The following is a 69,474-nucleotide window of genomic DNA, read 5'->3' as shown; positions in this document are numbered from 1 at the left end:
TTAACTATTTTTAAAGAAAAAACAAGGCTATCCACTCAAGTATATGAATGTTACAGTATATGTAAGATATTTAAAGAAAAATAATTGTAAGAAACAAAACTGTTTGTTACAAACCTTTCTGTTACTGCACTTTTACTAAGCGTATACCCTGTTTCATTGAAACACTGCATCAATAGTTCTGTTATTGGTGTATTTAAACCAAGAGCTACTTTGCCTGTATCATAGATTCATGTAATTTCTACTTATACTGAGGAAATCATGTTTACATTTATCTTTGACTTCTCACCAATGCTCTGTGGAACGTACTTAAACATTGGACACTCCAAAATGATGTATGACAATGAAAAAAAATAATATATTGAAGTGAGGGGCAAATAAATGTTGCTCTGAGTTTTAATGGGTTTGTAGTTCGATGACAGCAGTTCAAAATGAAGTAGAATAACAGTTGCTAGTTTTATTATATGTTTGATGAAATCAGAGACAAATAGTTGTAATCAGGTAATCAAGCTTTGAGGATGTGTCGTCACTTTGTAGTCCACTATGGACTTCTGTGGGTGATTCTCAGTTCCCTTATTCGTCAGTCCTCCCTGCCTTCCTTCCTTACTCCCTAGCCTCTCCCTCTAATACATTTGTGAAGGAAATGAGGAAGGAAGGAAGGAAGGACAGACATACATGAGAAATGAAATGTGCTCGCTCACTCATGCAATTACTGATGACACAGCAACACCTGTTGCTATATAAAGGTACAGTGTGGAGGATTTAGTGGCATCTAGTGGTGAGGTTGCTGAATTGCAAACCACTGATTACCCATCTCCTTGCAAGCGTGTACGAGAACCTATGGTGGCTCGAGAGGCTCAAGTACCACAAATATGTCTTTGAGTCTTTGTTTTGGTTTTTCTGGTCTGGCCTACTGCAAAAACATTGCAGACTCTGTGGAAGAGTACCAGCTTCTTCTGTAAATATGAAGGGCTCATTTTAAGATAATAAAAAAAACAACAATTTGTAGTTACAGGTGATTATACACTAATGAAAACATAATTACGCATTACTTATTCCATTTCTGCTAATATATCCCCCTAAATACTCCACACTGCACCTTTAACAGACCTGTTATATATAGCATATAAGAAATTAAGGACTTTATGATCCATCAAAACATTAATTCTACTGTATGTAATTGTCATTAGAGAGGCAACAAATTACCATGGGGATTGTTGCCATGAGTTGTACCTACATTGACACAGGTCTACATTTGATTTCATTATCAATCATTATTTTCTTTTGTCTATTATGCCAAATCCTTACATCACAAGGTATAAGGTCAAATTTGTTATGAACATGAATTAGCAACCAGCACAGTAGAAAATAAGTTATTATAGTGCAACAGAAAGACACGATTGCACACCAGCAAGTATTATTTAAATAACCCAAACTTTTAAAAACAGTGTGTTACGTGTGTGAAAATCAATTATTTTAACAGCTGTTCAAAGAGAAAAGAGGATTCTTCATGAACAAATCCTGCTCACAAGTTGTGGTATATTGCTGTTCTCATGAATGTATTTTTTTAAACACGATCCTGTTGACAACAGAATCATCGATGTTTCATTAAAGTTGATATATTTTATGACAATTCAAGCTCATGAAGATGTTTTATTGGTTTGACTGATCATTTATTTACGTTCATAAACTACTACTACACATTTTATATTATAGGCTGACATACTGTATGTTAAGAAAGGCAAGAGGAATTTCCACATTAGGCGATAAATCACTCTTTCCAATTGTTTCCTCAACGTCAACTTCATTGCTCTGTTTCCTCACTTATAATGATAATAAATATTAATAATTCATTTTATTTGTAACGCACTCTTCATTCAGAAGAATCTCAGAGTGCCAACATTTTAGAAACAAATTATAATAATAAAATAAAATAAGACTAGTTAACATAAGCATAATAGAAAACTTAGTGACAGTGATTTATCACAAGGCCAGGAATGCCTTCCTGAATACAAAAAGCGTACAGATCCTCTCACCTCGCTCCTAGGTTCCACTGAGAGCATTTAACAAAATGAGACGTCCTTTTTGACATCCATCATGGATTGATTTCTGGGGTCCGAGCTCAGCACGTCCACACTCTCTATTGGTGCCTCCACCTGGTATTGTTGTAATGGAGCGTGTCAGGGCCTGGTCGGATTCCACTTTGCTGTGCAGGCGTCGCACTGATGGATGTGCAGTTCCATGTCCTGCCGACAGCCTGGCAAGTAAAACCTGGGACCTGAGCTGATGGAGCGTCTTGGTAATGCCACAGTGGCCCGCTCCTACCGAGCCATGGACCAACTGGAGGACCCAGGCACGCAGGCAGGGAGGCAATAGCAGCTGCAGAATGTCGTGTTTACCCCCTAGGAGCTTGCCAGCATCAACACAACAGCTCGTTCTGCATGGTGAAGCTGGGCCACTGAAAATGGAGGGCTTTGGTCTAGGGGTCCAAGGCTGAGATGGTTGCCCAGGGTTACTGGGCCTGACCCACTCAGGCCTGGACCTGGGCGAAGACTGCTGGGACAGGGCGTCTGTGTTGCCATGCAAATGGCCAGCTCGGTGCTGGAGTCATAATCCTGTAGTGTCTCGAGCCACTGAGCCATCTGGCCCTCTGAACTTCAGCAGCCAAGTAAGCGAAGCGAGGCTTTGAAGTGAAAAATCCCCAGGATCAAGCATGCAGCTTTTGTCGGGAGATGCAGTAGTTTTGTTCAGGGCGGCTGAGCAAGTGGCTCTCCCTGCCCGTGCTCTCCCTCCTGAGGGAACATCACTCTAAGGCCCACATCACTAGCATCTGTGTCAAGGACAAATGGCAGCTGAGTCTTACACAAAGTGCTGGCTGCTTTGGCTTCCCAAAGTGCCTTGACCAACAGAGCTTTTGTTGGGAAATGCAGTAGTTTCGTTCAGGGCAGCTGAGCAATTGGCTTTCCCTGTCCGTGTATTCCCTCCTAAGGGAGCAGAACATCACTAGCGTCTGTGTCAAGGACAAATGGCAGCTGAGTCTTACACAAAGTGCTGGCTGCTCTGGCTTCCCCAACATGTCTGACGTTGATGTGGTGGCTCTCTGTGTCTCTGCTGGAGTGCTGGCAGGGACTGTTCTCTGGTGACGCCGACCTGATTGGGAACCACAGAGGGGCAGGTAAGAGTGTGTGTGTCGCACTCCTTTTGGCATTTTGACTTTCGCCTGAACAAAACGCATCTAGTTTGGATAACCAGCTAACACCAGCATGAAGGGAGGGCGGAACACCAAGGACCGAGCAGACAGGAGACCCAGCTACCCAAGTGACCAGTGGGTCAAAAAGGTCCATGCCACCACCAAGGTTTGGGTGAAGGTGGCGATGGCCATCGCTTATTTAACAAGAATGGGAGCATTCAGAGAATGCAAACCTCCGCCTTGTGACCTTGACCTTTGACCTTGACATCTAAAAATCTAATAAATTATTGCCATTATATTACCCAATCTCCCCACAAAGTTTGATGGAAATCGGTCCATGCGTTTCTGCGTTATCCTGCTGACAAACAAACATACAGGGGCGAAAACATAACCTCCTTGGCGGAGGTAATAAGCGTCTCCATGGTTGCTCTGGGTCTCGCGGTGTACTAGCCTACATCTTCTTCTAGGGGCAGACTAAGCTCACAAACTCCACTTTGCCCGGGGAATAATGGCATCAAAGTCTGACAGGAAACTGTTAAGTAACTTGTGTTTCTGTTTCTGCAAAACATATCGCTGTTGTTGAAACGAGCTGAACAATATATTGCGAGTGGAACACACGGAACATATTGGAAAAGTGCGTCACCTGTGGTCTGCTGCTTGTCTTGTCTGTAGGCCTATACGTGGTGTTTTGCGCAGGGTTCCACCAGGTCATTGGAAGTAGATTAAAACTGTTAAGATGACAGGCTACTTGCCTGAAGACATTCAACCATAGCCAGGCAAGTTTAATGAATATCACCTTGACATGAAAGTTGTTGAGGGTCTTGATCACCGCAAACAATACATCTACACATAATGTATTAATAAATAATATCAGGTCACTTGGTCCACCCTTGTTCCTCTTTAAATTGGTGTAGGTGTCATAAGCACTTCAGACTGTCACAGTGTAGTATGAAATAGCCCGACACCAAATAGCTCTCCCTTGGAGATGTCCTGTATATCGGTGACAAATAAATTGCTGACTTCAAGAAAAGTAAACTGGTTTTATTGCTTAAAATGATGAATCCTGGTTAGCAAAGCATTTATTTGCAAGGCAATTTAACAAATTGCACGAACATGAACAATACAAAAACATGTCGTAACATGACTGATCAAACATCATGAAAACATCTTAGGCCTGCGCCCAAACCAATTACCTCACTTGAACTTCTTTATTATTTACATTAACAGGTTGGAGCAGCCACGCAGGCTCTGTGCGGCATTTAATAAAAAGTTGGTTGGGGCCAGACGCTAGGGCCAGATTTTGCCCATGTCCCATGTCTGGGTTACATGCTGTAGGTCTCTCTTCACAGAGATAAGCTGACTTCCCAAGACTGATAGTCTGTCAGTACCTTCTTCCTGATGTTCTCGGATATCTCGTTTCCTCTCGTCATTGTTGATCTGTGTGGGTACACCTTGGCACTACAGTAGTTTGGTTGGTTTCCTCTCTCTTTTAATCTGTGTTGCCCAAACCTTTCCCTAAGGATGTCTCAGTTGATCAGTTTGCTTAATTGACTAATTAAGCACCCAAATTAGTTTCACCGAATCTGTTACCTGCTTGACTTTACCAATTCAGCTGGGGGTTCACTTACTTTTGAAATGGACTAATTCCATGTTTCATGTAGTTTTTTTGGCTACTCAAACAATTCCCTCCAAACAAGTAAATGCAAATGATAAACATAAACCTGACATTTCATCTATGGAAAATTGGTGATGAAAAAAATGAAAAATCATGGTAAAACAACAGAAAACTCTTAGTGCTCAAGGGGTTCACATACTTTCAAGTGGCACTGTATATTGTATCTATTATGTCATCATGGCCTGTGGTAGACTTATATCCCTTCAGCACACTCATTAATCAAATGTTTCCTCCAAGACAAGGCCCTCCTTTGTTCCAAACGATAGCTGTTTTGTGTACTTGGACCCTTAAACCCAGTTTCAGGATTGAGATCAGAATGCTCCTCTGGCTTTCAGTTTCATTTCTCAGATTCAGATTCTGAACAAAAGATCATACTAACTTGTCTGGGAATTCCCCGCCCCTTCACTGCATTTCATTTGTTCAGTTAGTCTGGCCAACTCCTCAATGGAGGTCCACTTCACTCACGTAATTGGACACGCCTTTAACCAATCAGACCAACGATACTATACAACTATACAACGATCGGTAATAAAGCAAACACATATTTTTTTTCTGTATGAATTGTTCCAGAGCAGGTTTCTGTTCTATTTTCAAAGAAAACTTGCCTTTGAAATCATCCAAGACAGCCGCGAAAGCAGTATATAGTTTACTGTGCTTTTCTCTTAAGTTTCGCTTTTGTTACGGTAGACGTGGTTATTTTAAATCCACCAATGGCGCGCCAGGTAGCCAAAAGCCAGTTTGTGATTGGCTCCAAGGATTCTGGAAATCTTGAAATGAACGGCTATCCAAAGTTTGCCAGACCCAGTTCTGAGGCAAAATCAATTTGGCCGGAAGAAGTGGGGCGGGACTTCCCAGACTACATACTAACACTAATAATAGGAAAGGCAGAAAGCAGAAATTTGAATTTCCTCGGTTCAGTTGACAGATGGTCTGTTGACACACACATTTTTACAGCCACTCCCAACTCCCCCACGCATAAAGTACAGTATACAGTGTACAGTATGCGGGGTGTGGGAGTGCCTTAAGGACGCCAGCTGCATGACGCCATACAGGCGTATCATTATCATTAAAGCAGCAGTAAGGAGTTTTCTTCTAAAAACAGGCAACATAGCTTGAAAAAAAGACAACAACATCGCAGATACCACTCTTGTGTTTTATTATAAGAAGCAGGTGAAGGTAAAGGGCTCAAACAGTCATGCCTTTGCACCTACAGTATGCAAACTTGATCTTGGTTCAATTAGCGGGTCGAATGAGACATGTGGCGCCAGCCTTTACTTATAGTACAGAAAAGCCATAATCTTTATTTGCCAAGGCCACTTTGTCTGTTTGTCATGAATGTGGGAGAAAACATCACTATGGGTTACTAAAGGCTGGCAGTTAAGGCTAGCAGTGAAGGCTGGTAGTGAAGGCTGGTACTATAGGCTGGTAGTGAAGGCTGGCAGTGAAGGCTGAAGGCTGGCAGTGAAGGCTGGCAGTGAAGGCTGAAGGCTGGCAGTGAAGGCTGGCAGTGAAGGCTGAAGGCTGGCAGTTAAGGCTGGCAGTGAAGGCTGAAGGCTGGTAGTGAAGGCTGAAGGCTGGTAGTGAAGGCTGAAGGCTGGTAGTGAAGGCTGGCAGTGAAGGCTGGTAGTGAAGGCTGGTAGTGAAGGCTGGCAGTGAAGGCTGGTAGTGAAGGCTGGTAGTGAAGGCTGAAGGCTGGTAGTGAAGGCTGGCAGTGAAGGCTGGTAGTGAAGGCTGGTAGTGAAGGCTGGCAGTGAAGGCTGTTAGTGAAGGCTGGTAGTGAAGGCTGGTAGTGAAGGCTGGTAGTGAAGGCTGAAGGCTGGTAGTGAAGGCTGGTAGTGAAGGCTGAAGGCTGGTAGTGAAGGCTGGCAGTGAAGGCTGGTAGTGAAGGCTGGTAGTGAAGGCTGGCAGTGAAGGCTGGTAGTGAAGGCTGGTAGTGAAGGCTGGTAGTGAAGGCTGGTAGTGAAGGCTGGTAGTGAAGGCTGGTAGTGAAGGCTGAAGGCTGGTAGTGAAGGCTGAAGGCTGGCAGTGAAGGCTGGTAGTGAAGGCTGGTAGTGAAGGCTGAAGGCTGGCAGTGAAGGCTGAAGGCTGGTAGTGAAGGCTGAAGGCTGGTAGTGAAGGCTGAAGGCTGGTAGTGAAGGCTGAAGGCTGGTAGTGAAGGCTGGTAGTGAAGGCTGGTAGTGAAGGCTGGTAGTGAAGGCTCAAGGCTGGTAGTGAAGGCTAGCAGTGAAGGCTGGTAGTGAAGGCTGAAGGCTGGCAGTTAAGGCTGGCAGTGAAGGCTGAAGGCTGGCAGTTAAGGCTGGCAGTGAAGGCTGAAGGCTGGCAGTTAAGGCTGGCAGTGAAGGCTGGCACTCTGAGAGTGAAGGCTGGTAGTGAAGGCTGGTAGTGAAGGCTGGTAGTGAAGGCTGGTAGTGAAGGCTGAAGGCTGGCAGTGAAGGCTGAAGGCTGGCAGTTAAGGCTGGCAGTGAAGGCTGGCACTCTGAGAGTGAAGGCTGGTAGTGAAGGCTGGCACTCTGAGGGTGAAGGCTGGTAGTGAAGGCTGGCACTCTGAGGGTGAAGGCTGGTAGTGAAGGCTGGCACTCTGAGGGTGAAGGCTGGTAGTGAAGGCTGAAGGCTGGTAGTAAAGGATGAAGGCTGGCAGTGAAGGCAGAAGGCTGGTAGTGAAGGATGGCAGTAAAGGCTGTCCCTCTGATCCTGAAGGCTGGTAGGATCCCAACTCTCGGGGACATTCACAGGAACAAGCACTCATCTCTCAGTCATAAATCCACTAGACAACATGGTGAGAATGTATCAAAACATATGTTATTGTGTACACATAAATTGTATAAAAGTATTAATGTATTGAAAGACATCACATTTGAACATCTTTTGCAAATACTTTACACTTTTAAAGAAAAAAACACTTTAAGGAACAAATCATGCCCTTTAAAAAAATAAGAAAACAGTTCAAAAGAAAAGAGTTCAAAGCTACAGAAAAATTTAAGTGGAGGCCTACACAGGGCCTAAACGTATAAACGTATGCAAAGATAAAGTACTGGTTCATTGCTCAACAAATGCCAATATGCATTTATCTGCATTTATTTTCACAGGACCACAAAATGCACTGTGCGAAGGTACCTCTAATGCTTCTCACCTGGTGGGCATGGACTCATTATTAATGTGGTCAAACTAATTATATGTGAAATGCTTAGCTATCTGATGTTTGACTTAAAGCCTGAAGTATTTAAGTGTACACATAAATTGTATAAAAGTATTCATGTAGTGAATGACATCACATTGGAACATCATTTGAAAATACTTTACACTTTTAACGAAAAAAACACCTTAAGGAACAAATCATGGCATGGACTCATTATTAATGTGGTCAAACTATATATGTATTATATTATTTCTACATTTAAAAGGTCATTATGCCATTATGTGGCCTGAGCATTTACTAGCCTTTTTTTGACAAATAAACTTGCTTGGTCTGAATTGTATAAAATGCGGATTGCCACTTAAAAACTATGGGGAATTGTGGGTCCAAAGGCCACACCAGTTGAGAACCTCTGGTTTAGAGGTACCTGTAAATACTGTTAAACAGTATAAGCTTATATATATTGCAAATGTGAAAAATAAATAAAACAGAACGGTTTCTTCATCTCGAAGCAGCATGTCATCCATGTTTTGCGACTGGTTGAACCAACTTGTCTTCACTCTCCACAGTGACATCCTCGATGTGCAGCTGGCTGTCTTCAGTCTCCATGGTGACAACCTTAATGTGCATCTGGATAAACAACAAACACAAACATATGATCACCATTTGCAGAAGCAACTTTAGAAAACTTAAAAAAAAAAGGTCTGTTGGGAATATACTGTAGGTCCATTCACCTTATAGACCTGGCTGCCAACTCACTCAGTCACTCTCACTGATGGCCTCCCTACACACCTGTCCAACCTGTTCACCTGTGTCACTTACCTGAAGTCTCTTATTCATCATGACCACCACACCAATGATGAGGACTTGGATAAGGACGATTAAGACAGCGTAGTGACGTCTTGACTCCTTCCTCTCTGTAATGATAATGCACATAACACATTTGTGTTTTCAAAAGTCTGTGATGTTAGTAAAAAGTTAAACATAACATTTGTTTTTCATATTTTACTCTCACCTGCAAAGTCAAAGCTGGTTGATTGTGAAGCTCCTCTGTCGTCAGTGAAGGTACAGGTGTAGTTTCTGTCGCTGCTTGAGATGATGACGTTCAGCTGGCTAACGATGTGCCAAAGCTGCTCTGAGGTACGAGAGGCTGTTGAACTGGCCCACTCAGTGAGGTTGTGGCCTTGTTCCTCTGTCCAGGTAACAGCAGCTAATGGGTAGCCTTCAGCCTCACAGAACAGGGCACGTTCTTCTCCACTCACAGAGAGGTTCTTCTGTTTTATATCTCTCCATGGGGCTGTGGAATATTAGATAAAACACATTGAATAGTGATTTCACTATGGTTAAAGTTATATTGTGAAGGTTATATTAGTTTTAAAGTCTGTTTCATGTGTGGCTAATAGTTTTGATGCTTTGTTTTGGGACATAAAAAGCATTTATACGAGTTGCCAAGATTATTCACTTTAGTTTTGTGCTCTGGTAATGTTTAGAGCACAATCAGTGTGGCCTTATATAGAAAATACATCAGTGTGGCCTAATATATAGAGAAAATACATTAGTGTGTGTCAACTGTGCTGCTGTTTGTGTTAGCAAGGCAAGACAACGCTGTTAGCTTTTTTTTTGGCAAAAACTCTGCAATGCCACTTTGCTCATAATGACGTACTTTGACTTCATCAGTCCTTTTTAGGGAGACACAGCTACACACACACAGGCATTGATTAATTTAAGTACCTCTACAATATCTCATTAATAAAAAAAAGTATGAATGGTTGGAAAATGATTGTGTACAAAGGACATAACTAACCTCTGACGTTTATATTTAAAAGGCGGTGATCCGTAGAGGTAGGCGTCTGTATGAGACACTGGTATTTGCCTGCATCTGGGAGGCAAATGGAGTCCATCTTAAGGGCGATGATCCCATCTGGGAACCCCTCTGTCAGTAGCTGAACTCTTCCTTCATAGGGGTGGAATACTTCTGGTACTGCTTCATGTAGAACAATAAGGTTCCTTGAAGACCCAGGACGACTTTGGGTGACCAGGACTCCAGTTGTGTTTGGATCCAACTTACATGGAAACTTCCAGATCATAATGAGATCAGCATGGAGTTCTGCATCAATGTTGTTGACCTCAGAAAAATCTGAAAGCACATTTATAATGGAACATGATTGGGGATGGCATATGACCAACAAAATATAAAATGAATTTGTTTCAACCAACTAGAAAGGCAAGAAAGCCCTCACAAACGCAGACTAAAACCTACCTTGCCCAGACGCTGGCAACAAGAAGCAGAGAATAATCAGTTGTAGCATCTTGTTTCTCTTGAGTGAAGTTCATGGCCAAGGGCCTTGCATCTGGGAAAACACATTACAGGTGCAGTAGTAGCATCAAAAATGTATACTTTTTCTTTGTATGCTCACATTTCATTAGAGACTACCAAGCGGCTCAGGGACAATTTCCCCTCATAAATAAATCAGTAAACAATCACTCTACCATTGTTTGATCTATACGAGGGGTTCCCAACCTTTTTGACTCCGAGGCCCAACTTTTTGTATATGTAACAGGTCAGGCCCAACAGAAACCCCGCTTATTTTAGCGAATCTATATTCCATTAGGCTAATTGAATCTATAATCCATTAATTCTAATTAATAAGCGATTGTTATGTGTGAGAAAAAGCAACATCAGCACCTGCCACAGGTGGAAGCCTAGTAAGAAAAAGAAAATCTAACTCTAGATATTGCATCAAAATTGTATTGTGCACCCGAAAACAACATAAATCCACACAGAGAACTGAATTGCAGTAGGCCTAGGCCTATTTGTGCACAACAAGCAAGTCAGGACCCAAAAGATAGCATGTACTCAAAACAAGTGATGGAACATGCAAACAAGACCACTCAGCTAGGCCTAATTAAAATAAGTGATGCTTCAGACATGCAAACAAATAGGTTCAAATAGGTCAATATAATGATTAGAATAATTTAAATAATGAATTAAATATGTGGCTGCAATCTATTATCAACATAAATAGCACCAATCATTCCTGGGCAGTCGTTTGAGTTGGTAGCTGTCCACAGAAAAGTCCGTCGAATCCTGAACATTTACGAGTAATCACTTCACACAGCGTGTATTTTAAACACAGTTGTTTAATGGTATATGTTTCGTGCTCTCTCGCCGTCAAACAAGGAATATGCGAAACACAATGTTGCCTCTCGACGGTAAATCGTTAGAATAGTGACCATCTAACCTTGGGTTGCTTTCTGTCGGTGGCTTTGCATTAAGGTGATAACTCAAAGACGAGTTGCTTCAGTGACAGCTAAATTCAGCTTGACAAGGGCTGGGCGGTATATCGATATTTGAGATATATCGATATTTTTAAAAACGAGATATGGAATGAGACGCTATCGTCAACATCGATATAGTTTCATTTCCGTTTAAAGTACAGCACATTTGTTCCGAATAACAGCCATTTCGAGCCGCGGCTGCCGCCTCCTACTCTGCTTCTGTCTCCCGCTCTGCCTCCGGCTCACACACACACAGCCCCAGGAGCAGAGCTGCAAACATACAACTGTTGCTATGGAAACAATATGTAACAGCGAGCTACACAGTCCGAAGTTTTAGACGGGCCCCTTGAATCCCGCCTAGCAATCATTCAGATCATACTCAAACAGATCGCTAGTTTTCTACTGGTGTTGAACCAGCCTCCGTGTTGCAAGTTGCAGCCTAAATACGTTTTCGTTAATTTAGCAACATGATTTGTTACTGTTTCAGTTGTGCCTTTCGTTTGCCACAAGCTTAATAAAGCAGCATGCAAGTTATTGGAACTATATGTCTATCTAATCTTTTTTTATTATTAAATTGCGATCTATTTAATTTACTTTGTTGCTGTCGCGCTGAGAACTGAAGCAAGTTTTTTTTAAATAGGATTTCTGCTCCTTGCCAGCATGCCACCCATAGTCTATGCCTACCTGGGCATAGGCACATCATTATAATAATTATCTGAACGTATTGCGTTAGCTAACAGGCAAGGTTACATGGCATTATGATACATGCGCTATGGTTGACAATACAAATAAAATGGCATACCTTTCTCCTTGGTTTCGGTAGGTCGGGACGATTTATGAATTTGCCTATTTTAACGCAGCTGCCGTCACGTAAGTTAATGGTTATGCTGCGACTCATTGAAAATCTTGGTTACACTCTGCACCGCCCGTTGTCTCACCAGGATTGCGAACTTTGCAACTTGCTGCAGCTGCTTGGTCGGTCTCTTCCTCTCTAACTTGATCAGGCATAGTACGGTTTAAGTAGCATCACTGCTAATGTTAGTTAGTTAGCAAGTAGGCTATCTGTGGCTGACACCTGACTGACAGATAGCCTACATTGTTGACGTGACAAAGTATCAACCCCTGTTTTACTTTATTTTCTACAGCATCGAGTTGGTTGCCCTAGTAGTCCAGGCAAAATAGTATTTTACGACAGACTAATTGTAAAATATTTTTTTATTAAAAGTCCTAAGAAATCCTAGTTGAGGACATATGTTTAATGCTCATCAATCTGAGATGTGTGCTAATAATGCATGGTAAAAATACACCTCAAAAATGTATTTTTTTCTTTTACCCCTATCAAAATGAAACTTCACACAATGAAAGTACCCATGAAAAGTAAACTTTTTTGTATTACAAGTTTCTTTTAGAATTAATTTGAATATGCACATGAGCTCACCACTTATTGAATATGTCCAGGCAAGGCAAGGCAAGGCAAGGCATAGCGCATTTCATGCACATGTGCAACTCAATGTGCTTTACATCAACAATAGCATAAACAATAAAGAATAAAATTAAAATAAAATGATACAAATTAATTAAGAGTAACTGAAACATGCCAAAAGAAGATGACAAACATAAAAACACAAGACAAGAAAGCGATGGAACACCATCACATGGAATACAGGCACCACAACTCACAGTTTAGACAGGTGCTCCTGTAGCAAGCAAATCAGTGAATCAAATCAGTGGTCATAGGCTTGATAAAAAAAGAAAGTTTTGAGCCTTGATTTAAAAATAGCAACATTTGGGGCACATCTAAGTGTTTCTGGGAGTTTGTTCCAGGAATAAGAAGCAAAATATTTGAATGATGCATTACCATGTTTTGTCTTAGGTCTATAAACAGTAAGCAGTCCCTTTCCAGACGACCTAAGGGTTCTTGATGGTTGATAGGGAGTAAGAAGATCTAGGTATAGTGGTATTTTGGGCCCAAACCATTTATGGTTTTGTAGACCAATAAATACATTTTCAATTCAACTCTCTTACACAGTGGAAGCCAGTGCAAAGACACCATTCATATGTATGACAAATAAATTAGCCTAATCTTCATCCAATCATCCTTCTGTCAATGGGAGATGGCAATGTTGCTTTTAGACTGGCCTCTTACCTGAAAACTGCCTGGCTTGGTACCTGCCAGGGGTATGGTGTTTCTGCCTATGCAATCAGGGCATATTCAATAAGTGTGACGCTCATGTGCATATTCAAAGTAATTTCAAAAGAAACTTGTAAAACAAAAAAAGTTACTTTTTATGTTGCACTGTTTTACTGTGGTAGGAGTAAAGGAAAACAATTAAGCCTATTTGGGTGTATTTTGGGCATTTAGTGTATAGCTCTTTTAACTGGGGGTGAATATTAAGATGTTATTCTTGGAATTTCTAAATCATATCCGAGGCAGGCTTTTTAAAATATCAGCCGCCCACAGTAGGCCGACAGTGGTCCACTGGCCTTTTGCTATCCGGAATAAATATGTCGTATAGGTGACGTCAGCGGCCAGTGAGTCTCATCGAACTGATCAGAAGACTGATTGAATTGCTTGGCTGGCTGAATAGTTTTAGCAAAAACAAATAATGCTTACCGCGTGGTTATAACCATTAATTAGGTCAGGGTTTGTGCAGCAGGCCGTTGCGCATAGGGAAAGCTGACAGGTGGCTTAAGAACAAACATGAGGACAAGCGAGGACAAGGGTTACCTGATTTGACTTGTAGTTCGATCACGTGATTTTGAGTTGTAGATCGTTTATGAAACTAATTTCAATTTATAAATTTCAACCACTAGGGGCGTAGGCATTCACTTTTCCTCCGACATGTGGTGATGTAGCTGACGTCTTTAGTGTGCCATGATTGGTCCGTAGTTTTCGCGGACTTGATATTACAGATACCGACCGTACAAGTTATTGTAACATTAGTCCAGCGCCGCGGGAACAGTAGAAAAGGTAAGGGATGTTGCAGAGTCCTGATACGAATTGTATCTGACGGTCTATTGTCCTCGTTAACGTGTTAAATTTGATCTTGTGCGATGCCAATGGGTCAGTATTATTTTGAGCGATGTGTTGCAAAATCTTAAATTGCATACCAGCTAATGTTAGCTAACGTTAACAATTGTATGTAGTCAGGTAAGCGCATATACTGTAACGTTAACCTCATGCTAAAAAGCGAGCGAGAACTCCAGTGCAATGATATCGAATGTAAAATTGCATCATACCATGTTGTCCGACCATGCTTAAAATTCATAGTAAGGTTTAAGCTAACGTAAACACACTCAAGCAACCCAGGAAGAACCATTTCGCGGGGAAATGACATGAGACGGAGTTCTCTAGTTGTATGCTGTCTCGGCAGAGAGTTTATTGTATATTTCTGTCATTTAATGGAAGTCACGAGCGGTCAGCCGAGCTGGCCAGCTGCAGTTGCATCATGGGTGAAAGTTAATGGGTTAACTCAGTCAGACCTTTGTGTTGTCTTCTGACCAAGTCCTGGCATGTCTGTTTCCAAGTTAAATCATCATACTGCAAACGCAGTCGTTAATAAGTGACATGTGAAAGGATTTTGCACCAAACCTTTATTTCTCTTTTTTGATGAAATAACGACAAGGAGGTATTTTGGACCTGGTCATGCAGCTCAAATCGAGTTACCAGGGAACTCGCACATGTGCAGTCTTACATAGAATGGAATGGCATTGCAGGAATGAACGTTACTTTCTGAGTTAACTTAACCATAAAAAGGTAGCCGTATAGCCCAAATGTTTAGCGGCCTATTAAAGGCACCCAGTGCAACTTTATGTAAACATTCAATGAAAAATAAACATTCAATTTCTAGTCTTTTTTACACGTAGTAAGTTTCAATAACTCCATACCATTACATATCGTCATTCAAGGAGCAAAGATGAGACGTCATTGTGTGGTGAGAACTGATAGAAAATCGTAAACAACAACAATCGCCGGGGGGGAGAGGCCATTTTTCCATTGACTGGAAGCCTGCTGTATTTATTGTAGGTTACAAAAAATAAAGAAAATGGCGGCGATTGTTGTTGTTATCGATTTTCTATCAGTTCTCACCACACAACAACGTCTCATCTAGCTCCTTGAATGTCGATATGGAATGGTATGGAGTTATTGAAACTTACTACGTTTAAAAAAGACTAGAAATTGAATGTTTATTTTTAAGCTTCGAAAGTTGCACTGGGTGCCTTTAATGAACGAAACATCTTAAACCTCATTGCTTAGATGAAGATGTTTGTACTGTTTTTGTGTGTGTTGTTTCCTGACAATTTTTCTCATGTGTTCATGGAAATTCAGAACATCAGCAATCATGGATTGTGTCAACGGTCACCACATTGACAGTGAAAGCTGGGAGTCTCACAACAAAATGATGCTGGAGCCCCTGTGTACCAATGATCCCGAGGTTAGTTTTTATCCATTTGTCCCGTCCTGTCTTGTAATTTCTAGGTTAAGAAACGAGTATGCATTGAACACTTTGCACCTTGACATTACATTCTTATCTTATCTAATCTGATCTGATGTCTCCTGTGTCTGTGTCTAATGATGTGGATATCATGACCTTAGGTGTTTGACATCATCAAGAAGGAGAAGAGAAGGCAGACCTACGGGCTAGAGCTCATCGCCTCAGAGAATTTCACCAGTCGGGCGGTGTTGGAAGCGCTGGGGTCTTGCATGAACAACAAGTACTCTGAGGGCTACCCTGGCCAGAGGTGACGCACTATGTCATAAATAGATAGATAGATAGATGGATACTTTATTAATCCCAAGGGAAATCATGTGCATTTGCACTCTGTGTTCTCATAAAATGTCATTTTTCAGGGACTGATACTTACACGACACATTTTACTTTGTCTTGGCCAAGAACCTCAATCATTTCAACACACTGTTCTCATAAAATGTCAATTTTCAGTGACTGATAATTACATGACACATTTTACGACACATTTTACCTTGTCTTGGCAAACAAGCTCAAAATCATTTCAACAAGCAACGCAACCCAGTGCAGTGCAGGCCAAGGTCATTCTGATGATATCCTTTTGCAACAATTCTGATGGCCTTGTGCGTGTCATGATGCAATACTGATCCACCCATGTAATTTTTTTTCAGGTATTATGGAGGCACAGAGCATGTTGATGAGCTGGAATTGTTGTGTCAGAAGAGGTTTTTGGAGGTCTATGGCCTAGATGCTGATAAATGGGGGGTCAACGTTCAGCCTTACTCAGGTATGACCCCCCCCCCCCCCCCCCAACTCTATTATGTATGGTTGCTAAGACAACACTGGCCCAGATAAGCACTGTGAGAATAACATGTTTGTGCTGCTTCCTTAAATGTTTTAGGGTCGCCGGCAAACTTCGCTGTATACACAGCCTTGGTTGAGCCTCACGGGAGAATCATGGGCCTTGACCTCCCAGACGGAGGTCACCTCACGCATGGTTTCATGACCGACAAGAAGAAGATTTCGGCAACCTCCATATTCTTTGAGTCTATGCCGTACAAGGTAAGAGTGGTGTATATCTGTATTGATTCACAGACGATTATCCTCTGTCATCACTCCCATTGAGTTGGATCATGACCTCGTTCATTTCCTAATGCTTTTTTTAACGCTGTTTACCTCAGGTCAATCCGGATACTGGTTACATCGACTATGATCGCTTGCAGGAAAATGCCCGCCTTTTTCATCCAAAAATGATCATCGCAGGTAAGTGTTGTGTTGACTTTTTTTTTGCTGCCTTTGCTACAATTTACACATCTTCCTTGTTTTGACCATTCACTCTTCATTGATTCATAGAAATACTGATAATTCACAACTTTTAAAAATGGTTCAGAGAATTACACAAATCTAAGTAAGAAATTCACACACCTTTGTTAGATAGCTCTTTTGGCTAATTATGTATCTCACCAGGCTCAGATGGTAAAGCATACCAACTTTAAGCGATAGGAATTATGTGTGGGTTGTTCCTTTTTGTTGTTATGATGGCATATCTGAATATGGTCATGTGTTCCACACCCTACAGGTACAAGCTGTTACTCGCGGAACCTGGATTATGCGCGCATGAGAAAGATCGCAGATGAGAACGGAGCGTATCTGATGGGGGACATGGCCCACATTAGTGGGCTGGTGGCAGCCGGAGTGGTTCCCTCTCCCTTTGAATACTGCGACATTGTGTCCACAACCACTCACAAGACCCTGAGAGGCTGCAGATCAGGAGTCATCTTCTTCAGGAAGGGTCAGTAATGCTGAAGTACATTCCTAATTGTTCTCAGTGCGTGTTCCTTGGAGATAGTTCCATGGATTAGTACATCCATTTTTTTTGCAATGTAATGGTAATCTGGAATTTCTTTCAGTCTGGAACAGTCTTTCAATGGAAAATGTAATGTAACCAGGATGATTTATTTCCAGAATTGAGACAATTGACACCATACGTTCAAGGAAAGGTCATTAAATGGCTAGGCCTCCCTGTATCTCATAACCTTATTGAAATACCAACTTTATTATTTTTTATTTTTTTATATCAAAGCCTCCTCTCCTATGAAGAGTAAAGATGGTCAGGTAACTCTTTATTCCTGGTGATATCAGATAGATTCAGGCATATTTGTAAACTCAACAATAATTTGTAAAATATCCCAGTTTACAGGGTCAACAATGCAAAAAACTGGTAGAAAACGCATTATTAATTGCAGTTTGATACATCATCATCAGCAGTAATCTAACCTTGGATCATAGACTGTTTGAGGTCTTTCACCATCACACCTCACCCCATCGTCCTGACCTGGCAGAGCTAGCCAGGCCCTGGTACATGTCCAGGTAGCATGAGTCATCAGAAAACAGCGGTCTCTTATCAATATTGTGGAGGCTATCCTATAAGCCTCGGTGTGGCAGCAAAGTGTTCCCAACGCGTAGCAAATAATCCTTGGTTCAGGCATGAGCGCTCTTTAGTTGGTGTTCCTGTTTATTTGTGGGTTTCACGGCTACGGTAAGAACCGTGTGTTCCCCGCCATCCACACCTTTCCCTAATTGATTAATCTCGCCTGTAGATATACCTAATTCCCAGTGACGTGCCACACCCAGTGAAATACTCCCCCAAGTGGTTAAGATATTGTAATACTAAAATAAACCTAACTAAAAGGTGGATAGAAAGGGCTCCAACAAATGTAGTTGAACTATCAGTATAGTTACAAGCAGGGAGGGGTCAGACTGTAGACCTTATATCATATAATTCTGCTATACTAAGGAGGCTCTGTCAAATGATTTAATTTCAGGGGTACGCAGTGTGGACCCAAAGACTGGTAAGGAGACCATGTTCAACCTGGAGAACCCCATCAACCAGGCAGTGTTCCCAGGCCTGCAGGGAGGTCCCCACAACCACGCCATCGCAGGTTTGAAATCTCACAATCACTGATTAATGATCTATCAATCAATCAACTTAAATTTTATATAGCGCTTCTCTATATACCCGAAGACGCTTTACAGATCAGTCCGGTCCAGTCCATTCATTCAGACAGTCATACCAATGGCGGTAAGCTACGAGAGTAGCCACAGCTGCCCTGGAGCAGACTGAGATAATGATGTTTGTTATGAGTTCTTATACTGCCCGGGATCTTATCAGACCTTGTCTTATCAGGCATTTTTAATGTGGACCTTGTGTGTGTCTGTTTTATGTGTTTTGGATGGATTTATTAGGAGTTGCTGTGGCACTGAAACAAGCCCTAACTCAAGAGTTCAAGGACTACCAGAAACAGGTGCTGGAGAACTGCAGGGCTTTGGGCTCGACGCTGATGAATAAGGGCTATAAGATTGTGACCGGTGAGTTCCATGTTTGTCTCTCAGGTGCCATTTTGGTCTCTAAAGTAGACTTCGGGTATGACAGTCTTCTGTATAAGATTCATTTGTATTATTTCGTGCTCCTGTCGAGCCACTTTTTTTTTGCAGTGTTTTAATTTAATTTGAAAATAATTTATGTTAATATATTTGACTGGAAATCTTTTATCTTTTAACGAGTAAATTGTGTAATTAAGTAGTTAGTTATTTTTTTTTATTGACTGACCGCATTAAGTTATATTCTCCTCAAGATTCAATGTGTGTAAACTATTGTAGGAAAAAGGAAGTTTATTTGTGTTTATTTGTGTTTGATGCAACAAATCTTTATTGCAGTAAAGTGCAGTAAGGAGGCACATGGCACATACTCCGGATTCAGCGGTGTAGATCTTAACAACAACCATCTCCAATTCTAGTCATATTTACTGTTTTAAGACACCTTCTAGGTTTCTAATGTAAATCAGCTAGCTTCAAATGCAAACAGTTCTGGCAACCTTTTGGTGTTCTCTATGATAATAGGGTTTCTCTAAAAGAGATGGTTCTCAATGGCTTCCCCCATTCCCATACTATTATTAATTGCAGTCACTCACACCTCAGTTTGCTTCCTGACCCAAGTGTCTGTGCAAATCCAGTGCGGGGACCTTTCCTTTGTGACCATGATAAGATTCCCATTTTGGATTTTCTGCTGGCCAACTTTTGGTGGTCACAGCAGCTGCTTGATCATGAATCTTACACTATTGTGTAATTGTCTCACACACCCAATGACCACACGAGGGCAGTAATCGTTCATAAAGACATGCCGTACAAAGTGCTCACAGATCTTTGGTTTCCCCGTCGTTCATTGCTTGGCTGAGCTGCACAATGTTCAATCACGTGTTTGTCGATTGAAAGCACTGGTGTGTTGCATATTAACTAGGTGGAAGAGTTTGAAACTTGGTATCAAACATTGATTTGAAAAACTTGGACACAGCGCAGCACTTTGTGTGCCTCTGTACACACTTCACTAAATAAAGCAATCTGTTCCCTCTCCCAGGCCAGCTGGATTGTTTACTAATGTTGTTTACTAATGTTGTTTACTAATGTTAATCTTTTGAAATAATGAAGCAGACCTTCATCTCATCCTCTGCTCTCAGGTGGCTCCGACAATCACCTGATCTTGCTTGACCTTCGACCCCACGGCAGTGACGGCGGGAGGGCAGAGAAGGTGCTGGAGGCGTGTGCTATTGCCTGCAACAAAAACACATGCCCAGGTGATGATGACATTTCAAATAAAAGACTAAAGGGATTGAAGACAAAACGCTGTAGATTGGTAACAAGCATGTGATTGCACATATGGCTCCCATCACCTCCCTCTCTGCAGATTATTAAGTCTGAGAGCTGCCACCTCAATTCGGTTGCACTTGTGCAATGACAAATACATAGATTCTATTCTATTCTATGGCTCCCATCACCCGTGGTGTTTCTGACTTCCTCTTTGTGATTTATTAATGATGAAGGAGACAAGAGTGCCCTGCGCCCCAGCGGCCTGCGACTAGGCTCCCCAGCCCTCACATCCCGGGGTATGGTGAAGGAGGATTTCTGCAAGGTTGGCGAGTTTATCCACAGAGGTAGGCTCATTACCGGGAGAGCATTAAAAACTCAAGACGGAGGGCAGGAAGACCCCCCTCCGGCCTCCAAATGCTAATGTAACATTTACAAATGGATTATTTATTTATTTATTTATTTTATTTCTTCCTTCCTTCCCCTCTCAGGCATTGAGCTCACCATTGAGATCCAGGCGAGCATGAACCCCAAGGCTACTCTGAAGGAGTTCAAGGAAACGCTGGCCAAAAGTGAGAAGTACCAAATGAAAGTGAAAGAGATAAGGGAAGAAGTTGAGGCTTTTGCTGGCAAGTTCCCCATGCCTGGACTTCCAGAGTTGTGAAAACTCTGCTGCCAATTTGTTTTCCCTCGGTTATTAGACTGCATAGCATTTGCCTTTTTTATGTTTTAAATTGTTACAAGATAATGACTCGAATGCGCTATGCATGTTGCACAGATCTTAAACGCCCAGTCTTTTCTATCCATTTGGATGACATGCATCTTGTATTTTCATTTTTAAGAAGTCTCTATCCATTTTCCAGTGTTTGCATACATTGTAAAATGAGCAAGATGCATGGAAACAAACCTGCTGAATATGATAATAAAGCACTGCAAATATTTTGAACCTGACTATGTATGGTTTAAGCTAAAATCCTTTATTTAACAAAATGAAAAATACAGACATTGACTTTAATTGTGTTATAACTTTCATTATCTTTATATTGCAAGTTTTCATTTTGAATTGTTTCTGAGAAGAATAAACAGCATTAACAGACAATACCTAACAAATCACTGCCTGAGCACAGGAAATGTAAATCTGGCTGTTTTTAATGAAAAGTTGGTCAATAGTATTGATTCTTTCACAGTGGAATAGACATCCGTGGACTGGGACATGAGTTACTACTTAACCAGCACTGGACAAATACAAGGCTCACATTTCACAAGTATCTCCAAATCAAAGTCACAATATTTTCCAACATTAACTTGGATACAAGGCAACAGCATGAAGAATGGAAGGATTTTAGGGAAAAGGTCTAGATAAAATGCCAGCAAAACAATAAGAAACATGCTTGCTTTTGAACACTTAGTGACATTTGTGGAGTTGATTTGGGATTATACAAGCACAGTAATATTTATGTCAGAACAAACCGAAAAAAACCTAAATCAGCCATGGCATGGTTGAAACATTACCAATGCAAACATTTACATACAATTCCTTGAATTCTGGCCACGACAAAATTGAATACCTCACGAAATATCTTAACCTCAAAACATCCAGCATAATGATGTACCAGTTAGTCCGTATGGGTACTCATGCCGACATCACTTGCACACAACTCTTGGACAACAGTGTATATCAAATTCATTAGCAGGCGCTTGATTGGATGAATATTCACAACAGTAAGGTACAATGGAGACGGGAATGGACTCCTTCCATTAAAAAGTTACCTCCCAAAACATGCAACATTTTGTGTAACAGATATCCACTATTCATGTGTTTTTTGTCTTCATGCATAACATTCCTGTTCCTTGTATCCTGATTACGTTACAGAGGGCAAATTGGTTACTCAACCTATTTTGTTTGCTTAAAGCCCCAGCAGGCTTTAGGAGAGGCTGATAGGTTCACTGAGATAGGAGGGTCTATCTGCCCCCTTTGCTTTTTGTCACTAATCCAATCCTATCAAAAAGCTGAAAGTGATGTCACAGTGCCTGGGAATGGTTGTTCAGAACTACAGAGATTGTAATGATCAGTGTCTCAGTAAATGTGTCTTTTATGATTCAACATCATATCTGGTTGTACTACCATTTTGTACTGATTAAAAATGAGATGTGATGGATAAAATAATGAAGGGAAGAAAACGCAAAGGCTTGCAAATTCTACAGCTATAGTGACTAAAGGGTTATTTTTTTGGGTAGAAAAAAACGATTTGTTTATTTAAAATAAAATATTAATGGATCTGCATATTAATTTATGATGACATATACCATCTATCTGTATGAAGAATTAAGGCCAGCTGTAATGATATCTTAGGCTGATGAATGGAGTTTCACTCCCTTAAGTATAGTGATTTGTAAAACATTGCTCTGCATAAATTCACTTAATGGTCATTCAAAAGAAAAAGCTGTAAAAAATATAACCTTTAAATTTAGCAAGATAAAAGATTCATTACAGCAGTCAGGAGTAGTTGAAAAAGGCAAAAGCTTATGCTGATTCAGACAGTTGTCAACATGGTTAACTCCAAAAAAACATACCTAATTCCCTCTCTAAAAGGCTTGCCAAGATCCTCATACACCATTAGATTACCTGTGTTCCTCTCACTGGCACAGGAAGTCAATGTCAGTCATGAAGTAAATTCCACTGATCACACATTTAATCCAGAGTGAAAAATCTACTTTATCCACTTGTGCTTTCAATACAAGTGATGGCAATGTGCTTGGTCAGTCACTTTGCCCGCTGAGTGCAGTGAAACATCAACCGTCACATCTGAAGCACAGAATTGTATCGCCTTCACGGCATGACCCTCAGGCAGCCAAACACATTAAAAGCATTAGTGTGAACCAACCTGTCTGCAAATATAACACACTTAGGACAACATTAAAGAGATCCTCAAAATCACAACAGTGAGTGACTGGTTTAAGCAGCCTTATTTTTGCTGGAATGCCTGTAAAGATAACCATCTTAAAATGGGACGCAGATTAAATAAATCACGTTGACAATTGCTTGGTCTCCTGATTTAAACAGATGGGGGGGGGGGGGGGTTTAAAACACAATCATCTCAATCCAGCATGAGGACACATTCAGAATTAGATTTTGTACAAATAGCTGGTGGTGTAATTAAAACGTAAGACTGATTGGCTGGTTCCCTTGGAAGGCCCCTGAACGTAATGCTGTTTGATGAGCTCACTGAGGAAGTGCACAATTTTGCTCTCCTCTTCGGTGTAGCCCAAATGATGGAAAAAGCTAGTCCTGTGCGCCGCCACGGACTCTTTGTCCTCAGAGCTGAGGGGAAGGTGAAAATGATGGCAGAAGGTGAAAAGAAACGCCTTGGCGGTGAGCTGGGTCAGCATGCTCTGGACGTGGAGGAAGTAAGTGCTTCCCCTCTTGATCTGAGTCCTGTGGTCTGCTAGATGGCCAAGTAGAGCGCCTTTGTACGGAGGGCACCTCATCGTTTTGTTGTCCGCGTCCAGAATACCTATGTAGCGGCTGTAGCGGATGAGAGAGTGGAGAATGCTGGACTCTGTGGGTGAAGCCATCCTGGAACAAAGACAAAGCCTTTAATTACAGACGTAAAGATGGCAGAACAGAGACAAAGCCTGTAATTACAGACGTAAAGATGGCAATAACATCACGTCACGAACAGCAGTGATCCATGTTCTCAAACATTTGTTTATTTCTTACCTAGAGACCTATATGCCCCAGTGCAACCATAACATAAGGAATTAAAGAAATATAAGGATTATTTTAAACATTGTGATAATTTAAGGGAACATCCTATTTAGCCATATAGCCTACCTCTGAAGGCCGATGAGCTTCCATCTTTGTAGGTCAGTCAGTTGAAATGGTGTCGAGAGCCATGGCTGTACAGTTTCTCCGTATTTCCCAAGGTTGGGCACAAAGATAGACAAAGCGTTCACCAGCTTTCTCACCGTGCCTTCCTCAGCTCCCAGCACCACGAGAGTGCGTCCGGTCAGGAGGCAGAATATGGCTTGCTGTGCAAAGGGGTATTGCCGGATGAATCGCAGAGCACTTTGTCCTGCCCTCTTCTTCTGTTTCAGGGTGACCGGGTTCCCGTGGCAGAATGGCGACGGCGCCCTGTCAGAACTGGTGGAGGTGCTCATGTAGCTGGTAGTGTCAGAGGCGTCCTCCACATTAATCCTTGCCATCTCCTCAGAGAGCGTGTTCGAGTTAAGCTCAGGGAGAGACAGGGCTGTGGAAGGGCTTTCCAAGGCAGGCTCACCTAAAACATAGTCCCCCTGGAGTGAAGGGTCCCTCTGAAGCAACGACAGAGGTTCCTGCTTCACAACCATATCCCCCCCACAGCCATCCCGGAGCGGCTTGGGCAAAGGCTCCTCGTGGATGAATCCCTCCTGCCCCATACAGCAAGCTGTGTCCACTTGAACACTCCCAGTTTGGTACACATCAGTAGCATTCATGGCCAAGTCGTTTTCCAATAAAGGAAATGTATGTACAGCTCTGTCTGTCTCGGTCTGAACAGAGGGGGTTTCATATAATGCACTGGAAGGGTCGGCTTCGCACTGGTCCAAAAATGCATTGTCGGCTAGGGTAGTACATTCTTCACTGCTAGAGCTCATCCCCACTACTTCAGTATCTCGATATTGCATCTGTAGGTTGCCTGGGCTCACAGCCTCCATGCTTCGCTCACTACTGAAGCTCCCTTTTGTTTCCGTGTCGGCAGCTTCCTCAGAGGTTTCCTGAGTGAGTTCAGAAGGGCTAGACTCCGGGGGGCCCTCTGCAAATTCAGGCTCTGGTTTGATTTGAATGGTGTCCAAGCAGGACGAGTACGAGTCCAGACTCATCGGTTCTGCCAACATGTCAGAGGCTGAGGGTGGTTGGTTCACTGCAGGGGGACCAGCTGCTTCGAACTGCTTCGTGAGTCCGTGTTCTCGCCAGTCCTCCTCCTCCTCCTCCTCCTCAAAGAGAAAATTTGTTATTTTCTGGCGCCTAACGAGAGCTCTGTCTATCTGGCTGGTGTACATGTAGCACAGATCCCCTCTGAAAGACCTTTCGATGAATTTCAGCTGCTCCATGGTATGTTCGAAAAAAGTCGTTTCGCAAAGCTCCTCCAGCGTTTTCAGCCGCTTGTCAAAACATTTAGCAGATTTAGCCTTGATGAGCTGAGGAGTGTAGGAGGGTCTATCGTTGGCCTCGTCCCCTGATACTGTCTTGTCCTCAAGTTCAGACGGATTGGAGGAGAGTGCAAGGTTTACATCGGTCATGTCGGTGGGTTTCTCTGGCTCATACGCAACACATTCAGGGTCTTTCCTCTTTCTGCTGGGGTAGGAAGTGATCTGCCTCAACAGGTCTTTGTGTTCATATATGGACTTCTCCATATTTGCCAATTCATTTGCCTTCTCGATCGCCTGTGTGGAATAACAGCCGTTGTTCATCTTCTGTAGCTCACTCTCTTTGTGTAGCACTGACCGGGTGTACTCCAGATCTTTCAGTTTCTTCAGCAGCTCGTTCGCAAAAGCTTTTCGGTTCCCACTTTTCAAACACTCTGAGGCTTTGGAAAACTCAGAGGAGAGCTTCTGAAACTGCTGCATAATCTTTCTCTCGTCTGCTGAGATATAGGCTATGCAGAATGGCCTGACAAAGCCCCGTGCCTCCAGATCATACAGGGTCAGATGATGGACATAAGCAAAGGCACCCTCTTTTGAATCGCCCAGAACCACTTTAGAGTCCTCCACGAAATTGAGCCTTGGGTAGCTGGACCCCGGAGGGTGGCCCACAAATGAGGCTTGGTAGTCCACGGACATGATGCGCAGGGAGAAATAATTGAGGTCGAATGTTCCACATACTTTTGAGTCATCGGGAATGGTGAGGAGAGGTTGTGGACCAACTTGTTCGGAGAACTCGGATATGAGGATGAAGTCCTTGGAAAATTTAGCATAGGCGGTCTTCGTCCACGGATTCGCGGCATGGGTGAACAAAGGCACAGCAAACTCCTCCGGGAGCACACACGGATCCGGAAAGATCTCTCCAAAGTCATCTTCTTTGGTAAAAGCCACCACGTCTGGTGAGCCGATCATGTTTTCTCAGTGTGCGGAACGACATTAGGAGAATTGCACGTCTACAGCTCCTTCGGTGTATATACTATAGTGTACATCAACACAGCAGTCGGGCGACGGTCACGTTGCATTATTAATTAAAATAAGGATCTAGATGACTAAGGGCTAAAATGGGATTCGTAAATGTTGGCATGTCCGTCGCGTTTGAATGCCAATACATGTCTTTAGTTTAAGTATTCACTCGGTAACTAGCCAGCTAGCTACATACTGTCATACGTGCAATTAACGTCAAGTAAGGTTGTCCACACGTAACATTCAGCTAGTGTCAAGAATTGGCTTCAATGTCTCTGACCTTTTCAAAAATCCACGGAATGGAAGACATTAGGAATCCATCAATAATGCTTGCCGTCCAGTTGTGAGAAATAAAACTACCTTATGCGAAAACGTAGTCCGTGGTGATAATGCAAACTCAACATCAATCCAACATCAAGCGACATCAGCCATATTTAAAGCGAGTGGGCAGTGGTTCACTCTCACGTGACTAGACCAGCGTCTAAACAAGGAAGTAAATGGAAATGTGTTACATTTTACTGAAATGTCGACAGACGCGTCTGTGTTCACAATAGCATAAAAAACAATTACAAATTTCCCAAATTAATTGAAATGTTTTGCGTCTGAAAAAGAATCAACAATAAAACAAGAATATACAAGTTATTTTTGCGGCCGCGTTAACAGCTTTACGGTAAAGAAATTACGACATCTGTTGACAGGCGCCGAATTTGTAAAGTTTGTGTCTGCACATCGCGTAGCTAGCGCGCGACCCCATGATATTCCACTAAAACAAACGTTATATGACGATCTTGCATTCACAGTCGCAGTCTGTAATCCCTAGTGCAACAAGTAAAGTCAAGTATTTGTCATGATTTTGTTTCCTTTTGTGGTAGCCAGACAGTTGGCTCACCACAGTTAGCTAAAGTTAGCTAACTTGTGATAACTGCCGGAGCTTTTGCGACACAAAGGTGACTTAGCTAGCTAGCCACATTGCTTTCTATGATACACATAAGGCATGTTTTGATGGGATTTTAAGATACTTGTAATTGCGTTTAAGAATGTGTATACTTGCACTGTCAGCAAGTAAAGTATGATCATCAATGTTATCACTAAATCACTCCTTCAAGTGACACGACTGTCAGTACAGAGACGATTTTGTCAGCAAGGGTCAGAAAACATGATAAGACGAACTCAGATTAAGAAAGTTTTGTGCGTTGCTGAGAAGAACGATGCAGCCAAAGGGATAGCTGAGATAATGTCAAATGGAAGGGCAAGAAGGGTAAGTAATACTCCCTCTGTCAGCCACTATGATAAGGGCAAATGTGTCTGCATGTTGACTTCATATAACGTTCTCTGTTAATGGATCATGTTCTACCTTGTTCATAACATGCATCAACTCTCTCTTTTTGTGCTTGATCAATTTTTAGAGAGAAGGATTATCCGTGTACAACAAGTTATATGAGTATGAGTATAACTTGTTCGGACAGGTAAGGTTGTTCTCTAAAAACCAAACATCCTCTGAGTTACTTTATATGTTTCAACTGAGACTGATATGTTGTTAATGGTTAATTTCAGGATGTCTCTGTGACGATGACATCAGTATCTGGACATCTCCTTGGTTTGGAATTCAAAACGCCTTTTCAAAAATGGTGAGGTTCTTTTAGTGTATTTCAGCTAGTGACTTGGTACAGTGTTGAAATGATAACAACAGCCACAGTAAACTGTTCCTACATTAACTTACAGGCACAGTTGTAATCCAGTCCTGTTGTTTGAAGCAGAGGTTGAAAAATATTGCCCAGAAAACTTCGTACAAATAAAGGTATAACTCAACTCAGATAAAAAAAACAAAAAACAACACTTATGTCAAAAGGCAATGTGCCAAATGTATTTTCTTATGGATCTCTATTGTGTTCACATGCAGAGGACACTAGAGAAAGAGATTCGACAATGCCAGGCTCTTGTCATCTGGACAGATTGTGACAGAGAGGGAGAAAACATTGGCTTTGAGGTCATTGATGTTTGCAAAGCAGGTGAGTGTTTTTTCATGTACCATGTAAGCCTGTTCTACAAGCCTGACCTCAATTCTAAGCTAGTGTAGTCTGACTGACTGTCTGTTGTGTGTGTGAACAATGGTTCCAATACAAAGTTTAATGTTTTATCTCAAATCTCTCACAGTCAAGCCAAACATCCAAGTGTTTCGAGCCCGTTTTTCTGAAATCACACCCAACTCTATCAGGAGAGCATGTGAGACACTGACAGAGCCAAATAACAACATCAGTGATGCGGTGGATGTCAGACAAGAGCTGGATTTGCGCATTGGTAATTGTTAAGTTGTTAAGCTTAATAGTAGTGAAGTGCACACCTTTGTGCTAATAATTGTTCTCATTGAAACACATATGTCATTTTAGATAATTTTTATCTCTAATATTAACAATGTAAATATTTTAGGAATGTGTATATTTTATCAAATGTATTTGATTGCAAAGGATCTAAGTATCTGAAACATCCTGTGGAATTAATGAATAATCTTTTTTCCAGGAGCGGCATTTACAAGGTTTCAGACCCTACGTTTACAGAAGATCTTCCCAGCATCTCTCGCCAATCAGCTCATCAGCTATGGAAGCTGCCAGTTTCCTACCCTGGGATTTGTGGTGGAGCGGTTTAAAGCCATCCAAGCATTCATCCCTGAGACCTTCTTTAAGATCAAAGGTATAGTTTCATTGGCCACATGCATGGTGTAAATCGCATATGTCTTGCATGGTCTTGCATATGCCCTTCATCCGCACTTTTAACAAAGAGAGAATACAATGTGCTCATTTATTTTAGCAGTATGTGTGTTGACATGACTGAAAGAAGACCGATTTAATAAGTCAAGTGTACTTTATTGTCAAAAATCTATGTAACAGGGTTAGCACAGAAGTTTGAAATTGCGTTTGACCAGTCTCCAATGTGCAGTTTAAAACATTTAAATAAGACATTGACAAAATCTCTCTCACACACACACACACACACACACACAAACATTTAAATAAGACATTGACAATAATCTCTCTCTCACACAGACTCTCACTCACACACATACACACACACACACATAGCAGCAGAAGTACAATCAGTGGTCATAAGGTGCAACAGTAAAGTAAAGTGCCAGTGGCATGGTGAAGTGACTATGGAATGTTCATGTGGTTTTCTTCAGTGTGTTGATGAGTCTGATGGCTTGTGGAAAGAAGCTGTTACTCAGTCTGCTTGTGCGGGCCCGCAGGTTGCGGTACCGCTTCCCTGATGGTAGAAGGGAGAACAGACTGTGTGCTGGATGAGTTGTGTCTTTGATGATGTTCATTGCCCGCTTGGAACAGTGTGGAGTGTACAGTTCCTGAATGGGTGGTAGGGATGACCTGATGATCTTTTCTGCTGTCCTCACCACCCTCTGCAGTGCCTTCTTGTCTGCAGCTAGACAGCTGCCGTGCCAGACAGAGACGTTGCTGGTCAGGATGCTCTCAATAGCACCTCTGAAGAAGATGGTGAGGGCAGAAGTGGGAAGATCAGCTCTTCTCATCCTTCTCAGGAAGTGGAGTCGTGTCTGCGCCTTCTTGACCAGTGCGGTGGTGTTGGTAGTCCATGAGAGGTCATTCGTGATGTGCACTCCCAGGAACTTTGTGCTTTTCACAGACTCTACTGCACTGCCGTTGATGATGAGTGGGATGTGTGTTGGTTGTTTCTTTCTGAAGTCCACAGTAATTTCTTTAGTTTTGTTGACGTTGAGAAGCAGATTGTTCTTCTCACACCAGTTGATGAGTAGCTGTACCTCCTCTCTGTATGCTGAGTCATTGTTGTCTTTGATGAGGCCCACCACTGTTGTGTCATCTGCAAATTTGATGAAGTGATTCGTTTCAAATTTGGCACAGCAGTCGTGGGTCATCAGCGTGAACAGCAGGGGAGATAGCACACATCCTTGCGGCACCCCCGTGTTTATGATGGTGGTCGCTGAGGAGTTGTTTCCGACTCTGACTGTCTGCGGTCTGTTAGTAAGAAAGTCCAGCAGCCAGTTGCACAGTGAAGTGCTGATGCCTATTTTACTCAGCTTGTCCACCAGATGTTGGGGGATGACGGTGTTGAACGCAGAGCTGAAGTCAATGAACAGCATCCGCGCGTGACTGTTTTTGTTCTCCAGATGAGCCAGGCAGAGGCAGAGGTGGAGTGCTGTTGCTATGGCGTCATCAGTGGAGCGCTTGGGGCGGTAGGCAAATTGGTATGGATCCAGAGTAGTGGGGAGGGTGGATGTTATAAGTAAGTAGTTTATGTTCAGGCAGTGACCAGACACTGTGCCACTGAAGGAAAATGGTCCTTTTCTGTATTAGTGTTTAAAAGAATGAGTAACTACATAAAAAGATTCATGCGACTCCACTTTCAAACTTGCTTTGGAATATAAATTGTTCTCTGGGAATGACTGGTAGTTCCATCTTTTCTTACAGCCAAATATGGGGTTATTTGCTTTGTTTGGTCCTCGCTCACTCTGAAGGTTCTATATTTTTCAGTTGTGCATGAACCAAATGAGGAGGAAATGGTGGAATTCGGTTGGAAAAGGCATCGTCTCTTCAACCATACAGCCTGCCTTGTGCTCTACCAGATTTGCATGGAGGTAAGTCTGTCCTCATAGTGATGGAATAACTTTAGTTTTCTAAAAAGCAAAAGGAAAATATACCGTGACTTGAATGTACTTCAATGATTTAAAAAAAAAAATGGTGAGTGTATTTTTCTCTTTTTTGTTCCAGGAACCCACAGCCACAGTGGTTGCTGTTACATGTAAACCCAAAAGTAAATGGAGACCACAGCCTCTTGACACTGTTGTAAGTGTTCAGAGATGAACTATGACTTTAGAACAGCTTCTTGACACTGTTGTAAGTGCTAAGAAATGAACTATGACTTTAGAACAGCCTCTTGACACTGTTGTTAGTGCTCAGAAATGAACTTTGACTTTAGAACAGCCTCTTGGAGATACATGCTTGATTTTGATGTGTATTTGTTCAGGAACTTGAGAAATTGGCTTCACGCAAATTAAAGATCAGTGCGAAAGAAACCATGAAAATAGCAGAAAAACTTTACACTCAAGGGTAAGTCTGTTGTTTGTTTTACAGAGCCAAGGGCAAGATTAAAATGAACCATTTTGTCCTGGATAGTAATAAATAATAAGCTTCTCCCCACCCATCAGGTTTATCAGCTATCCCCGTACTGAGACCAACATGTTCCCAAAAGACCTCAACTTGACCTCCCTGGTGGAACACCAGACGCAGGATAATGAGTGGGGGGCGTTCGCACAGGGCATTCTGGACCGGGGTGGACCCAATCCACGAAATGGAAACAAATCCGATCAAGCCCATCCCCCCATTCACCCCACCAAGTACACATGCAACCTGCAGGTGACGATGCAGCTTCAAACGTCATCGCTGCTGTAGACGATGAATAGCAGTGTAGTGACCTGTAGTGTTGTGTTGTGTGATCAATGTGCTTTATGTTTGCTGTGTGAGATGTAGCCACAGTTTTTCTTTTCCTCACAAATTTGATAGCTTTGTCTTACTGTACTTTCTGTTTTATGAAACACCTTTATTTTGTTTCCACAGGGCAACGAAAAACGTCTGTACGAGTTTATTGTCCGTCACTTCCTGGCCTGTTGCTCCCAGGATGCCCAGGGACAGGAAACCATTGTTGATATTGACATAGCTGAAGAGAAATTCTCTGCAAGTGGCCTTATGATCACAGCCAGGAACTATCTGGATGTTTACCCCTATGATAAATGGTATACAAAGGTACATAAACACAAAGAGTCAACAGAGAGGCTGTCTGCATTTTTTAATTCTGTTATAAATTAAAATAAGTTATTGTTAGTTGAAATAAATGACTGCCATCTGAGCTCATGGAAATCATGTACCACAATGTGTGTGTGTGTGTGTGTGTGTGTGTGTATGTGTGTGTATGTGTGTTTGTGTGTGTGTATGTATGTATGTATGTGTGTTTGTGCCTTAGTTAATTCCAGTCTATGAGCGAGGGTCTCAGTTTCAGCCATCGGCCATAGAGATGGTAGACGGACAGACGAGCCCACCACAACTGCTCACGGAGGCTGACCTCATTTCCCTCATGGAGAAACATGGCATTGGTATGACCAGCCTCTTCTGAAATCACAAGAAAATGGAATGCAGACAGTTTCTGGATGTAGCGAAGTAGAGGGTCAATTCAAGAATCCAAGAGTCTTCCCATTTTTTTGATTAGGATTTTGTGTCCTCAGTAGCTTCTAGACAAAGGGTGGATAGTGCACAGCTAGAACACAGCTTTCTAGTTCATTTACGGTATGGAACATGTGAACACAAATGCTAGGTGCATGAATGTGCACCTAAAGTACCCGGGACTTTAAATTCAGACCAAGTGTGGATAACGTGACAGACCCTTGGTGTTAATGACTTCATCTTCTAGGCACCGATGCCACACATGCAGACCACATAGAGACCATCAAGAGCCGAATGTACGTTGGGCTGACTGCAGACCAGAGGTTTCTTCCAGGAGAACTTGGCATGGGCCTTGTGGAGGGTCAGTAGTTTCTTTTAAATTTTTAAACACATAAGGAATACTAGTACATGCTCTTATAGTAGTTAGTTCTGCAGTTTTGTTCTGCAGCTTTGTATACTATGGAAAATAGTCACACTGAATTGGGGTCACACGCACACTGTAACGCACACTATTGGATTGTTTTAAAGCTTTGATAAACACTGTTTTACAAAATACCTCCTATTAGAACATGCAACATCTTTTTGTAAGTCAGTGTGTTTAACCCCTCCCTTGTAGACGGATTTATGGCATTTCACTCATAACGTACAGGTTACAACTCCATGGGCTATGAGATGTCCAAGCCGGACCTGAGAGCAGAGCTGGAAGCGGACCTCAAACTGGTCTCTGAGGGGAGGAAGGATAAGGCCTCTGTCCTGCCGCACCATGTGGCCAAATACAAGGCTGTTTTTATTGAGTCTGTGAGGAAGGCAAAGAAGTGAGTTCAGCCCTCAGCACCTTGGGCTATGTCCTCTTAGAAAGAGCATGGTAGTCTATATGACACCATAATTATGTTTTCGTTTAAGATTTTTAATCTAAAATAATTAATGTGTGTGAATTCAAGATGTGCATTTTTCTGTCAGTGATTTTCTTTTTTCTTCACGGCTGTTGCTATGACCAACGGCATTATAGGATGCACAGTGTGCCTATAAGGACTTATACATATATACTACCTTGTCCTGACAGGTTGGATGAGGCTCTGTCCAGCTATCTAGGCGAGGCTCAGGAGTACACAGAGCAGGAGCAGGCCATGGAGTTTCCCATGCCAGTGCGGAAGTGCCCCAGCTGTAACCGAGACATGGTTTTGAGACAGAAAAAGGACAGCACCATGTAAGACCAGAGTTCAGTGGGAGAAAACATGACCTTTGTGTAGTGCTTGTGCAAATTGATTATTGCTATTTATTAGCAACTGTTATTGAAGTTAGTTATTGAATGCTTTTTTAGGTTACCTGGCTAACTGGGTAATCTTACTTGGTGTTTTTCAAAGTAATTTTTTTGTGCTGTTTTTAGTCAACCAAACAAGATTTCTCCCCAGGCTACTTGGCTGTAATTCAACTTCTTCCAGTGCGAAGTAATTGGTCGCATGCAAAGCTCTGCCTTCAAAAGCATCTTCCCAACACTGGATTCTGCGAGGGGTGTTTTGTTTGACTAAAGGAATATTCTGATATGCACAGGCTGTATTAGCCTGGCAATGTCACAATTACTGCCCTCTATTCTCTATTGGGATCCTTTGTGTTTCCCCTTTAAATTCTGCATGTATTTATCTCCCTTCCACAATCACTTCCTTCTGCAGGAAATTTCTGTCGTGTACGGGATACCCGGCCTGTAAGGCAGCAGTGTGGTTCCCCGAGTCTGTGCTGGATGTCAGCCGAGACGACAGCATCTGTCCAACATGCCAACCTCATCCTGTGCACATGTAAGAGCTAACATTTCTGTGTAATCCTTTATATTCACATTCAGTTATGTATATCTGTTTACTTGTATGCATTCAGCTGACTTATTCAGAGAAGTGTACAGAACGAAATTAAGTAGGGAACAGTTCAAAATGATTAATTGAATTATGAATTACTATGAATTGTGATGTTATGTATCAGTTGTACAACATCACAATTCATTTTCATTCATAATTCAATACAAATCTGGATTTTTCTGTAAAGTCTATGGATTTGATCAGACTGTACAGAACAATATGTTATGTGTGTTTGCAGGCTGAAGTTGAAATTCAAGAGGGGAAGCCTACCTCCCACGATGCCTTTAGAGTTTGTGGGTTGCATCGGTGGCTGTGATGAGACTTTGAGAGAGGTGCTGAATCTGAAGTACCTGAGGCCAGGGGCGGGTGGAGGTGAAGGAGGAGGAGGAGGAGGAGGAAGACCAAACAGTCAATCCAGTTACAACGCCGTTCCACGCCAGCAGAGTCAGACCAGAGCAAACCCAGCTCCCAGGCCCAGGGCTGACAGCAGTAGACCACCCGCCCCAAGGCCTCAATCTGCTCCACCTCCTGCACCCAGTTGGTCGAGTCAGCCACCCGCTGCGGCTGCCAACAACAACACGGTGTGCAACTGCAACCAGGATGCACTCCTCCTTACTGTGCGCAAGGAAGGTCCCAATCAGGGTCGGCAGTTCTACAAGTGCAACGGTGGGAACTGTAATTTCTTCCTTTGGGCCGACCAGCAGAACGACCAGGGGGCAGGGCAGACCGCAGAGAGAAACCAGCCTCCTCGACAGACCCCTCAACCTCCCAGGCCATCCCTTGGGTTTGGTAACACAAACCAGGGGTTCGGTAACGGCGGGCCTGCTGGTGGAAGTGAAGGGGAGACCATGTGTAACTGCAATGAGCCGGCTGTCACCAGAAGCGTCATGAAGGATGGTCCCAATAAAGGGCGCACGTTTCACACCTGCGGGAAACCCCGAGAGCAGCAGTGTGGGTTCTTCCAGTGGGCGGACGAGAACGTCCCACCAGGTATGATTTAGCTTATGTTTTCAGCCCTTGATATAAAACACTTAAACATCTGTCTGACTGGGAACTGTTTATACATATAAATAGTATTAGTTGTAAATATAAATATATTTCAAAGAATTCTCTGTTACTTTATGAGAATTCTGACATTTCTTGTGGGAAAATGTTTACTTCTACACTTTGATGGAAACATCATTATGAAATCATACTGAAGGTTTTTGCATTTCTAAATGGTTTGACTGCAGCACGTATTGTATTGTTTTTTTCTCAATCTCTCAAATAGTCTCAAGAGGTTTCAACAATGAAGAAACAGAAAGAAGGGGGAGAAAGACGGGACCTTCAACTTCAACAAAAGCTCCCGCGGCCAAGAGGCAAAGGAATTGTGGGATATGCCATCAGCCTGGACACACACGGACAACATGCCCACAGGGCAATTAAACAGGACTGCGAGAAAACTCAGAAATTATAAGAAAAGTATGGCAGATTATGATGAATGATGACAGAATATTGAATTCAAATCAAGGTTATAGTCTGTGCCTATGAATCCTTGTGCTATTAAAATCTGACTTTTTATAAATTATCAAGCAGTACTTTTAGTAAAAAAAAAAATCAGTTGAGTTGTTAAATAAATGTAAATAAATTTGTCAGTGTGTTTGATGTTTTTTTTTGTCACATTTTATGTTAGCGGTATGATATCTCTGCTTTTTTTATGAAGTGTGTGGACACCAAGAAACACAAAATCCATAATGAAGTTCCTGAAAAGCCTATGTTTGAAATGGGACATTGATTACATTTCGACTGGGACTCAAAGATAATGCTTAGGTTGACTACCAGGAAAAATGTGTAGATGTCGAGGCGATGTTGTGTAGTTTCAGGATGGGGAAGTTATATTAATGCAAATATACTTGCATTAAAAACATATTAAGACCGTCTTGTTTCACAGAAACCTAAAGTGAATGCAAACTCCTTAATAGCCTAACAATAATATACTGCAAACAGTCCGAGTAGGTGGAGCCACAATATTATAGGACTTTGGGTGAAGCGGACTGTACCATTTAGAACAGCGGGGTGTGTCTTTTCCGGCAGCTGCTGTGTCTGCAGGGTCTGGTTAAATTCTTGAACACGACCAGAAATAGCCTGAAAAGTCTGACAACCTGAATCAGTCATGGCTGCTACTGGAGTTCTCCCCTTTATCCGGGGGGTAGACCTAAGTGGGAACGATTTTAAAGTAAGGCACTCATATCGATTTATAGCGGTTGGTTAGAAAATAACATGTTGTATTTATGTCGGGTAACGTTTTGTATTCTCGTGAATGTTAGTTAGCCTTAGCTTGCTAGACAGATCAGTGTCTGGCTTGATGGCTAATGTAAGCAAAAAAAAAACATGTAACCTAGCTTTCTAGCTAGCTGGCAGCAACACAGGGCGATAGCTATCCACTGTCAAAATTTGGCATGACAAAATAAGTGTTCACAGTTTAAAGGATTTGACGTTGTTACTTTGACCATCTAAGGATATTTAGCCAAATAAACAACTGCTGTTATTGGAACTGTTTGTTTGTGTAGCTTCTGCCTCGTAGTGTCTGGGCGAAGACGGGCAGCTCACCAAAAGTTGTCTGGTTAGCTGACGTTAGCTTTTTGATTTCACCCTGTCTCAGCTGTTATACTTTCATTCTGTAATTCGAATAATCAGCTATGCTCTAAGTAAGCGATGAGGTACAAAGTAGGTTTATGTACCAAGAGTTTGTGGCCTTTTAACATTATAGCTGTGAATAGGTGCGTCTCTCAACATTTGTTCAAGTTGATGTTAGCCAACTGACTGTTATGTTGTGTTCATATTGTCTCTGTTGGACGTTCAGTTTTGGTAGTAATGCCACTCGTAGTATGTGTGGTGTACATTGTATACAGATTAAAACATTAGCATTATACTGCTGAAGTCCTAATCGGTAAATTGTGTCTGTCTTAAAATAAGAATTAGCATTGCTTTAGAGGCACACCCACAAATGAGTCAGGAAGCCGTATGACATCACTTCTTTTTGTGTGGTAATGCATTGGTTAGTATTATCATAGACATGAATGAATATGCTTTATGTGTCTATGAGTATTATGTCCTCCGCAATAACTTCACATGTGACCACCCCAATGTTTCTTTTCACCATAACAATGATATCTTGATTCCAGGGGGGCTACTTTCCAGAGCATGTCAAATCTATGTCCAGCCTGCGATGGCTGAAGTTAAACAGAACAGGACTCTGCTATCTTCCAGAGGAGCTGGCCTCCCTCCAAAAACTGGTAATTACAGTATTTTTAACTATAATTAACTGTATGACCATTTTTTTGACTGTTTTTGTAACTTTGGGTTCTTTTTTTCTAGGAACATTTATCAGTCAGTCACAACAGCCTGACAACCTTACATGGAGAGCTCTCAAGTCTTCCCAACCTAAGGGTAATAGAAAGAACATTTTTGTTTAATCTTACATAAAGATTATTTGTTTATGAAAAAAAAAGGTACCGTTTTAAGATGGTACCAAGACTTCATATGTAATTTGTGATCTCAAGGAGACATAATCCAAGCTTTCATGTACCTCATTAGATCATTAAATGTAAATGCAAAAACTTTCTCTTTTTTGTTATGCCACCCAAGGCGGTTGTGGCAAGGGCAAACAACCTTAAGAACTCTGGAGTTCCAGACGACATATTTCAGCTGGATGAACTCTCAGTACTGGTATGTAAACATTCCCCTTTCACTGAGTGCATCTAAGGATTACAATTAGGAACACCGCATGTTGATCTGTGAAGCGTGCAACCTCTCAGTTGCCTGTTTTCTTTGCCCTCGTGGCGCCCTCTGAGTCTGTAACTCATTTCGTGTTATCAGGACGCTTCTGGGCGTGGGGAGGAAAAGCTAGATGTATTTCCCAGTCCATTCATCACAGAGGTGCTGTAGGATTGCTCTGTTTAGTTTGGAGCCTGGGCCCAAGGATTAAGCTGTTCTATTATCTCAACAGGACTTGAGCTACAACCAGTTGACTGAGATTCCAAGGGATCTGGAGAATTCCAGGAATATGCTGGTTCTCAATCTCAGTCACAATGGGTGAGCCTCAACCACATTACGTCACATCACATCACATCCGACAGACATGGATGGCTGCTCAGAGCCATGATTAGCCTGTATTTTGATGTTTGTACCGAAATGTCTCCTCTTTTCTCCCCCCTACTCTAGCGTTGATAACATACCTAACCAGCTGTTCATAAACCTAACGGATCTGCTGTACTTGGACCTGAGTGACAATAAATTAGACAGCCTGCCTCCCCAGATGAGACGTTTGGTTCACTTGCAGACAATGATACTGAACAACAATCCTCTCATGCACGCCCAGTTAAGGTAAGAGCTATTGGGATGCAAGCATACTCTAAATGCTATAAAAGCACATGTTATTTTGTTTAATTACCCTTTTACATGATTCACTGATTTTTGTCGTCTTTTTTTTATTAATAGACAATTGCCAGCCATGGTTGCTCTTCAAACCCTACATTTGAGAAACACGCAACGAACTCAAAGTAACATGCCCACCAGTTTAGAAGGTCTTGCTAATCTAGCAGGTACATGCCCGCTACGTTCTTTTCAGAGTCTGGAGATCTGAAGTAGGCTAAAGGGGAACATCACCTATTTGCAAAACTTCAGAGAAGTCTGCTGACCATTATTTTGAAATTTGCTGAGTCATTACTCTTCTCAGTGGTTGCAATAGGAAACTGATCTCGTGACAAGAACCCACAAAGATATATATGAAGCTGTCCGTCATTTTCATGTAACCAGACCTTCACAAGCTAATAGAATTATCATAGATATAAGTGGCTCTATAGTTTCATAGGAATGTCCTCTGATTACAAGTCATTACTTACATAGTCATTAATCCTCATTACTGGTCTGAGTGGGTTATCAGTTTGCCACCTGAGCTCCTGAATCAGGGCTTTTTAAATACTGATCTCTAACCTTTGATTATAATCTTGGATCATCCGGTGATTGCAGATTGCATTACAGCAGCAGTGACTGATTGGGTTATCAACATTTGCATACATCTGTAATGATTGGATGAATTGTTTACAATTGAACAATGGGAGAATGATGAGAATACACTAAAGAGGACCATTAGATGGAGAGATAGATAAATACTTTATTAATCCTGAGGGAAATGTAGGTAAATTATGACCAACCCTCTTATGTTGATGATCACTGGAATTAGCTGTGTAGGAATTAGTGAATAAGTTGTGGCACTCACATTTCATGAAGAATAGATTTTGTACCTGCCAGTGACTCCTGTGTATCCTCTTTTTCCAGATGTGGATCTGTCCTGTAATGATCTGACCAGGGTGCCAGAATGTCTGTATACCCTGGCCAGTCTGAAGCGCCTTAACCTGAGCGGCAACCAGATTTCTGAGCTCTCCTTGTGCATCGATCAGTGGACACAGCTAGAGACACTGAACCTCTCCAGAAATCTGCTCACGTCTCTTCCGGTAAGAGCCGTCCTTGATGGATTTGTGTTTTTGAAGCAGCATACCCATATTTCAAGGTTATTGTTTGTCAGAAATCATTTTCAGTTATTAATGCTCTGGTGGCCAGATTACAGTGCTGTAAGGGCTACTGTTGATGTATACAACGTGAACAAAGTCAGGTTTGTTAAGAGTCTATTCCACTTGCTGAACAGAGATGCTGATTATTCTCTTTGTCTGCTTTGTTCACAGTCTGCCATCTGTAAGTTGGCCAAGTTGAAGAAGCTGTATTTGAACTCTAATAAACTCGACTTTGATGGCTTGCCATCTGGAGTTGGGAAGCTGTCGAACCTGGTGGAATTCATGGCCGCTAATAATAACTTGGAGCTCGTACCTGAAGGCTTATGCAGGTGTGTGTTTCCAATGGTTTACCAAAGGGGATGTTGTGAAGTTCAACATATGTTCTTTTTAAACGTAAATGTAAGTTAAACGTGATGTATTTTCCCTGTGCTGACACTTCACTGATGTCTGCAATAGGTGTGGGAAGCTGAAGAAACTTGTGTTGAACAAGAATCGCCTTGTGACGTTGCCAGAGGCTATCCATTTCCTCACAGAATTAGAAGTAAGTGTGATCAAATAGACTCTGAAACAGCTTCTAATGGCTCTTGAAGGCAGACCTTAGTGGCCCATATCTGTGTTTTTTTCTTCTGTAGCCCAGTAATAAGATCACCTGCCTCATGAATATCAAGAGCTGTTGCTACCTCTCACAATTTGACTTCAGACTTGATTAAATCTCAGGGGAAAGCGTTGTGTTGTTTCGGCTTGAAAGAGAGCTCTTTGTATGTTACCTTTTTGGATTCAACCTTATTGTCATTGTGCAGAGTACCGGTACAAAGCCAATTAAATGCATTGTATGCATAATGGTACATAATGGCAGTGTAATTTTGAATGAAGTTGTTTATCCCATCCTAAATTATACACCCCATATTACATTAAAGCAAAAAAAAGTGGAAAATTAAGTACTCCATTCCTTGTGTTCCATGGAGTATGTAACTTTAAACTTGCTTTGCAGGTTCTGGACGTTCGAGAGAATCCTAATCTGGTTATGCCCCCAAAGCCAGTAGATCGGACAGCTGAGTGGTACAACATTGACTTCTCCCTGCAGAACCAGCTCCGTTTGGCAGGCGCCTCTCCTGCCACTGTGGCTGCCGCTGGAGGAGGTATTGTGTACCCGCAGCGCAGTGCATCCACCACTATGTTTACCGTATTAAGGACTTGTTTTTGTTTTTGTTTATCTCCTCCTTACAGTGATTTTCCAGTTGTCTGACTCTGTTTGCTCTGTAATTCCTGTCATATAGGAACCAATCAGAGAGACCCCCTGGCCAGGAAGATGAGACTGAGGCGACGCAAGGACTCGGCCCAGGACGACCAGGCCAAACAGGTGCTGAAGGGCATGTCGGATGTAGCCCAGGAAAAGAACAAGACCATGGAGGTGAGGACATTCGACACACACACACACACACACACACACACACACACACACACAGTGCAGTCGTCTAGCTTCTGTTTATCTTGAGATATGAAAGGTGATGTAGAGCTTTGCTGATGCAAGTACACTTCATTAGAGCTCCACAGTTATATATATATTTTAAGAATGTGGTTGGTCAGCACGTGTAAGACCAAGGTTATATTTGGTTCAACTGTCAGGGAGTGTTTAGATGACTTGTGCGATTCATTCTGGAATAGATCACAAAGTATGGTACTATTCTTGTATGAATGAAGAATTAAGCTTGTTTTAATGTGTCTATCTGTGTGATGAGGAACATAACTACGTCAAAATAATTTCTGTTAAAGTCTGACCTTGGTCTCTTGCTCTTTGCCAGGAGGACGGAGAACTGAAATACGCTGACCTGAAAACGAAGCGCTGGGATAAGAACCTGGAGAAGCCTTCTCTGGACTATTCGGAGTTCTTCACAGAGGATGTCGGCCAGATCCCAGGTGTTACCGTATGGCAGATTGAGAACTTTGTGCCCATGCAGGTGGAAGAGGCCTTTCAGGGGAAGTTCTATGAAGCTGACTGCTACATTGTGCTCAAGGTTGGACCCACAACCATTAGAAACAAAAAAAAAAATCCTTCTTTAACATTTATTCCTCAAAATGGAAACATGTTTTCATGTTTTCTGCTTTATTTTCCAGACGAGTTTGGATGACAATGGAGCGTTGAACTGGCAGATCTTCTACTGGATCGGGCACGAGGCTACTTTGGACAAAAAGGCTGGCGCTGCCATCCATGCCGTCAATCTGCGGAACAACCTGGGGGCGGAGTGCAGGACGATCCGTGAGGAAATGGGAGAGGAGAGCGAGGAGTTCAGTGCGGTTAGTACAATACCGTGACTCCCTATAACTCTACAGTAACAATACCAGTAAATCTTAAAGGCACCCAGTGCAACTTTATGTAAACATTCAATGAAAAATAAACATTCAATTTCTAGTCTTTTTTGCACGTAGTAAGTTTCAATAACTCCATACCATTACATATCGACATTCAAGGAGCAAACATGAGACGTCGTTGTGTGGTGAGAACTGATAGAAAATCGTAAACAACAACAATCGCCGGTGGGGAGAAGCCATTTTTCCATTGACTGGAACCTGCTTTGTTTATTGTAGGTTACCAAAAAATAAAGAAAATGGCGGCGATTGTTGTTGTTATCGATTTTCTATCAGTTCTCACCACACAACGACGTCTCATCTTTGCTGCTTGAATGTCGGTATGTAATGGTATGGAGTTATTGAAACTTACTACGTGTAAAAAAGACTAGAAATTGAATGTTTATTTTTAAGCCTCGAAAGTTGCACTGGGTGCCTTTAAAGGAGGAGTACTTCTAGCTATTTTTCAGATGATTTGTTAATGTCGTAGTGTGTAATGGAGTTTGTATTGAAGGGACCTTGACTATAAATTGCCACCTGATTCCCCAGCAGGAGCACCATTTGTGAAGCATTTTTAAGGGAATATATAAGTATTAGTACTAAAAATAATTAAACTATTTGCAGCAGGGAAAGTAAGCTTATGAAATCATATGTTAACAAATAGTGCATACTTGCATCATGACGTTTTCTTCAGTGTTTGAGACAACTGCTCTAGTACAATATCCCAGGGAGTAATGGAATGGGGTTTTGCCTTGTTATTTCTGGCTGTGGAGCGTTCAAGTAATGCAGTTATTTTTTTCAATTCAAAAAGCCAACTGGCGTTTATGGGTCATTGGGGGGTGATTTACTGTCTTGTTTTGAGTAAACTGAATTCTTACGCATGCTTGTAACCCTTAGGTATTTGAGAATGAAATCTCATACATTGAGGGAGGAACGGCCAGTGGATTCTACACAGTTGAGGACAACCAGTATCCAGCAAGGTGAGGAGGAAACGCTGCTTGAAATGTACATACGTCATTTAGCAAACGCTTGGATGTATACATTTTACATTTACACTGATGACACACTGCACAGGAGCAATTAGGGGTTCAGTGTCTTGCTCAAGGACACTTCGACAGGGAATCGAACTATAGCAACCTTCTGATTACTAGATGACTTCTCTACCTACTGTACCACTGTCGCCCTATTTAAGATAGAACAGGTGTACAACAGGCTCCAATGTGGCTCACCCTAACCTCTGTTTTGACTACAGGCTGTACCGAGTGTATGGAAAGAAGAATATCAGATTGGAATCTGTCCCCGTTAAGGCGTCTTCACTTGACCCACGGTAAGCCTCTGACAGTCTCTAATTCTCCCCTCTGTAAATAAGAGTGTACTAAGGTGGTTTTGAGGTCCTTGTGGTGCATATCTCATGCCTTATCTTTTATGCCTTATCTTTTGTGTGTCTCAGGTTTGTCTTCTTGATGGACAGCGGTCTGGAACTGTTTGTGTGGAGAGGTGCCAATGCCACACTCAGTGGCACCACGAAAGCCAGGTATGGCACCGGTACTAAGCTTTGTGCCATGAAACATCTTCTGTGCTAGGGTCTTCAATACAGCCACCAACAATGGCCCAGAATACTAGTGCAAATACTACTAAAATATCATACATCCCGGTCTGCAACAGATTTCCATTTACCACTAATGTCTAACCAGCTAATTAAGTCCATCTCGTTTTGTAGACAGTAAGCCTAGATAAGCACATCAAATCACTGAAACAAATAGTTGTGCTTGGTTTTTCATCAGCGTTAAATTATATCATTGCTGTATCCAACAGATTATTTGCAGAGAAGATCAACAAGAATGAGAGAAAAAGCAAAGCTGAGATCACATCATTAATGCAGAATTCAGAGACCCCTGAGTTCTGGGTAGCACTTGGAGGTCAACCTGAAGAGATCAAGAAGCACGTTCCCGATGACTTTGCTCCAATTCGACCCAAGCTTTACAAGGTTTGGACTACGGCTATTTCTCTTGGGACTAACACCTTGTTTAGCCCAGCAAAACTAGTTCAGTTCTGGTGAATTCTAAGGTTAATTTAAAACAATTGTTATTCTATTAGGTTGGACTGGGCCTGGGATACTTGGAGCTTCCCCAGATCAACTACAAGCTGTCTGTGGAACACAAGAACAAGCTCAAGCTGGACGTCTCCCCTGAGCTCAGACTGGTAAACATCTACTAACTGGACTATAGTTTCCTGTCGGTGTAGTTAAGCATATTTCCCTGTTTTATTTATGCGTTTTTATTTATTTATACGTTTATTTGAAAAGGGACAGTGTACATTGATAAACATTTCCCAGAAAATGTAAATGCACCGGAATAAGCTAGGTTAGCTAGTTTTCACCCATTGTACCTTGGCATGGCATGATAGAGATATATGGAAAAAAAGAGATAATTATATAATTAAAATAAATAATAATAATAAAAAAGATAAGCAACAGTTTGACAAAACAGTGCAGTTAAGAAAACAAGTTTCTGTTTGGGATTCATTGTTCTGTTTGGGATTCATTGTTCTGTTTGGGATTCATTGTTCTGTTTGGGATTCATTGTTCTGTTTGGGATTCATTGTTCTGTTTGGGATTCATTGTTCTGGTTTTCTCTAGCTTCAAAGCCTTTTGGACACCAAAGGGGTCTACATCCTGGACTGCTGGTCTGATGTGTTCATCTGGATCGGGCGCAAGTCTCCAAGGCTGGTGAGAGCCGCTGCCCTGAAACTGGGACAGGAGTTGTGCGGTATGCTGCACCGGCCCAAACACGCTGTGGTCACCCGTAACCTGGAGGGGACGGAGCTCCAGGTGAGCCCTGCAGGAAGACCACCCAGATTAGAAACTCCTTCCATTGGGATTTATAATGATATGAGATGTTGTCTGTACATTTCAACTATTTCACACAATAAGACATGAAAAAAAATGTGTTGGTGGGGGAAAAACAGTACCTAGTTGTATTCAGGCAAAATATGTTTTGGTTAAGCTTTGAAATGAAACAGTTAAAGTAACATTATGTGCATTGTAATGTCATTTTTAATTTTTTTCAGTTTTTGTCTTGAACACTGTCACTGAGTTCTCTGTCATGGTTCATTCTGAATGTTTTTGTTGCCTTGAACCCCATTTGAAAAAAGGTCTTCAAGTCCAAGTTCAAGAACTGGGATGACGTGCTCAAGGTGGACTATACTAGGAATGCTGAAAGCGTCCAACAGAAGGATAACCTGTCTGGTAAGGTGAAGAAGGATGCAGAGAAGAAGGACCAGATGAAGGCTGACCTGACGGCCCTCTTCCTTCCCAGACAGCCCCCTATGCCTCTCACTGAGGTAACCAATCAGGGCCCAGTATTCTGGTGTGCTGTTTCTGACAATTTTAGAGCATTAATCCTATCCCATCTGCACCTATATCAGACACATTGTGACAGTTGGTGTTTTGTTTTTGATTTTAACTCTTAACTCAGGCGGAGCAGATGATTATTCGGGTGTGCTGTTTCTGACATTTTAGCGCATTAATCCTATCCCATCTGCACCTCTATCAGACAAATTTCGACAGTTGGTATTTTGCTTTGGTTTTAACTCTTAACTCTTCACTCAGGCGGAGCAGATGATGGAAGAATGGAATGAAGATTTGGATGGAATGGAAGGATTTGTTCTGGAAGGAAAGAAGTTTGCCCGATTGCCAGAGGAAGAGTTTGGTCACTTCCATACTCAGGACTGTTATGTGTTCCTGTGCAGGTAAGCATGGGTGGGGTGTGGTCCTCTTTCTTGAAGTTACAATATGTAGTTTTTGGTCATCAAAATTACATTCTAGAACTAAACCAACCAGGTGATACAGAAAATATGCTATAATACAGTTTTTATAATACAGTATTTGTGTTGTCCTGACAAAAAATGCATAAAAACATAACATCCAACAACATTTTCATTTTTTTTATAGCATAATTTGGACATTGCGCTGGCTTGTAAAATCTTGAAATGTTGTCACTGGTCATTTGATGTTTGATTGTGGTGATGCTCAGGTACTGGGTGCCTGTGGAGTACGAGGACGACCCAGAGAAAGGAAAGGTCAGAGGGAAAGGGGGAGAGGACGCTGATGACGACGAGAAACAGCCAGAGGAGGACTTCCAGTGTGTCGTGTACTTCTGGCAGGGCAGGGAGGCCTCCAACATGGGCTGGCTGACGTTCACCTTCAGCCTGCAGAAGAAATTTGAGAGTTTGTTTCCGGGCAAACTTGAGGTACAACCCCCATTCATCCCTTTGTGGCTTCTTGAACAGTGACCTCAAAGAGGTATTTTGCGGCTATTTTGTGGAATGGCTAGCTGTCATGTGTGTCATATGCTGTGACCAGCGACTTAAATAATGCAACTCAGTGAGAATGTATTATGCAATCAGAAAACTCTGAGTGAGGCTTGTGTCCATTATTTTGCAGTGTAGAAATTCCATAGAAGGGAAGGGAAGTATTCATACAGTGGCTAGATCTATCAGAATTCACAAGAACAGCTAATGGGACACAGGTGTTTTTTGATGTAACCTCTTGCTGCAATGTTTGTGTAAACCTTGAATAAGTGGTTTAAAATATGCTTCACATTTTAGTGCTTTAACGCTTTAATTTAATGTTAAGGCAGTGGCTTATGGTTTTCCACATCATAGCACAAGTTGAATGCCCGTGTCAACCTTAAATATTACAAATTGAAATACTTATGGACTCATAGATAGGTTTGTTCACTTCACGTGTAATAATATACATCTCTGTCTGGTCTAGGTGGTCAGAATGACCCAGCAGCAAGAAAACCTCAAGTTTCTTTCCCACTTCAAGAGGAAGTTCATCATCCATAAAGGGAAGAGAAAGTTGAAGGTGGACAACGTTCAGCCAAGTCTGTACCACATCAGGACAAATGGCAGTGCCCTGTGTACCAGGTAACCATAAGCTGCTCCTTATGTCACTGCTGAGAGGAGGAATACCTATGTTTCATCAGTTTTGTTCTGTGTGTGTGTGTGTGTGTGTGTGTGTGTGTGTGTGTGTGTGAAAGTTTTATTTTAAAACGAATGTTATATACTGGTTAATTACTAATGGAGGTTTAGCAGTATCTAAAATAATTAATCTGGTGGTGGAAGTCTTGGATGAAGGGGCAAATGTTTGCCATACTTTCCCTTACCGCTGTTACGGATGGACAATATTAATATTCTATTCTTGACTTTCAGGACAATTCAGATAGCCACCGATTCAAGTAACCTCAACTCGGAATTCTGCTTCATATTGAAGGTAACGTGATTTGTGCTTTTGCCCTGTTACATGGAAAGTAGCTTTTCAAAACCATGACCAGTGTCTTATAGATGTGTGTGTTCCATCCTGTAGGTGCCCTTTGAAAGCACAGACAACCAGGGAATAGTGTACACGTGGGTGGGCCGAGCGGCAGACCCAGACGAGGCCAAACTTGCTGAGGATATCATGAACTGCATGTTTGATGACACCTACAGTAAGCAGGTAAAAGAAACAATCGCTAACATGGCAAATTGAACGTAGGAAACATCTGTTAAAAAATACATTCAATAGAAAATCTTAAAGAGAAGTTGGAGAGCTGAACTGACCAGTCATTACTATTACCATTACTAGGTTATAAACGAAGGAGAAGAGCCTGAAAACTTCTTCTGGGTTGGCATTGGCTCACAAAAGCCTTATGATGAGGACGCTGAATACATGAAATATGCAAGACTCTTTAGGTTGGTATCTTTTTCATGAGCCCTTTTTTCACAATTGGGATTGTTGTTTCAAAAGGAATTGAGAGGAAAGGACTGGACCTTCATTGTTTTTTGTTTGTTTACTTGCATTTTTAAGGTGTTCCAATGAAAAGGGTTACTTTGCTGTATCCGAGAAGTGCTCAGACTTTTGTCAAGATGACCTGGCTGATGATGACATCATGCTTCTGGACAATGGGAAAGAAGTGAGGATCTGTTTATCTATCGGTCTATCTGGGTGTGATGTGGCTGTTAGAGAATTCTTCTGCATTGCATAAAGTTTCTGAAGAAAGAGGATGTTTTGGGCCAGACTTCTCTCTGTGTGCTTGCAGTAGAGGTTGTTTATACCTTTCAGTCTATCTGTCAGTCGGTCTGTTTGTTTGTTTGTTTATCTGTGTGTGTGTGTGTGTGTGTGTGTGTGTGTGTGTCTGTGTGTGTGGTTCTTTCAGTGCAAATGCAAAAAAGGTGCATGATAATGTTTTTAACTTTAGTGCTGTAACGTGAATAATAATATGTGGGGTTTCTTGTTTGCTCCCAGGTTTACATGTGGGTGGGCACTCAAACCAGCCAGGTGGAAATCAAACTGAGTCTGAAAGCTTGTCAGGTAAAACCAAGTGACATTATTGCCTCACCAGAGCTTATCTTCCATAGTTGACACTGAAAACAAGTCATAAAAACAAGTCACAAATACAATGGAAGTATTAATGCTCAGATACACATACGCGTTTTTGTAAAAACGGGACGCGAGCAAATGCATTGATTCCTATGGTACGGCGCATTTAAAGCGTGCGCCCCTTCTCCACCACGCGTTGCGTCTTTGAAGTGTTTTTTAGGTGCGCTTAAAAGTTGAACTATTCTCAACTTTCCAGCGCAAGGCAGGGAAGCGCACCGCTTCTGTTTTGGCCGCCGCACTTTGCCAAGGCGTTACTGAAGCGTTTCTGCCTGAAAAAAGACGCGTATGTGTATCTGAGCCCTTACATGTTCTTCTACCAATCCTTTGTCTCAGGTCTACATCCAGCACATATTTAATGTATCCTAAACTGTTGTGTTATACTGTATATTTTCAGTTTAAGTACATTGAGAGCAACCGAACCCAGAACAAATTCCTTGTATATGAAAATGTACTTGGCCAATAAACATGATTCTGATTCTGATCTTTACAAATACACTGGAAGTATTACATGTTGTTCTACCAATCCTTTGTCTCAGGTCTACATCCAGCACATGAGGTCCAAGGAGGCAGAGACCCCGAGGAAGCTCAGACTAGTACGCAAGGGCAACGAGCCTCACTGCTTCACGCGCTGCTTCCATGCTTGGAGCACCTTCAAGACACCTCTTGCATAGAGTCTTCAGGAGGCCTTTTACCGCCAACCCTACAGCCACCCTGCTCCACAAACCTTAGACATTTACACTGCAAGAAGCCCACTGCAATATATTATCATCACCTTTCCTTGAAAAGCTTGTATACATGTATGGTACGTTTGCTATGGATTTAAGCAATAGAATTTATTTTTAAGTGTTTGGTGGTTTGCTTGACGAGGGTTTTAGAGTTCGTTTTAGAGGTCATATGCAATATGTTATCACTGAAAAATATATGAGTTATATCTTCATCAAGGGATTACTCTTTTTTTTTTTTTGTTTCATCACATATCCAATAACAAACAAGGACATAGAGAATTTATAATGACAAATGGAAAATGTTTATTGATGCTTCTATATCGATTAGCTTGTTCAAACTACTGTGCATATATTTCTGTTGAACGTGTTCGTATTTTTCATTATTTGAAGAGTTCCATATCATTTACAAATGATTCAGAGGCTTTAGTCCATACCATGGGCAAATGAAAGACAATGCATATGTAGAATGAAAAGCACAAAGAACCGGTCAGTTTTTGTTGGTTCATGCATTCCTCTACGTGGCTTGTGCCATTGACAGCTGATATGGTTTTGGTTATTTTGCATAAGAATGCCGTCCTAGCAATTATGTAAGAGTTTATGACACTTAATGGGGAATTTACTGTGCCAAGAATGACTGGAGGTGAAAAAGCTAGGTTTGTAAGGTGCTGTCTTCCCTCATATATATTGTTGTAAAAGGAACATTTTGTAACTCGTTTAAAAGCTGGCTGTCCCTACAAATTCCTCAAGAAAGTGCAACTATCAAGTTTTTCATGTCCAAAAAACAGTCAGAAGTGTTCTCGCAAGGTGATTACATGTAGAGATATTTCTGCTAATTAGAAACGTAACAGTGTTAGTGTGCATTTAATATTTTAACCAACAATTTATATATATATATATATATATATATATATATAGAATGGCACAAAACATGCTCACAAGCCACTGTTAACTGCCTCATTTTGTCCCACATCCTCTTTGACCTCTAAATGATTATGTACTTCATTGTCACTGTAAAATATGTCTTGCCTGTAGACCCACCTGCAGATGCTCTATTTATGTATTTTATATGGAAATAAAGTTTCCTCTCAAATATTTAATTTCAAGTATTTTATTTACTTCTCTAGTGGTACAAACAAATAAGGCAAACGATTTTTTTTTAATGGGATTGATTTGAATACGTCGATGTTGTGCGCAAGCGCAGTTTCTTTCCTGTACGCATACAAGTAGCCCCTGCGACCGTTGCGGAAACCCCAAATGATACTAAACTGTGAGTTATTTTTGGTGTGTGGATGAAGACGAATGACGGAATCGTTTTCACGTCTGGACAGTTGGAATAAAGGAGTTCAGCTGCTTTTGTAAATATATTTTAATAAAATAAGTTCCCTAGGCGTTCGTTTTGTTTTGTCAGTGAATCAGTCCGCTTGCTAGCTAATCGGCTAGCTAAATAGCTTGCTAGCCCATGTTAACTTGGCGTACGTCGTTTTTTTTGTTTTGGTAAGCTAGGAGGCCATTTTGAGGCCTTGTGAAATCAACGAGTCCTTCACGTCTGTTCTTTCCTTTTCAGCGACATCTTTTTGTATTTTTCTCTTCGAAGAGCGTGTAAGTTGGATATCTGGACTTCAGTTGCATTATCATTGGACTGGATTGCCTGGTGACCGATACATGGTTATTGGTCATTGGCCATTTGGACTTTTCTGTCACTCGTTCAAGGGACTTTAAACGAAACCTGACGCCAACTGAGCTCTCTACAATTGCTTTCTTGGAACTGTTAACGTGACGGACAGTTGAGCAACGACATTTCATTGTATACAAAATTGGGACATTTTTACTTTGCGGTGCTTCATGCTGAAAGCATTGTATGGACTTTGGTCACGAATGCTTCTGGAAGATCATTTGTTGTCATGGCATTGATTGTGACGAACTGAAAAAAGAATTTATCCAAGATACAAATGACGAGGTGTCTTGATCATTGCGTTAGATAGGTAGTTGAACATATCAGTGGTGAAGACACACGTTCATATTTTTCTTTACATTTGTTGATTTTACACCAGATTTGTTTATTGTTGGTTGGGTAGAGAGCTAACTGCGGGTAGCAAGCTAGCATTATCTTGCCACCCTCACATTTTGGCCATGTTTGAGGCCGAGATTAGCAGTTAGCGAAATGGGGAACCCGTAAGGGTTGATTGCTAGTGCATTAGCTTGCATAGCTAATCGACAGGTTTTGTGTGCTTTTAGCATTTCATGCAGGTTGTTTAGCAAGTTATTAGGACCATTCACACAAACCCCATCTTCGGGAGTTGGGTGACATCTGTTTTTGTTTGGTAAATCGATAGCGAAGAACTCTTCCAACATGTCGTGTGTTCATTACAAATTTTCATCAAAGCTAAACTATGACACGGTCACATTTGATGGCCTTCATATCACGTTGAGTGATTTGAAAAGACAGATCATGGGTCGGGAAAAGCTGAAGGCTGCTGACTGCGACTTGCAGATTACCAACGCGCAGACGAAAGAAGGTAAGAATCAAAGACATGATTAACTAATTGTTACATTTGGCATAAACAAGCTCGCTAACGCTGCCATTGACAACATCATCGCTAGCCTGTACTTGGCTAGCCAGCGTTAGCTAATGGTGGCAACAGCTTGGACCTTCATTTTCTTTTTCGGTCTCAACGCAACCTCTGATAGCAAATGTTGACTATCTTCTTCCAACGTGTCAGGATTAAGATAGCTGCATGAATTGGTGTCTGTATGAGCTGATCACACTGTCCTTCGGTGAATAAAATTAAATTAAAAAAAGGGTTGCATCAGCGGTAATGTGATGGCACGTGGGAGTAGTTACACCAGTCTGAACTAGCTCTGCCAGCTAGCTGTAATGACTACTGCTAGCTTGCTAACTGGCTATGTTCAGACAAGGCAATATACTCTGACCGCCATTACAGAGTGTGCTAGCTAAATATTAAACGTCATCTTGATTGAGAACTCAGTTACTCGATTTGATCTTGAATTATGCCACGTGTTCTATATAAACAAAACATAAAGATGACCGTGCACAATGGCTTCCCATTCGTTGAGTTTAATATGAACTATCAAGACTTTATAATCTGGTTGCCAACGAACGCTTATGTACTAGACCCCTAGTAGAAGTCATTTTGGGTGTTAGGCCCTGACAGGTGGCTTCAGCTATAATGTAATGGTATCACAGGTACCTTCATGTACCTTATCGTTAAGTAGGAACAGCCTAATTGTATGTTGCCTTACTACATATCTCAAAGCTGTATGTAATTGTTTTATTAAATCCTTATTTTTCAGAATACACGGATGATGGAGCATTCATATCAAAAAATTCTTCAGTCATCATTAGACGAATCCCAATTGGTGGTGTCAAAGCAACAAGTAAAACTTTTGTTATGTAAGTTAAAACATCAGCACACGGACCTCATAGTGCCACATATATGTTACTTTGAACAAATTAAGTATTTTGCCAACACTTCACTGTAAGGATACTGTAAAGATTCTACTGGAAGCTGTGGTATATTTTTCTCTTTATGAATACAAAGTTAGTCATTTGTTTTTTTTTTTGTTTGTTCTCATCATAGTGATCGATCAGAACCTCCAAGTGGACCTTCAAAAGCAGTATGTAAAAAAACACTCCCTTTTGTTCAATTCACAAACTGCACTTTACACACACACACACACATACACACACGCTCACTCACACTATTGTTCTTGAACAAATAATACACTGGTTTCATTGACCGTATAAACTTAGCCCATTTTAACCCAGTACCACAATGTGGTGCGTGGTGGTAGGGTTTTATAACATTGTAATGTTTTGAAATGATGTTTATCATTTTTTGAACATAATCCAGTAATATGTAAAGTGTTAAAGTGCATGACATTGCACTGTATTTCACATTGAAACCCAGGTTTAATTAAATTCTGTTGTACAGAATTATGTATTTGATCATTCAAATTCTGATGGTTATTGAACATGGCATGTTCAGTCTGTCTGTCTTTGAAGTGCTACATTTGTAAAAGTTTATTTGTTTTATAGTTTTTTTTCCACCCTTTTTAAATAAAAGTTGTGTTTTGCCTTTAATTTCTCTTTGTATTACATAGCTCAATGTCTGACTTTCCATGTTTGAAGACTTTGATTATGATAAGGGACAAATATCTGTCAAATGCCTGTTTCTCAACTGTATGCTAAATGGATTAGGAGCAACTAAGGCTCACGCCTCCTAAAATGCTTGACGCTGTTTCCCTAATCTCAAACAACTAGGGTGATGCGTAAGCATTGTGCACTTATTGTTGAAGCATTGATTGAAATTCAATCTTTTTTTCTCAAAACGAAATCACACTTGAAACTCGGAATCATTTCTTTCGTAGTTCATAGGAAAGGACCAACATTCGTTGTTCATCATAAAAATCATTAATTAGTGTCTATTCTTTTCCTAAATCCTGTTTAAATGTGTTCATTTATTCATCTTAATTCCCCCGATTTGTCCTTAAAGGATGCTTATTTTATTCTGTAGCTTGCAGCATTAGTGCCTATTAAACATAGGACAAAGACACATACTAACATGTTAAATGATCTGCATATGGATGTGGTATACTTTTAGAATCAGGAACATGCCTAATCCTCCGGTATAATTTGTTTGTGTGCATGTAGTGTTGTAGTACTGTGTGTCAAAGCACGCAACTTGTAGTTAGACGTTGATTCTGACCGTAGACCTGACTGATAAGTAATGCGGATGTTGTGAAAATGTGTATGTCTTGGTACAGTGTGGAAGTTAAATTATTTTGAAAGTAATTTCTTCTTTCTGAAAAGATTTAAATAGGATTTTCCAAAAGCACAAGCCCCTTAGTTTGAAATATTGCATAATTGAGAGGAATTTTGCCAACAATTTTAATTGCAGGGGTTGTCTACATTTGCATTTTCTTGATTTTAAACTGCACTTGACTGGGTGCTTGTAATTTAACAAAATATGTTTTTTTTCAAAACCATATGCCACTAATATATCTGCCGTTGTCGCACTGTTGGTTCACTTGTGGGACATTTATACTTGATCCCAGATAAAGGGATGGTCTGATTTCCTTACTGACATAACCTTGCTCACATAGCTGATGCATCCCAGTTAATAACTTGCTGAGCTATGGATTTTTGTACCATGGGTATTTGACAAGTGTACTGTTTACACAAGCTGATCGGTTTCAGTGCTGTGTATGATGATGAACACAACTTTTGTCAATAAAATACCTCTGTAACATAACTGGATACCTCTTGCAAGGCCCTGTGTGTTCACTGGTGAGAGCCTTATCTGATCTGGCAGCATATTCACTATAATGTCTGGCAGGCAACCATGTTAGTTTTCTTGTAACCAGTTCAATGGACAGTTCTGTTTAGATACTCCAGTATTTATGAAGCAGCTGTTCCTAACTAATGCCAATGTAATGTTTAACATGGATTAATCAGCCTCTGTATGACCATAGAAGAGTAAGAATTTGGACAAATTTAGGTAATTTCTCTGCCAGACAGCAATATGTGGTGGCCTCCAACGTTAACTGTTTTTGTTTCTGTAACATACACACTCTATATCACTGTGTTTACATTTTAGGTGCTAAGGTCACTCGAATACCTCTTAGAGTGTTCTTTTCTGCCAAAGTTTTGGATGGCCAGTGTCAGCTAGTGGGGCGACATTCAACCTGCTTCCTTATTGCAGCAGTAAACTTGTTTTGTCTTCTAATTTTTCCACAAACAGATGATGATGATTGATGATTCTCCTGCCGGCATTTCATTGGCCCAGCTCTCAAAGGTATACCAACACTGTCCTCTGTCACTGTCTTTGAATTCTATCTAATGCAGTATTTTTTTGGATATGTCTGCCCATGAGTTATTTCAATTATTATTATTTTTTTTTAAATCAATGTTGTTGGGATTTGTGTGTTTGATTTTATACTAATTGCAATTTGTGAAATTTGCTTAAAGGTTTCATGGTTGGGAATATCCCCTTAAAGTGTTCTTTCTGTAAACTATGTGTGTGGCAATTCACTGTGTTCCATACAACGTTTTGTGTTCTGTCGATTCTCTGTAGTTGTGTTGTTCAACATGTAATGTGGCGACATTGTAGTGACCATATCTTTGACTTGAAGTAGGGTGAATGAGTACCCTGAGTAGAGAGGTGCCGGTCAAGGCCTAATGTAGCAGAGGAAATGGAGCAGCAAACTTAAAAATCAGATGATAAAGGCACCTTTTTGCCAAAACGTTGGAGTAATTATGCACTGAAGTTGAAATATGTGAACCATTTCTTCTGGTACAAGCTGTTTTGATCATGCATCTAACTGTGTTAAGTGTGTTTTTTTTTTTTTTTTTAAGAGACTTTACTAACAAAATATTTCAGAGTGATTGAAAGCACAACCATAAAATGTTTGTGCCTCTGTAAATGTGAAAAGGAAACTGATCAGCAAGAGTATGTATAGTTTAATTCCACAGTAACTCCAATTGTTTGACCACATTGCCCATTTAGCAGGTGAAAAATGGTTTTGCCATCCTGTTGCTGATCAGTGTCCATTGAAATGCTGTGTTAATTGTCAGTGTTTTGCCTTTGTGCATGCCCTGTCCTGTAAAGAGTCAGCTCATGTGCCTGCTGCTATGGAGGGGAGTACCCTTAAAGCCTTGCATTTACCAAGCCAAGTCCTGGGGCTGGAAGATGGAAGCTTATTTTTCTAATTCCAACGCCCAAATATATATATTTTGATTATTCCATTGTCCCTCCTTGAAGATGTTTAAGATTCGCCCCTACAGTTGTATTTCTTGGTGTGAAGCAGACTTTTTTTCCAGAGCATTTTTTTTCTCCATCTTTTTTACCAGGACCAAGTTGAGCCTTACGTTAAGGACTTGCATCACTACTGATCATTTTGATTGCGTGACAGACGTGTACTTCTTTTCGTGTTTTTCTTGTCTGAACTTCCATCAGTGCCATATTGAAATGGATTAATTGTGTTACTTGTTATAGATATGTCTAACATTATTGCTCCCTCATGGGCTTATTTTGTATTTTTTAACTAATTGTGATTTTTATTTGCTCAGTGTAGAACCTTTTTGGGAGAAAATCAATACATACTTAAGCTCCTGTAATGCTATTTATATATATTTTTTTATTTTATTAAATAAGTCATTTGGTGTGTTGGTGAATAAACAGCTTGACCATTTTGCTCCTTTCATGTATGCGTGGAAGTCTGCAGAAGTCTGTTAAATGCCAGATCTCTTAGACCCTGGGCAATACTGGGTGGGATCAGCATAGTGAGTGTTTTATGAAGAAAGTGTCCATTCCTGACATGAGTGTGCCAACTGTTCATTTGGATGCAACCAATGGCGGTCCTTAGTTTTTGTCACACCATGGCTTTGCCAAAAAAAAAAGCCAACACAAGTCTGTAAACAGCTAAATTTAGGCTTATGTAAAATTGTCACTGATTCCTTATAGTTTTGCAGTTGTTGAACCCCCTAGATACCCTCTCTAGTGTAGGTGTTGTAACTAACCAAAGATGTACTTTCAATGGAAACTTTATGTAAGTGCACATAACCTTCCAGTTTGAACAAGGGCTAACAGGCAACACTGACATGCATGATTGCTGACTTTGACAAACCAAATTGAAGGCTTAAGGTACTCCCCATTCACTTACCTTTTGGAGAGCAACGTCTATGGAAAAGGCCACTCGCTACTCTTTACAGGATATGCAAGGCGTGCATTTCAGGGCTGCTGTGCCTGTAGATTCTTAATGCCATGACCATTTTGTCTATGAAAACATTACCTGTTAAACAGACCGCCAATCTTGCTGAGGCGAATGCATCCGAGGAAGACAAAATTAGAGCTATGATGTCACAGTCCAATCATGACTATGATCCCATACAGTAAGTATTTGTTTTTTCAGTAACGTTCAACTGGTTTGCATATGACAAGCAGACAGTATAACATAAACTTTGTTCGACCAGTTACATGAAGAAGCTTGTGGGACCTCCACCTCCAAACTACACTTGTTTTAGATGTGGGAAAAATGGACACTACATACGGAACTGTCCGACAAACGGGGTAAGTTGGTTTTCTTTACATTCCCTTTCATCCCATTTACATTCCCTTACATCCCATCACCATCCTGTCTCAGTAATTTTGAGTTAGGTAGTGCCGTGCATGTTTTAAACCGTGTTTGTGTTACCACTAAATGCTGAAGTGTGTCCCATGTTTGAGCCTACCCTGGGAAGTAATCATTTATCTTGTCATTGTGCCAGCAGGACAAAAGCTTTGAGGCTCCAACGAGGATCAAAAAGAGCACAGGAATACCTCGAAGCTTCATGATGGAGGTGGATGACCCGAGCATGAAGGGAGCTATGCTAACCAACACAGGGCGCTATGCTATCCCCACCATAGATGCGTAAGAGTATATTTAAATTGTGACCCCTTTAGTTATTTCATGTTTATTTTAAATACCACAAAACACTGAAGTGGTAGTGCATCTAAGGCCTTGTTCACACTGCCAACCCGAATCTGTTTTTGCAAATCGGATCCACCACATTCGGGTGGTTCGAAAAGTGTTTCCAATCAGATGTCTGTCGTCTGGACGCTTAAATTGAATTTCAAAGTGTCTCTTGTGTCACTCGCAATGCAACACAAAATGACGATGTCACTGAAGGACAAATCCAGAGTGACTGGAATAGTGGAATTCCTGCTGCTACTAGCAGAGCGCTTAAGAACTTAAATTGTTTCATTGCTTCTATTTGAGATGTAGTGGCATCGTTACCACAGCAACCCATGCAGATTTGTTGGTGAGGTCTTGACACGCATCCAATCTAATCACTTGCAAACAACAGTGCAGTCAGTTTGTCTCAAGATCTGATTTGAGAAACAAATCCGATTTGCCTGTAGTTTTTTCCCCCAGTTTTTTCAGTTGTACTAGATTTGCCCAGGAGTTGATATCTGTGTACAAGGTACAGGACAATTGTGGCTGTCCGTTTTAATCAATCTTCTGTCACTGTACTTTAGGGAGGCCTATGCTATTGGGAAGAAGGAGAAGCCTCCCTTCCTCCCTCAGGAGCAGTCCTCATCCTCAGAGGAAGAGGACCCTGTTCCTGACGAGCTGCTGTGCCTCCTCTGCAAAGACCTCATGACCGACGCAGTCGTGATCCCCTGCTGCGGAAACAGCTACTGTGACGATTGTGAGTCCCCTCAGTTCAGCTTTGCCTAACCACGTGATAAGGTTGTGCGTGTTCTGTTAATGTATTGATTGAATACTTTTTCTTTTTGTGTTCCTCTGCTGCTGCCACGGACAGGTATCCGTACTTCCCTGCTGGAGTCAGAAGAGCACATGTGTCCCACTTGTCAGACGTCAGACGTCTCCCCAGATGCCTTAATTGCCAACAAGTTCTTACGCCAGGTAAGACGCTTGAGTGATCACTTTGCTGAATACATCAAATCATTAATATATCTTTCACAGTTGGGTTGGACAAAAACGTAAGATAATTAACATTTTTAAATGAATCGTCACGTTTTCCCACGCTAGGCGGTGAACAACTTCAAAAATGAGACTGGCTACACCAAGCGGATCAAGAAGGCCAATCAGGCCCAGGCATCTGCCATGGCTCCCCAGCCCCGTCTCCTGCGTCCCGTCCAGGCTGTCCGGCCCCCCTCCTCCCGTCAGCAGGACCCCCTGATGGCCAACATGCCCCGGCCGCCGGCCGCTATCACCCCTCCCCAAGCTCCACCAGCGGCCACTGCACCCGCACCCTCCGCTGACACCCAGCAGGCTTCCGACACCCCCCCTCCATCCAGTACCGACCCCTCAGAGAGCAGTAGCGCCCCGCCTAGAACAGGCAGCTACAGCCCAACAGGGTCCTCACCACCGCGTGCCATCAAGCAGGAGGACAACCAAGCACCAAAGTATGTATAGTACGGACTTCCTTTACCCACCTCGGTCTTGCCAATAAGTAATGTTTAGGTTGTGTAGACTTGACAATTATTCTACTTTTTTTTTTACCTGAGAAAGTTTAAGAAGTTGTGAAAGTATTGGATTTTTTTCATTTTTCCAGCGAGTCAGACCCTACGGCACCAGGTCCTTCTGTGACGGTCTCAACAGATCCATCAGGTCCACCGCCTCTCATTCCGAAGGTGGGTGTCTGTACTACACCATGTGTTGGTATAGGATGATTCTTTTAACGCGATCTTATTGATTTAATAACTCCCATGTTCTGTCGGTAGGGATTCCAGGTTCAAGGGCATGGACCACCACCACACCAGCTGAACCAACCTCACCAGCTGAACCAACCTCACCAGCTTGGGCAACCTCACCAACTGAACCAACCACACCAGCTGAACCAACCACATCAGCTTGGACAACCTCACCAGCTTGGCCACTCTATGCAGAGATCAGGTGAGATTACAACAAACATGGTCCATACATACCATTTTCTCAAATAATATAATGATTATTAAGAACTTGAAATATTAGTCTGACATTCCACACTGATCTTCTTACAGGACACCCACCTCACCAAGGACCACCGCCTAGATCTAGCGGTCCGAGACCCAGTGGTCGACCAGGAGGATGGGATCCGTAAGTCAAGATTTCATTTATTTCTAACTTAATTGCTCTGCAAACGATTCCAGTATTATGCTAATCCTTTGTTTGTCTTATAGCTCTTCTGGCAGAGGAAGGATGCACAACGACCGTCCCCCACGCAATCAGGGACCACCTCTGCAACCCCCACCTGTGCAGCAGCCCCCGCCGCAGCAGCATCATCAGCAGCCGCCACTGCAGCCTCCTCCTGTTGGTCCTCATGTGTACGGGGTTGCTCCTCCAGCCCTCTACGGCCCACCACAGCATCCCATCCCTCAGCCACCGAATGTGGTCCCTCCGCCATACTCCTTGCCGTACAACGCCAGCCCGCAGCCTGCACCCAGTTTCAACGTGCCCCCTCCTGGGTTTCCCCCAATTTTGCCCAATGTGGTCGCTCCCTGGGTGCCCCCTGGAGCCCAGCCGCCTGTAGCCAACCCTGTGGCCCCAACACCATTCCTGTCCAGGGAGGAGTTCTACAGGCAGCAGCGGAGGCTTAAAGAGGAGTGAGTGCATTTTGAATTAACCTGCCATTTGAGTTATGTGTCATGTCTTGCGTTAAAATTAATTTCTAATCTTTATCTCTATTTTGTGACTTACTTGGCTTGTTGATTTGTTGTTTCAAATGCTTTTCCTGTATTTTAACTGTCAAGTTTTCTCCTTCCTGTTTTTGGTGAATAGTACGCAATGTCGATTCCCTACCAGGGAGAAGTCAAAATTAGAAAAATTCACCAATGACTTTGCCAAGGAGCTGCTGGAATATAGAAAGATTCAAAAGGAGAGGAGACGATCCTATTCTAGGTAAGTGTGTCAATTTAAGCATTCTTGTGTGTTATGCTATGATTGTCGTGTATCATAGGACACATTTTAATCACTTCTTTCTCTTCACAGATCCAGGTCTCCTTATAGAGGCTCATCTTACAGCGGCTCTTCCTACAGCTACTCAAAGTCTCGCTCTCGGTCCCGTTCCAGGTCTCGGTCGTACTCACGATCAATCAGCCGCTCCCGCTCTCGTTCACGCTCTCGCTCTTATTCCCGTTCGCCTTACTCCCGCCGTGCAAGGCCCCGTAGCCGTAGCTATCGATCGAGGTCTCGATCACATGGCTACCGCCGCTCCCGGTCCCGTTCCCCCTCTTTCAAAGGTCGAGACAGTGGGCCAGTGGGTAATGCACCCTACCGCTCACGCTCCAGGTCCCCTCCGTACAGGAGCCACAGCCCAAACAAGAAACTGGGTCCTCCCTCACTCCTTGACCTTGACCGTGACCGAAAATTCACAGGACGGTACAGAGAACCGGCCCCATTAGACCTCAAAGCCTTCTACGGACGAGAGGTAGATATGTCTGACCCTTACGAGAGGGAAAGGTACAAGCAGTGGGAGAGGGAATATCGTGAGTGGTATGAGAAGTATGGTAAGTCCTACCACAATGCCCCAGCGGACCAGCCCCGAGGCCGGGCACCCTTAGTAACCAGGGAGCCATACACCCCTGAGCGCTTGCCCTTGATGCGTCAAAGAGACACTTCTCCCTATTCACGGGAAACACGTGAGCCGCGGGAAACACGCGAACCGCGGGAAACACGCGAACCGCGGGAAACGCGGGAAACGCGGGAACCACGGGAACCACGGGGGCGTAGAGATGACTATTCCCCCCCTCCCCCGAGCCACGGAAGTGGTGGAAGTTCTAGAAGTCGCAACCCAGGGCTCACATACCAGGAGAGGTGTGCTGAGAAATATGCAGTAGGTACTGGTCCTGGCATTCTTGGACCTGGACCTGGCCCCGGACCCGGACCCAGCAGAGGAAGCAGTGGCAAAGATCCCCTAAGAGCCCCCAAAGTAAGGGAGCCTTCCAACAGCAGTTCAGCTGCTGACCCCAAAGGCCTAAAACACAAGAAGCACAGGAAGAAGAGGAAGGGCGATGACTGTGATCTGTTTGGCCACTCTGACTCCATGGATGACGCTAGAAGAGATGACCGCAAAGGGGATGGTCCTCTGATGGCCTCCAGTCGCGATGATGCCACTCCAGTCAGAGATGAACCCATGGACGGCATTGCTGTTCCTTACAAAAGCACCTCAGACAAGGAGAGGAAAGAGAAGACAAAGGGAAAAGTTGAGAAGGTGAAGCGTAAGGCTGACAACAGTGCCTCAAAGAAAGAAACAAGCGGCAAGACTACCAAGTCCTCCAGAGACAGGGAGGTAGACATGGAGCGTGAACCCAGGAACTATTTGCTCGAGCCTCCTTTCAAACGAACCAAGGAAGACTTGTCTCATAAGGCAGAGGCCATTAAGCCATCCCCCCCTCTGAAAGAAGACAAGGCAATGTTGCCTCGCAAAGTGCCAAGACAAGCAAAGCACCATCAAGAGACTAAACAGATCAAAGAGGAACCAAAAGCCAAGAAGGATCTGGTAAAGGACTCAGCCAAACCAGAGAAAAGTCTTACCAAAGAGGTTAAGTCAAAGAGGGATGTTGAAAAAGCCATGAAGACTGAGGAGAAGCCATTCATCAAGGCGGCAGATGTCAAACAAGAAAAGAGGAGGAGAAAAGATGATTCAAGTGCAGGGAAAGAGCTTGATTTGCCCACGATTAAGTCCCCAGTCCCCAGAGTAGATGTTCCTGAGATGGCCAAGGGGTCCCCTAAACCTAAAATTAAAGTGGAGACCGAGAAGCCACCAGAGAAGCCAAAGCCTGCTATCCCACCTCTGATGGACATCAAACCAGGTCCTCTGAGAAAGATCAAGATCAACCGTGAGATTGGCAAAAGGATCAGCACAGACACGGCACCCTCACCTGAACACAGAGATGAAGCCCCAAAGAGCCGATCCGATAAGACGAGGGGAAAGATGCGCCGAAGAGTTCAGGCTACTGACGGCTCAGGTTCAATCCTGGTGGACTACACAAGGTAAGGAAACAAAAAAAAATGATCATATATCTGAATTCTGTGATTGACTACTTTGTCATTTGCTTATTAAATCAACAGCTTATGAAGTAATTGCTTTCCTGCTAATATATAAAAACTACTTGAAATGTGCTGAATCGAATTTGAATCTTATAGTGTCTTGGAACTTTAAGACGAAGACCAAATACAATTTAAGGAAAGATTTTTATGTCCTAACATCCGGTTTTGTGTGTCATTCACAGCACTAGCTCAACTGGAGGTAGTCCCATCAAGAGGCTGGAGGAGAAGGCTGATTTGAGAAAGACCGTAGTCAAGACCCTTGAAGAATACACCAATGACAGCACCACGGCTGCAGAGGATGAGATTGTCTTGATCCAAGTGCCACGCTCCAAGTGGGAGAAGGAAGACTTCGAGTCAGAGGACGATGAGTCCAAGGGAACAGATTTGAACCGCAATGGCAGCCATTCTGGATCAGATGCCCCTCAGAAGGCCCCGGCTAGTGCCACTGTGAACGTTAATGATCAGGCCTCTCCCCATGCAGAGAAGGCTTCCACCACTTCTATGGAAGGCCAGGTGGAAGTCAAGCCTGCTAAAGACTCCACACCTTCTGACAAGGAGAGAGAGGAGAAAAAGGAAACTGAGAAAGAAAGGGAGAAGGAAAAAGACAAAGATCAGGGCAAAGACAGGGAAAAAGATAAAGAGCGAGAAAAGGAGCGGGAGCGAGACCGTGAACGGGAAAGGGACAGGGAGCGGGAAAGAGAGCGAGAGAAAGATTGGGAACGAGGGCGTGAGCGAGAGAGGGAGAGAGAGCGCCCTGCCCCTGACCGTGAGCCTTCAGAGAAAAGGAAACCCGCCGGGTCCAACGGCGACCGCGAACGCACCCAGGAGCGAAGCAGCGACCATGGCAGTGAAAAGGGCTCATCCTCTTCGACCCAGTCTTCCTTCCGGGACCGGCAGTCAGAGAGGCCCGATCCAGCCCCCCGCAAGCCTACCAGCAGGGACCACAGCGCGGCCTCCTCCGCTGAACGCAGGCCCGACCACCGCCCCAGTGGGAGGGACCACTCCGATACCAAACCCAAAGACGGCAAGCCCAGAGAGCCCATTAGGAGGAGGGATTCCCCACCCCCCACTGCAAGAGGAAGGGATCGGGAGGCTCACACTGATGCAGCCAAGCGCCCCTCCACCAGTGAGGCTCACAGTCTTGAGCCGACGGAGAGACGGCAGCACCAGAGCGCGCCTGATTCAAAGCGCGCCGCACCTGAGGAGCACAGAGCAGAGCGTCCGGTGAGTAGAGAGGGGGTCGCAAGGCACGTGGACGGTCGGCCCAACCGGGAACGGGAGCACAGTGGACACCGGACCCCGGAAAACAAGATGTCTTCACCCGAACCCCGGGCCGACGGTGGGAGAGGCGCCGCCACGTCACGTGTGGAGAGGGAGCACCCCAAAGTCAAGGCCCTGTCGGCCCGCTCCGCACGTCTGCCGTCCGACCTAGGCCGTGAAACGGACGAAGCGGCTTTTGTGCCGGACTACAGTGAGAGTGAAAGCGAGGCCTCGGACGCCGAGAGCAAGGCCGAGGCCAGGGGAAGAGACGGCCGTGACGGCGACAGCAGTGCCTCGCCCAGCCACAGTCAGAGCCAGAGCCCAGCGGGCAGCAACGCACGCAGCAGCAGCGCCAGCTCCGCCGGCAGCCAGGACAACAAAAAGAAAAAGGAGAAGAAGGAGAAGAAAGAGGAGAAGAAAGAGAAGAAGAAGCATAAGAAACACAAGAAACACAAAAAGCATAAGAAGCACGGCGACAACGAGCTTGACTTGGAGCAGAAGGGACAGAAACACAAGCATAAGAAAAAGAAGTCGAAAAAGAGCAAGGACAAAGACAAAGATGAGAAAGAGCGAGCAGAAGATCAGAGGGAGGATAAAGTATCTGTATGAGAATATTCAGGTTGAGCCTCGGACATTATCAACATAATTTTTTCCCCCCTTAAATGTGGGTGTAAATATGCAGACTATTTTTCCCTCTTGCAAGGACTACTGCTCTGCTCAACATTTTTTTCAGGACTTGGGGGATCACCAACTTAATCTTTGACCACGCTCATCTTGAATGCAGTTATTAAGAAGATTACTACTTGAATGATTAAGATTGATGCGTTCTCTTAGACACCTAGGGCTCCTTACAAATGACTGTTTTTATTTTGTTTTATGTATTTATTTTGTTTTCCTCAATTTTCAATGAATTTGGTTCCAATCCCAAACACCATCAAACGTTTAGAACAATATGTTGTAGAGGAAGCACTTTAGAGATGTGAAAAATGAATGTTACTGCCATGGTGCAGCGGATATCCTTGCCCTTTTGTACCTCATATCTTGCATAGTCTATTTGAAAAAGAAATCGTATCATAATAATGCCATTATGAAAGCATTCATACTTGCGTAACTGGATAGTGATCGTTTCGCATCGGGCACATAATGATAAGGGTGTGGGCTGATTTTTGCACTGTGAATATTTCCTCTACTCTGAAAACAAAAAATGATTTTATTTTACTTAGCCTTCACATTTAATTTAATTTAGCTGTTGATGTTTTTGAGGGATCTTTCTTTTTTTCAGTTTTGAAGGTAATAAAGTTTTTTTGCAGCAAATTACACTTTTGCTTTGTGTCAATTTATTTATGCACTACACAATAGAGCCTCCAATTTCATTTGACTCTACATCCAAAATTGTCCAAAATGGTTGAACTAATTATATCAATTAAAACTACCAGGAGAAAAGATTGAGTTAAAGTAAGACGTATGCTTGAATGCATGAATGCATTTCCAAAAACAAGCCAATATTTTCGTTAAATTAAAGTTTAACTTCTCTCTGAGCTTAACGCTATCGACTGCATAATTTAGAAAACTGCAAACATTGGGCAAGGAGCAAAGGAAAGTGCATAATCTCTGGATGATTTTCGATCAGCATCTAAAAGGGAGACTCACATGGGAGGTGGACCACCCATTACATGAAGTAGAGAAGTTCCAAACCAGTTCTTCCAGGATTTTGTAATTGGTCTGTGTGTGTGATTGATTTGTGATCAGAATGACCCCACTTAAACACAACATAATCTAAAAAAAACCTAAGTAATGTGAGGGGGGAAACATCCCAGACAGTGAAGTGCACTGGAGACATAAAAACATTTTAGACACGTCATCTGATTGCACAAATTCCTTAGAACTTTCACAACCATGCTAATGGTAATTTCATCCATGCTGGAATGTTACTGAAATAAATTGAAATAAAATGTCTTGGTTTGAAACTGAACCCAAAACCACATGTTCTTGTGAGTATATTCAAACCAGTAATCATGAGTAATTCTGCACTATTGCTCAAAGGAAACTGAACGGAGCACATGATCATTCAGAATTTGATGAGCATTCCTAGCCTATTTTGAGATTGTATACACTCAAGTTACCCTTCACCTAAACATACATTTAGAAACGGGCTCTTGTTTTGAAATGCCGTCTTTGCCAGGCTAACGGATGAATAAATAGTTGGACGCAACAATGTGCGTTGAGTTTAATAGCAGTTTTGAACACCATTAATAGTTCCACAACTGAATACAGGTAATTATAAAAGAATATGTAAGTAGTTCATTTGACCTTTAATGAGATAACGGTTATAGACCGAGCAATGTAGTGAACGTCAATAGACGTGTCTAATACCAAGCTAACAACTATGGCCGTCAGGCCACCTGACGCCAAGGAGAGCTGGAAACACTGCATAACTTTGACATAAACTTGTACCACATTTCTGCAACTTTATAGGTAAGAAAATGCAAGGTCGCAAAAACATGGGGTAAATTATTCAGTTTGCGTTATATTCGAAACGCTGAAGGGATTTACAAAACGGTCGATTCTACGTCAACATCGGCCCTGCAAGGTTAAGGATGAATTTAAACAGTAGATGGCGCGTTGAGCTATTTTCAACTCATAAAATTCCGGAAAGTGGTCATTTTGTCAGTCTGAACACCAGCAGTGATGTGTTGCATCACAGTACAGTTACATCATTTAGTTTGCAGCTCAAAAAATACATTTAAGTGTACCGTGGCCTACTTTTTAAAAAGTGCAGTAGGTATTTTGTTGTGAAGAATATTGAAATGCTTAGACCTAGTTCTACAACATTTACCTGAAGGACAATAGTTGCTATTATTATTACCGTGACGTCTTGTATGTTGATACTTTATTTAAAGTGTTTTCTAAACTTAAACTATAACTTTTCTGAGCGCTCTCTGTGGAAGTCTGTCACTTGACCTGTCATTTTTCCTCTTTCCACGAGAGGGCGTGTGGCTACCATTTGGATAGTGTGAAAACCACAGACATGTTTTTAGTGACGTTTTAAAAACGGTATAGTAGGCTAAAAGTTTTGTATAAATCAGCAATATTATCGAAATGCGACATTAAAATACTAGGCAATATCAACACATGTTTCGATTCTTCATAAAGCATTCGTAATTTCGTTTTACCGACATTTTAACCAACAATTATAAATGCATCGAATAGTGGACCACTGTTCCAACTTGCAATCAGCAAAATATCAAAGAAATAGATTAGGATAATCTTATTTTATTCCCATAATATAGCTGTCCCCTTAAGCAGCATAGTATCATAGCTGGATTTTTGAGGAAACCACAGTTGGCATGGTGAGCCTGTCAGGTAAGTTGGCATGGTGAGCCTGTCAAGGTTTTAGCTATCTTCAAGGTTATAGTTTATCTTTGTCTTCAATTCATGATCGTTTTATACGGATTTAATAACCAGCTTCGAAACGTGGTGCTTTAATCTGGTGAAATTTGGGTTTTATAGGTTAAGCTGTATTACCTTAGATACCTGGGGCCGTGCCCTGAGAGCACCACAACGCATAGACTGTTGGCAGCTATCCTACATGCACCTTCTGTAGTCTTCATAACCCGGATAGCCTGAAATGTCACTAGGATTCGGAGTCGGCAAGGAGTAGCTACGACTTTCAATTACAAGCTGTACATTTGTCTAAATTCAGATATCCAGATATTGGTGCATGGTTCTCTTAATTCTTCCATGTAAAGGTGGCTAAAGCGTGGCAATTATTCTGTTCTTTTACACAACATGGGTTTACCTTACCATCTTAAAGGAAATAGTATTGCAACTTAATAGGCTGCCTATTTTAAGTCATTCTTGCACTTATTGAAAAGACTTTCTCTAGTAAAAGTAAAAGATGCTCCTTTCATTTTTATTTTCTTAGAGACAAAAAAAGAAGAAGAGCATCACTTTAATGGAGAGGACACCCAGGACGTTTGCTCCCCACCTATCAACATTTTTATCTGCTTCCAGCCTCCCCCTTCAGCCGTATCGGGCACTCCTCTGTACCCCTGCCTGTATGCTGACAGAGTGTGCCAGTAGTCAGCTGAAGCCTGCCTTCTCTCTGCCCCCACTCTGCCAGTCTTGTCTGGTCGGCTGCCTGCCAGGTAAGGACATTTACGCACCTTTCGAAATTCACAGACTGTGGGACCCTGTCAATGCATAGGACAAAGAATGGGTATGACATTGTATCCCCTCTACCCCCCACCACCACCTTACATTTTGCCATCTCTGTGGGTTTGATATTGTGCTGGGGATGTGGTTGGAGCTTGATTGTAGGGTATTGTGGTGGTTTTGGTGTGATCACATGGATAAATAATGGGCAATGCCTGCTTATTTGAGGGGGACAGATGCTGCACTGTCTGTAGACACCCCCCCCCCCCACACACACACACACACAGACACACACACACTTTGATGTTTTTTTTCCCCTCTGCGTTTGTTTACTTGTTTTGTGTTGTTTTTAACGGATGACTGTCTGAGATGTTCCACCAGGTAGGACCATAAACGGAGAGGGAAGGTTGTGCCATCACTGTTTTATGGTCGGCTCCATAAATTATGTCATCCTGGATATGTTTCTGTTTACGTTTGGCAGTCAGTGGACAATAGTTGCGAAAGCTTTGGTACTTATATGACTGTGTGGCCAATGTTGTTTGGATAGAATCAAGTTGTGTCATCTTTATAAAATATCTTATATATTTTTGTGTATTTCACTGTTTGATTCAGTGGTACATACTAATCTATCATGAAAAAAAACACTCATTGTATATACATAAACCTCTGTTTGCTTCGACATCGCTTTCCTATTACAGCCTAGCACCTTACAACATTGATGTAAACCCACACCCTCTTGAAATATATAATACAAATATGATCTCGGTTTTTAATATAAATATATCTTAATTTAGGATTAAATATTCCCTGAACATCAGGGTGTGCAGCAGCCTAATGACTGACATCAGTTTTCTTTCTCTTTTGTATGCTATGCATTGCTGTC

The 69,474-nt window shown here is 42.2% G+C and overlaps 6 protein-coding genes across 8 annotated transcripts in view; 5 read left to right on the top strand and 1 right to left on the bottom strand.

Annotated features, from left to right (window-relative positions):
• The window catches only part of pdap1b (pdgfa associated protein 1b), a 2,977-nt gene extending 2,580 nt beyond the window's left edge, over positions 1-397 (top strand). The window contains exon 6 of the mRNA XM_080856918.1: positions 1-397. This exon is cut by the window's left edge and continues 120 nt beyond it. The gene's annotated coding sequence lies outside the window, so the exon portion shown is untranslated.
• A 13,794-nt stretch (positions 398-14,191) lies between these two features.
• On the top strand, positions 14,192-21,324 carry shmt1 (serine hydroxymethyltransferase 1 (soluble)). The gene is made up of 12 exons (XM_080856916.1): positions 14,192-14,245; positions 15,605-15,710; positions 15,872-16,017; positions 16,415-16,530; positions 16,645-16,805; positions 16,925-17,006; positions 17,323-17,535; positions 18,569-18,685; positions 18,990-19,112; positions 20,258-20,374; positions 20,621-20,731; positions 20,876-21,324. The coding sequence occupies exons 2-12, from the start codon at positions 15,618-15,620 to the stop codon at positions 21,046-21,048; spliced, it is 1,452 nt and encodes a 483-aa protein (XP_080713042.1). The 5' UTR covers positions 14,192-14,245; positions 15,605-15,617; the 3' UTR covers positions 21,049-21,324.
• Positions 21,325-23,364: 2,040 nt separating this feature from the next.
• On the bottom strand, positions 23,365-26,890 carry smcr8a (Smith-Magenis syndrome chromosome region, candidate 8a). Its single transcript, XM_080857175.1, has 2 exons — positions 24,220-26,890; positions 23,365-23,961 (listed from the first exon to the last, which is right to left on the bottom strand). The coding sequence occupies exons 1-2, from the start codon at positions 26,475-26,477 to the stop codon at positions 23,511-23,513; spliced, it is 2,709 nt and encodes a 902-aa protein (XP_080713301.1). The 5' UTR covers positions 26,478-26,890; the 3' UTR covers positions 23,365-23,510.
• A 658-nt stretch (positions 26,891-27,548) lies between these two features.
• top3a (DNA topoisomerase III alpha) lies at positions 27,549-36,031 on the top strand. The gene is made up of 19 exons (XM_080855768.1): positions 27,549-27,786; positions 27,935-27,994; positions 28,083-28,156; positions 28,251-28,326; positions 28,429-28,537; positions 28,683-28,826; positions 29,046-29,216; positions 31,043-31,146; positions 31,280-31,354; positions 31,536-31,618; positions 31,717-31,924; positions 32,126-32,311; positions 32,529-32,658; positions 32,973-33,086; positions 33,375-33,540; positions 33,789-33,932; positions 34,396-34,518; positions 34,811-35,562; positions 35,843-36,031. Exons 1-19 carry the CDS (start codon positions 27,598-27,600, stop codon positions 35,995-35,997), a joined length of 3,063 nt encoding a protein of 1,020 aa, XP_080711894.1. The 5' UTR covers positions 27,549-27,597; the 3' UTR covers positions 35,998-36,031.
• Positions 36,032-36,713: 682 nt separating this feature from the next.
• Positions 36,714-50,688, top strand: flii (FLII actin remodeling protein). The gene is made up of 30 exons (XM_080856419.1): positions 36,714-36,787; positions 37,737-37,847; positions 37,930-38,001; positions 38,200-38,280; positions 38,561-38,646; positions 38,776-38,937; positions 39,052-39,155; positions 39,892-40,067; positions 40,296-40,453; positions 40,581-40,665; positions 41,116-41,263; positions 41,402-41,535; positions 41,927-42,139; positions 42,240-42,419; positions 43,368-43,450; positions 43,723-43,797; positions 43,921-44,004; positions 44,286-44,457; positions 44,568-44,672; positions 45,109-45,300; positions 45,624-45,812; positions 46,081-46,220; positions 46,505-46,721; positions 47,248-47,402; positions 47,688-47,748; positions 47,842-47,970; positions 48,100-48,206; positions 48,322-48,427; positions 48,760-48,825; positions 49,431-50,688. Exons 1-30 carry the CDS (start codon positions 36,725-36,727, stop codon positions 49,563-49,565), a joined length of 3,789 nt encoding a protein of 1,262 aa, XP_080712545.1. The 5' UTR covers positions 36,714-36,724; the 3' UTR covers positions 49,566-50,688.
• Positions 50,689-50,846: 158 nt separating this feature from the next.
• Positions 50,847-65,753, top strand: rbbp6 (retinoblastoma binding protein 6). 3 transcript variants are annotated; one of them, XM_080856416.1, is made up of 18 exons: positions 50,870-50,974; positions 51,184-52,135; positions 52,932-53,031; positions 53,219-53,255; positions 55,382-55,435; positions 57,443-57,531; positions 57,613-57,709; positions 57,907-58,049; positions 58,658-58,830; positions 58,945-59,048; positions 59,175-59,551; positions 59,701-59,779; positions 59,870-60,041; positions 60,149-60,224; positions 60,308-60,730; positions 60,906-61,025; positions 61,116-63,119; positions 63,359-65,753. In XM_080856416.1, the coding sequence occupies exons 2-18, from the start codon at positions 51,970-51,972 to the stop codon at positions 65,043-65,045; spliced, it is 5,901 nt and encodes a 1,966-aa protein (XP_080712542.1). In that variant the 5' UTR covers positions 50,870-50,974; positions 51,184-51,969; the 3' UTR covers positions 65,046-65,753. The 3 variants fall into 3 exon arrangements, with proteins under 3 accessions (XP_080712543.1, XP_080712542.1, XP_080712544.1); XM_080856417.1 differs by having other exon boundaries at positions 50,847-52,135; positions 57,910-58,049; XM_080856418.1 differs by lacking the exons at positions 50,870-50,974; positions 51,184-52,135; positions 52,932-53,031; positions 53,219-53,255 and having other exon boundaries at positions 53,372-55,435.
• The last annotated feature ends 3,721 nt before the right edge of the window (positions 65,754-69,474 follow it).

Source organism: Sprattus sprattus, assembly GCF_963457725.1.
Source record: "Sprattus sprattus genome assembly, chromosome: 18".
Taxonomy (NCBI): Eukaryota; Metazoa; Chordata; class Actinopteri; order Clupeiformes; family Clupeidae; genus Sprattus; species Sprattus sprattus.
The sequence above is the reverse complement of the archived record's forward strand: the minus strand, read 5'-3'. Positions and strand labels throughout refer to the sequence as shown.

Coding starts and splice junctions, on each gene's coding strand:
- flii (XM_080856419.1), top strand. CDS start 36,725: ATGGCTGCTACTGGAGTTCTCCCCTTTATCCGGGGGGTAGACCTAAGT. Junction 42,140..42,239: donor ACTGCTACATTGTGCTCAAG/GTTGGACCCACA, acceptor TTTATTTTCCAG/ACGAGTTTGGATGACAATGG. Junction 43,451..43,722: donor GACAACCAGTATCCAGCAAG/GTGAGGAGGAAA, acceptor TTTTGACTACAG/GCTGTACCGAGTGTATGGAA.
- top3a (XM_080855768.1), top strand. CDS start 27,598: ATGATCATCAATGTTATCACTAAATCACTCCTTCAAGTGACACGACTG. Junction 28,538..28,682: donor CATTGATGTTTGCAAAGCAG/GTGAGTGTTTTT, acceptor AATCTCTCACAG/TCAAGCCAAACATCCAAGTG. Junction 31,355..31,535: donor CACAGCCTCTTGACACTGTT/GTAAGTGTTCAG, acceptor GTATTTGTTCAG/GAACTTGAGAAATTGGCTTC.
- smcr8a (XM_080857175.1), bottom strand. CDS start 26,477: ATGATCGGCTCACCAGACGTGGTGGCTTTTACCAAAGAAGATGACTTT. Junction 23,962..24,219: donor AAGCTCATCGGCCTTCAGAG/GTAGGCTATATG, acceptor TCTTTGTTCCAG/GATGGCTTCACCCACAGAGT.
- shmt1 (XM_080856916.1), top strand. CDS start 15,618: ATGGATTGTGTCAACGGTCACCACATTGACAGTGAAAGCTGGGAGTCT. Junction 16,531..16,644: donor CAACGTTCAGCCTTACTCAG/GTATGACCCCCC, acceptor TAAATGTTTTAG/GGTCGCCGGCAAACTTCGCT. Junction 20,375..20,620: donor CAACAAAAACACATGCCCAG/GTGATGATGACA, acceptor TTAATGATGAAG/GAGACAAGAGTGCCCTGCGC.
- rbbp6 (XM_080856416.1), top strand. CDS start 51,970: ATGTCGTGTGTTCATTACAAATTTTCATCAAAGCTAAACTATGACACG. Junction 58,050..58,657: donor GCTATCCCCACCATAGATGC/GTAAGAGTATAT, acceptor ACTGTACTTTAG/GGAGGCCTATGCTATTGGGA. Junction 61,026..61,115: donor AGGAGACGATCCTATTCTAG/GTAAGTGTGTCA, acceptor TTCTCTTCACAG/ATCCAGGTCTCCTTATAGAG.